The sequence below is a fragment of the Nelumbo nucifera genome, chromosome 2 (genome assembly GCF_055504915.1).
Source record: "Nelumbo nucifera cultivar China Antique chromosome 2, China Antique-T2T, whole genome shotgun sequence".
Classification (NCBI taxonomy): domain Eukaryota; kingdom Viridiplantae; phylum Streptophyta; class Magnoliopsida; order Proteales; family Nelumbonaceae; genus Nelumbo; species Nelumbo nucifera.
In genome coordinates, this window is record NC_142650.1 from 67,575,797 (window position 1) to 67,647,543 (window position 71,747).

General features: G+C 37.0%; 2 protein-coding genes across 9 annotated transcripts; both read left to right on the forward strand.

Annotated features, from left to right (window-relative positions):
• Positions 1–4,101: 4,101 nt before the first annotated feature.
• LOC104601423 (TatD related DNase) lies at positions 4,102–38,454 on the forward strand. Of its 8 annotated transcripts, none has more exons than XR_002022884.2 (13): positions 4,120–4,355; positions 4,456–4,476; positions 4,583–4,683; positions 4,811–4,868; positions 5,010–5,053; positions 5,176–5,256; positions 9,913–9,983; positions 10,146–10,256; positions 12,487–12,569; positions 16,686–16,902; positions 17,810–17,876; positions 36,414–36,497; positions 37,323–38,055. XR_002022884.2 is itself a non-coding variant. In XM_088898386.1 (12 exons), exons 1-12 carry the CDS (start codon positions 4,334–4,336, stop codon positions 31,396–31,398), a joined length of 939 nt encoding a protein of 312 aa, XP_088754512.1. In that variant the 5' UTR covers positions 4,116–4,333; the 3' UTR covers positions 31,399–31,516. The 8 variants fall into 8 exon arrangements, 6 of the variants coding, with proteins under 6 accessions (XP_088754511.1, XP_088754512.1, XP_019053991.1 ...); XR_735872.3 differs by lacking the exon at positions 37,323–38,055 and adding an exon at positions 38,118–38,454 and having other exon boundaries at positions 4,123–4,355; XM_088898386.1 differs by lacking the exons at positions 36,414–36,497; positions 37,323–38,055 and adding an exon at positions 31,336–31,516 and having other exon boundaries at positions 4,116–4,355.
• Positions 38,455–58,391: 19,937 nt separating this feature from the next.
• LOC104601509 (uncharacterized) lies at positions 58,392–59,438 on the forward strand. The gene has a single exon (XM_010264864.1). The coding sequence runs from the start codon at positions 58,392–58,394 to the stop codon at positions 59,436–59,438; it is 1,047 nt and encodes a 348-aa protein (XP_010263166.1).
• Positions 59,439–71,747: the final 12,309 nt, after the last annotated feature.

A 71,747-nucleotide genomic window follows, 5' to 3' on the forward strand; every position in this document is an offset into this window, starting at 1 on the left:
TACCCTTTTAGACAAAAAAGGAATTCTATTGAAGGAATAAAAAATCTTTAGGGTACTTGGGAGTCTAAGCATAAAGATATAACTTAAGTCTTTAACTCCTCTCTTTTAGACATGTTCAGTTCTTAAGCAACTATGTTTTGAATCTTTTATCTAATTTGATAAATCCCATCATCTTGGATGAAGAGAACCAAATGGTAATGTATATACCTAATATAGAAGAAGTCAAAATGCCTTTTTAGCATAGGAAGTCTCAAATCTCTAGGACTTGATGGCATGCTAGCTTTGGTATATAAAGAGTTTTGGGATCTCATGAGGTCTAAATTAGTTCTATTTGCTCATTTCATTGTTTGAAACACCACAAATGAGGTACAAGCTACTTAGCTCCTAAATTAGATATATCAAACACCTACGATAGACTAGAATGCCCTTTATTTCTAAAAGTTTTAAGTGCTTTAGGGTTTTCTTTGGATTTCTAGCAAATCATTCATGAATCTATTTTTACTTTTTCCTTCTTATTTCCAAGGTTCAAAGTATCGACACGTATCGGCCTATATGTATCGTATCGACAGCACCCCGATATATCCCTACAGAGGGTGTGTCGGGGTTCTGACCAGTTCAGAGGGTGGAGCCTTAAACCAGACCTTGAACTGGTTTTGAAAAAAAATAAAAATAAGTAAAAGAAAAAGGACCGACACTGCCCAATACGCCACATATCGATATTTAGAACATTGCTTATTTCTGATCAATGATTCTTTGAAAGGTCATTTTACTCTCTCCAGGTATATATATATATATATATATATATATATATATATATATATATATATATATAGCAATGGTTTTTGTCTTTATAAGGTAGGCCCCACATCAAATATATTGAAAGCCTCCAAATTGGTCACTAACCTTGAAAAGCCTAAATGTACTTTTGGCGAAGATATGTGGCTTAATAAAATCAACTTTATCAAAGTTGGAGTGGTGCCTTTCCAAATGACCCTAAAAATGTGATTGAATGATGTTGCTCTCTCATTGTAATGAGGAGATGAATAAGGTGGAAAAAAGTAATGTTCAGAAAATCAAAATACGCATAGAATTGGAAAAGGGAGAGTTCACAGGTAAGAGTTTCAATTGTGATCAAACTAGAAGTACTGTGCATGTGGTGGATATATAAATAAATAAGGTTCATCTCTCTTAACTTGCATTTTTTTTTTTAAATTCAAGTGAATTAAGGCTATGTTTGGTTTGAAGGAAAAGGTGAGGAAAGGAAGGAAAAGATAGGGAAGCCTCTACAAGGCTTGTAAAGGCTTCCTTACCTTTTCCCTACCTTTTCCTTCAGACCAAACATAGCCTAAAGTAAAAATTACATTAACAAACATAAGTAAATGCAAAGAGGTGGGTTAATAGTTACAAGACAATATATTCAAGTAAGGGGTCTTTGGTTCAAGTCTTGTTATCAACATTTTTAAGTTTGTATTTATGTTAATGACCTAGATGGCTTCATAAAACTGGGATCAGTTCACTAGTTTTCTGGTTTAATTGGTCAGTTTTGACTGATTTTTCAAGAATTACGATTTTTAGTAATATGACTGAATCGATCAAACAACCGAGATGGAAAAGAGTATAAAAAAGGGTAAAATACAAAAACCTTCCCGCTGTTTTTACAAAAAATTGACAAAAACCTTCATTCCGTTAATAATCATGAAGAAAAACGTTAAACTGATGATCAAATCTTTCCAATACCTATTTTATCCTTTTGCAAATTAATTTGCATATGTTTTTATTAAAATACGCTTATCGACATATTGTCATCTTTTTCTTTCCCATCGACATACGCCTATCGACATATTATCTAACAATTGGAGTCCTGACCTCTGCCTTGGAAAACTGGCACTAAGGTCTCTCTTGATCTCTGCCACCATTGGTGGCGCGTTGTCAGTGCTCAAGAGCTCAAGCAAGAACTATCTCAGCTTGTGGAGTTGCGATCTCTCATCAAAGCCCAAGGTCAACTTCGAAGATTGTCGATGCATCGGGAAGATTTGCATGGTTGATGTTATCTGCTTTCTTTGTAAAGAGGATAACCTTGCGTGTCCTTCTTTTGCACTTAAATCCCCGATCTTTGTTCTTTTTCCCATGGCCGTTGGGATTGTGAGGCATGTCGAGACACATTTCAGGTTAAGATAAAAAAATCATTAGCCTTTGTTCAGATTTGAATGTATATTTTTCTATATCAAGAAATTTGCAGGGTGTACTTCTTTGACTAGTTGCTTTTTTGCTATTTAAAATATATATTTTTTTCATGAAAATTCTTTGCCAATGGTCACTACTTTTCAACTAAAGTTTCCTTTGTTTTCCCTTTAGTTTCGAATTGCTTCATGAATTTTGTTCTACCATTTTATTGATCTTCTCATATCAAAATTTGTCACTTATCATAAATGCAGATACATCCATTTATTGGGATTTATTTCCAATTAAATATCTCTTTTTTACCTTTACTATCAAACTTGTAAAAATTTCCAAGTAAAATAGTCAAGCAATTAATTTCTTTTTCTCATTTTTCATCTTGCCAAATGCGATTCATCTCATTCTCGAAGGAGCCCAGAACCTTATCGTTCCAATACCGCTAGCCCTTAGGTAGCTCGAGCCTGGCCTGAGTCCAAACCAATTATATACATTTATACATATATATATATATATATATATATATATATATATATATATATATATATATATATATAATTTTAAAGTGGGTTCATTGACCAACCCAAACCTGGCCCGGGCCCGATCCCAACCCGAGTGCATCAAATTATAGGGCGGGCTGGGCTTGGGTTAGGAAAATCGGGCTTGACCTCAGACTTGGGCCAGGCTCGGGCCTTAAGCCCAAATTTTAGGGCTGGGTCTGGGTTAACCATAAACCCGACCCAACTCATTTGACTTGCACCCCTAATCGACAGGTGTATTTTAATAAAAATAAATACAAGTTAATTTGCAAAAGGGTAAAAGAGGTATTTGGAAAGATTTGATCATCGGTTTAACGTTTTTCGTCAATATCATTGACGGAAGAGAGGTTTTTGTCAAATTTTTTAAAAATAAAGAAGAGGTTTTGACTAAAGTGAAACTATATGAGAGGTTTTTATGATTGTCAGAAAGTTCAGGGAAGGTTTTGTATTTTACCCAAAAAAAAAAAGGAAAAGAGGATCCTATCCTCCCAAAAGGAACCAAATTCTTGGACTATGTTTGGACCAGTTCATTGCAAAGCGCTTAGGGTCCGTTTTGCTCACTGGAATTGGTGCTTTAATCGGAATTAGAATGGCCCATTCCAATTCCAACCATTTGTTTGGTGGGAATGGGTTTATGATTCTCATTCTTGGAAATGGCAATGGGGCGGGGATTACATTCCCCATCCCCGACCCCGACCCCGACCCCCAAACCACCCCCCATCCCTATCCTCGATCCCTGACGGGGAAAGGAATCATCCCTCCATCCTCGACCTCGACGGGGAATTCATCCTCGTTGGAGATCCGAATCCCCAACAAACTGGAGACTAAGAGTCTTCGTCTCAGAGAGAGAGAGAGAGAGAGGACCGTTGTGAGAGCTGAGGTCGGCGATGATGATGAAGGTTGAAAGAAGATTATAGAACTGAAGCTCTTCTTTGAGTTTCTCTTCTCTGTCCTCTATCGAGACTTGAGTATCTTTGTCCTCTGTCCGATATCTGACGGCGACGAGCGAGTGGCTATAGTCAGCGACGACAGTCGACAAATCAGCGATGAAGACGAACTCACGAAGGAAGATGAAGCTAAGGTTCTATCGAAGTGTTTTACTATCGAGTCATCGAGTGTTTTATTGGTTAAGTGTTTTACTTTTTTTTAAGTTTTAATCTTTAAAAAAAACGAATAATGATTAATATAATATAATAATATATATATATATATATATATATATATGTATAATTATATATATTAATGGGGGATGAGTTGGGGCGGGGATTGCATTTCCCGTCCTCGTCCCCGACCCCGCCAAGGTACCCGTACCCCCATTCCCGATCCCGTCGGGTCGGGGAGCCCGGGTACCCGTCGGGGACGGGGACGGGGAAAATTGCCACCCCTGAATGGCCATTCCAACAGGCGTCAGGGATAGGTAATTCTGGTTCCGATTCTATCCGCGAACCAAACGGACCCTTAAGTCTCAAAAACCAGAAAAACCGGATAACACAAAAAACCGGTCGCCACTACATAACTTGTTAGAGCCGTCAATCCATCATCGCTCTCCCTCTCGGCTCTCGTCTCTGGTCAGTCTAATTCCACTCCCTCAGGCCTAAAAGCTTTTTTGAAGCTCGGCCATGGCGACTATACGAATGATAGGCAAGTACCTCTGCAGCACCCACCCAATACCTTATGCTCTCTGTTTCTTCTACACCGGTCTCTAATTCATAATTGTTCTCTGTTTCGTCAATTTAAACAGATATAGCTGTTAACTTCACAGGTGAGGAAATGTCACCAACACGTCGTGCTCAATTTCCACCTCACCTATTCTTTTCGCATCATATTGTGTGTTTTCGTCCTAAAAGTTAACAACAAACACTGTACAGATGGCATGTTCAAGGGAGTTTACAATGGCAAGCAGTGCCATGTAGCAGATATTCCTTCTGTCCTCAGTAGGGCATGGAGCGCCGGAGTTGACCGGATTATAGTAAGTGCATCCACCGTTTTCTTCCAGCTTTACCTCGCGAGTGACAAGTCACGAGTCGTTCACAACCGGGTTATTACTCATTTATGATATTAATTTAATCTGATAATTGTGCGTTGTGTTGGGCAAGGTGACTGGTGGGTCGCTAGAAGAATCAAGGGAAGCTCTAGCCATAGCAGAAACTGATGGTCTGCTTCTTTCCCCTATTTGGTTCACTCGCTGTCCTTTCTACTTGATTTGTGATCTTTTTAAGATGTTTATTCCTTCATTCTTCTTGTCTTCAACTTAACATTTCTTTTTCCTGCTCACAAGTGGATTGTCGTTTGCAGGGAGGCTTTTCTGCACTGTTGGGGTGCATCCTACCCGATGCAAGGTGATTAGTTATTCATTTGGATTCTTCTTCCTTTTTCCCCTTTTACTTATTTCTTTTTTTCGTTCAGTATTTTCATTGTTTGTTGGAATTGTTGGATTGTTGACTCTGTTGCTATTGTTCAGGAATTTGAAGAGAGCGGTGATCCAGAAAAGCACTTTCAGGCACTATTGTCCTTGGCTAAGGAAGGAGTTGAGAAAGGAAAGGTGCAATTCTGTATTCTTGATTATGTGTGTAAAATAATTTTTGATGCTTGGACACGCACTAGTGTTAAGAGCACACGGATTATATTGTTCTCCAACGGATCATTGGAGTTAAAACAATCAAAACTTACTCCAGCTTCTTGTGGTCCAATGTTTGAGTAAGGAGTATACTAGGAAAAACAGGTTAAGCTGCAGCTCACTTTTTTTAGTACTAGATTAATAATTTTTTTTTAATGTTGTAAGATAATGGGTAATCTTGATTGATTAAAGTTGAGACACATAAAAGGATTTCTTTTTTTATTCTATACGGAATTGTGTTACTTGGTCTCTGTTTGATTTGCTATAAAAAGGGTGGGAATTTTTCTGAAATATTTTTTTTTTTGTTTTATTTCCAACTATTTTATGGAAAAAAACTTTGTTTCTCTCCTTTTACATGAATGCAGCCTCAGCAGAAAAAAAATTAAGTCAAAGGTAGCTTTCTTCTTAGTGTGACTTGTGTTGTAGAAATGCTTAAAAAGAGACAAGTAGATTTTCTGAGGCATTGTTATTCCTTCAGAGGATTATGTTTTTTGTGATCGTAATCCAGAAACTGCAGATCATATCCTCATCCATTGTCAGTATGCTGCAAGTATTTGGGCATACTTAAACAATTTGTTGAATGTCAAATGGCCCCAATGCCTGTAAGGGAGCTGGTGGTTGGTGGAAGTAGTCTTAATGATAGAAGGAAAATCCTCTGGAGTATTATAGTTTGTCTTCTGATCCATTTGGAAGGAAAGAAGCCTGAGTATTTGAAGGAATAGAGAGATCTGTGATAGAAACAATGCCTCAATACCTGTTTTCCCTCTCTTTTTTCTACAGTACATAACCAGGATGTGAGGGTGGTGGAGTGCTATAAAATACAGCATAATGAAGCGACTTGGTGCCCCTAGTTCAGATGAAATCTGAATGATTGGGAGATTTAGTCTTTTTTGCATCTTTTGCAGCTGATCCAACACTGTCACATCACAAACAGCAGTGGAGGATGGAAGGACCTGGGTGCTAGAGAAATCAGTTTTTATTTTATTTTATTTTTTTTATCCTGTGGTGAAATCTATGTTCGAATTGCAGGAGCCCGTAGTTGAGGGTTTGTTTCCCAGATGCAAAATTTGGAAGGTGGGCGTGCCATCGAAGGTGGTGTTTTTGGTTTGGACAGCATCCTTGGACAAGTGTCTGACTAGAAACAGTCTGCAGAAGAGGCATGAGGGTGAAGGGTGTTGCTTGTGTACTCTGTGATTCCCACCCTGGATCGGGTTTGCACTGCCAGGGTGCCACCAGGCTTTGGCTAGATATTTGGATTTTTTCAGGTGAAGTTTTACTTCCAAAGATCCTTGAATGAAAGCTGGCATTTACAGAGTTTGAGCAAGACAGGGCAGTTTGGAATATGTTACCTTTGCAGTTAGTTGGACCCTCTGGACTGAACAGAACAGTTGTACTTTTTTGAGAGGAAAGATAACAGATTTCATTAAACAAAAAAGAGTACATGAGAATATGTACAAAAAGCACACAGATTATAAAGGCATTACTCTCTCACTATGTAAAAATTCCCTGTGAGCTCTTGATTTAGCCAAACAATCTGCTACTGAGTTTAATTCTCCGGGGATCCAGAACAGATTTGCATTCAAAGAGCCCAGAAGATCTCGAGCTTCATCCAGATAATGAGCTGGCCTCCACGGTCCTCCATTCTTCTCCCCTAATGGTATTGGTTGAACCACCTTTGATGACTAGGGAAGACAAGCCAAGGTCTTTTGCAATCTGGAGTCCAGTTAGCACGGCTAAAATTTCAGCCTTTGTAGAGTCTGCTATCCTGATTGGACCACTGTAAGTCCACAATAAATCTCCATTCCCTCCCTTAAACACAGCACGATCCCTGCTAGACCAGGTCTCCCAAGGCACTTCCATCAAGGTTCAGGGTCACCTCCTCTTCTATTCTTGAGTGAAGGATGCTTGTTGTTTTTGGAGAGGATGGATAAGAAAACAGGATCTCCACAATACTTTTCTGAAGATCATTCAAAGAAACACCTTTAAACTCCTCTGAGTTCAGCATCCATATGTTGCACAAATAGACTATGTAGGATAACAATTCATCCATAGATCTAGCTTTATTATTGAAGATTCGGTTGTTTCTCTCCTCCCACACCTCCCACAAAAGTGCTTGAACCAACAGTTGTATTTTTGATCAGATAGCCTGCTTGGTGGGCATGATGGAAAGGAAAATGTTTGGAAAGTTGCGTTCTTGGCTGTCTCTCCATAAATCTTTTAGGGAGATTGATAATAAGTCCTTTTTTGATCCTAATGATCTTTTTGCAAATGGATTCATACTTCTTAGATACAGTTGTACATCCTGGGTGTAAAGTGCGTCATTGTACAGGGATTTTGTATTTCTGTTTTGAATTTTCAATCAGTACGCTACACTTTTTAAAAAAAAGGGGGTTAAACCATGTTTGATCTTCCTTGACTTCTCCAAGTATCACTTTAAATAGTCGTCATGCTGGCATCTACAAAACTTTGCATCTTCTATTTAAGTGTCCCTGTGGATGGAAGCTTGTAGGGAGGAAGACAAAGGGACGGAGAGGGATGGCTTGTGTGGCATCCAAGAAGATGAAGGAGCGCAAGTTAATGACACTTATTCAATTTTGGCAAATTGAAGTTTGGGGAAGGTAAAAGGAAGAGAACACTCAGTAGAATGCCTTGACAGATGGATTTAATTTGATGCATGCACATAAGCCTGTTTTTCAATGGAGAAGTCTAAGAGGTCACAGGAGGAAGGGCCAGATCGGGTTAACCTGTCAAACCAGGAGGGATTGGAGCAAGCTATCGGGTGTGATATTATTAGTGGTCACATGGGAGGTAATAAGGCATCTTGCTCGGATGGGCTTGTTTCTTAGAAGCCCAAAATAAATGGGTCAGATAAAGAGATGGGGTCTATGGATAGTATTTTAGTGATTATTGAGGAGGCACATGAAATGTTAAGTGAGCATGTGATTGGTTTGGGAGGGGAGATGAAGGTTTTTTTGTTTTTTTTTTATGAATGAGGGGAGTTAAAGTTTACCATTGAGGGGATATCATCTTCCCCTACTTTTGCTCATGGGGGAGATGATGGACCTGGTGCAAACATGAAGTTGAATGTTGGTTCTCAGGGAGCAGAGAGAAAACGATTGAAAGGGAAGAAGCAGATGGACTTGTTGTGCCATGATTTTTTCACAATGGCATGATCCTGTATCAGTGGGCCAAAGGTGTTAGGGAAGGGTCTGAATCAGCTTTCTTTGATGGAAGGGAGGAAAAGAGGTTGGAAGGAGAGGGAGGTGAAGAGGATGAGAAAATCTCAAGGAATGCTGCAAGTGATGGTGGAGGAGTTGGAAAAAAATGGCCTTGATAAGGACGCAGAGGAAAGGGAAGGAAACGAAGATGTTGAAGTAAATGAAATAAGGATCTACTAGAGGAGAAAATACAAAGCAGTTCCTTTAGAGGATGGTTCACAAACGGAAAAGGATGAAGATGATGAGATTCATGAAGTTGAAAGAATGGATGATTTGGAAACGGTGATCAGCAAAGAGGTGGAGGTAAGTAAAAGGTTGGGTTTATTCTTCTTGGGTGGAGAGGATTTTGCTAGGAAAGCTTTCTTGGATGTGGAAGAGGACCCAGGTGTGTTTTTGAAGGCCAGTAAGAAGGACATAACAACTTCTGAGGCTCCTTCTACTGGGGGGGGGGGAGGATGACAGATTTTAGAAAGGAGCAAAATCTTGGCAATATAAGGGAGGTAGTATGACAGCAGAGCAAGTGTTCGTGAAGAATGCAGTCTTGGAGCTTGAAAGGGTGAATGAGAAGAATGGAGATAAAAAGGTCGGTGAGGGTCATCCTAATGCAATTAAAAGATTTAGGCATAAAAAATTCAACAGATCTGTGCCAGTTTTGAAGGTGTTTGCTAGACTGAAGGGGGGGGGGGAGTGTGACAGCAGAGTAAGTGTTCGAGAAAAATGAAGTCTTGGAGCTTGAAAGGGTGAATGAGAGGAATGGAGATAAAGAAATCGGTAAGGGTCATCCTAATGCAGTTAAAAGATTTAGGCATAAAAAATTCAACAGATCTGTGCCAGTCAAAGGTGTTTGCTAGACCGAAAGGGGGTCTATTTGGGGTTGGAATCAATAAGAAGGTCAAGAAGGTGAAGAATTGTAAAGAAAAAGCAAGAGGTTCCTAACGTTACTGTTGCACATTTGGGGTGAGTGAATTTTGTTCTCTTTTGGGTTGGAGATTTAGTCTGGGTGGTCTGTCTGGTTGGGTCTCTAGATGGAGAGTTGGGTGTCAAGTGTTGTGTCGGTTTGTCATTCTATTTGGTTTTTGGGATGGGAGTGGTGTGCTTGAGGTTTGTTAGGGTGGGGTTGTTTTGTTCGGTTTGTGGTGATTTCTTAGCACTCTTTGTATTTCTTTCTTTCTTCTTTCTTAATAATTTTTTTCTTTATTTATCTTCAAAAATATATCTCCAATGCTTTGGCAAATCACTTAGGTAATGTAAGTATCAAGTATGGCTATCATATAATTTCTTTATGTATCTTCAGCCAACTTTCCTTGGCTTCTAAGTATAATTTCTTGTTTTCTTATTAATCCTTCATACTTCTGTTGTATAGGTGGTGGCAGTTGGTGAATGTGGATTAGACTATGACAGGCTTCACTTTTGCCCATCTGAAATTCAGAAGAAGTATGCTCAAAACTTGATGAATTTCAGTAGGAAAATTTTTTTTCTTCTAATACTAATTCTTTTTTATTGCATGATTTTTCTTTAACCGTATACCATTACCAAAAAGAAATTTTCAGTTTATGTGATTCTTTCTTGTTTATTTCTTCATGTCTTCATAACTAGATATTTTGAGAAGCAGTTTGAATTAGCAGATGCCATGAAGTTACCCATGTTTCTGCACATGCGTGCAGCTGCTAAAGATTTTTGTGACATTCTATCACGAAATAAAGAGAGGTGAGTTTTTAGAACCTTATGAATTTTCCTAATATCAATTTCATAGTTTACTCTTGTATACAAGGGAAAATTCTACAATAAGTGCACTGAAAAAAATGTTATAATTGTAAAAGTGAATATCAAGGGACATGATCACAAGTAGATGGGGGGCCATATAAGTTGACATTCCCTCCATAATCACAAGTAGATGGGGGGCCATATAAGTTGACATTCCCTCCATAATCACAAGTACATGGAGGGAGTCAAAACATACTGTATGGTTGGAGCCGTTGACAGTGGCACAAGTAGATGGGGGGCCATATAAGTCATAGTTAAGTTAACTGTGTGATCCTCTCTACCACAATGTGAGCATTCACTAATTGATCCATGTCCACCACCCCTTATACCTCCAACTTCTCTTCCCTCGCTATAGCCACCTCTAGGCCCACAACCAAAACCTCTTGTAGCACCTCCACCTCAGCCCCTAACTCATCGGCCTGCAAAACCTCCTCTAGAAATTACTAAGGCTGATTTCTCTGAGGTAGGAACATGGTCACTATAAGGAGTTGAAGCTCTCCTTATATGGGAGAAAACTTCAGATAAGGAGGGGAGATCAATGCTGCCCAAGATTTGAGCCTTCACTGGTTCAAACTCAGACTTCAATCCTGACAGAAATCTTGCAACATCAAGATGCTCCCTCTGTTCTTGTTGCACCTTCAAGTCAGTGGACAGGGAGGAGCTGATAGACATTTAAGCTCATTTTTCAAGTTCTTCAATGAAGCATAATACTCTTCAATTATCCTCTTGTTAAGAGAAAAATAATCTTGTTATAATTGATATATTCTTGTGACATTATCTTGTCCAGAATATAATTGCTTAGCATGGTCCCAAATTTCCTTAGCTGTATTAAGGAACATAAGATTCACCTTGATGTGGTTCTCCATGCTATTCCATAAGGAAGTCATGATTTGAGCATTCTCTTGTAGTCACTCATTATATCTTTTTGATCCATTCTTCAATGGACCCTTCTTAATATACTTCAACTTACCTCTTCCAATAAGAGACACCTCAAATGACTTAGCCCATGGTATATAGTTGGTACATTGAGTTTTACTGTGGCCAACTGTGAATTCATTAGGTCTAATTGCACCACCACTGTAGGTTTAGGGTTACCACTTGATGAGGCCATAGGAAAATGTAAAAGGATCACTACACTTTTCTTGAACACAAAGGGAGCTTCACACACCAACAGTCCACCAATACACCACAAACTACTACTCACTTCACCACATTGAAGACTAAACACAGCTGCACCTATGACATCTATAAATCTGCTCCTCTTCGAACTGCCGAGTGGAGGAAGCTTAGCAAACCATCACCAACTCACGAACAGCCACAACTTTAGGCATCAAAGCCTCATTTCCAAAGGGGTGACCAATCCTTTGTTGGTCCCTTTTTCCTCCTACAAAGAATAGAGAATATTCTCTACTTTCTAGGGCAGAAAAGAACGGTGTTAACAGTAATCGGCTCTGATACCATGTGCCAACCTGAAAGGAAAAGAAAAAGAGAAGAAAGAGAAGAGAAAGAAGAGGGAAGAAGAGATAGGAAGAAAGGGAGGAGCAGTCAAGAGAAAATCAGTTACTTTCTTGACAGCTGACCCTTTATATACTTCTATTCATTACTGTCAAATGTACAACTATGAAAAAAGGGTCGACAAACAATAGGAAAAAGAAAAAAAACTACCCCTGCTGACTTCAACAGATTGTGAACAAATTGGGGATGAGGGTAGGAATGGGATGTTAGAAAATTTAGAAACTATATTAGTCGTAATTTGGAACTTAAATGCGAAATGCAAACCCTAAGAAACTATTTGTTAGTAATTCAGTAATAATCAATAGTGTTGTATTCTATGGTATATGTTCATAGTCACATCATTTTTTCCTTGTCTACACATCTAAAAGAAATGTGCATTTTATGGCAATTACCCAGTAAAACTGTTGTTTAGGTAACCACCTATTGATGAAAGCAGCATTGTTCTACAAATTGCCTAGGTAGCACTTCCCTGGTCACGGGCCAAGGTCTCATTGCCTATGTGATGTATTGACAACAAGAATTCTAACGTCTGAACCTATTTTTACTTGCTAAATGGATGTTTTGACTCTGTACTGTTGCTGGATTTCTATTTTTGCCTACTTATAGTATATCCTTTTATGTGATATATCTAATGAAATGTTATCCGCTTGTTTGGCAGGTTCAGTGCCGGGGTTGCCCATTCATTCACTGGCAGTGCAGAAGATCGTGACAAGCTCTTATCCTTCAATGATCTATTTATAGGTGAATATTTGTTTGCTGTTAAGTTAGAATTCCATTTAATCCTTTGCATAATTTTAATGTTAGGACTGTATTCCTCCTTCCTTGGAAAATAAAAAGAAAAAAAAGGAAAAAGAAAAGGTTCACATTAGAAATTGGGTACTTAATTTTTTTTAATTTTCAATATATTTATTCACATCACTGTTGGTTAAAATACAACAAGAACATTGCTGCTTTTAGCCTAAAACCCCAAGATCTCCTGGATTACCCATTTGAACTTCCATCAAAATTTAACTTTACCCTTTGTTGTGTTGCTGGTGTCCAAGAAGGCTGAAGAACAGGCTGTCTGGTTGAAGAGTTTGGCACTACTGACCAACCCCTTTGTATATCATCCACTGAAAAATCTTTAAATAAGTCACTTACTTTCAGCCAATGTATGACCTTAATGGCTACACAGTCAATGCCCCCCGATGCTCAATGTAGTTCTTTGCCTACCCCCAGTTGTTTCACTCACAAATCTTACTACATTGAAATCTCCCCCTAGACAACAAGGTCCTTCCCAAAGTCCCCTAATATCCCCAAGCTCCACCCACAATTTATTCCTTTCTCTATATGAGTTTGACCTGTAGACATTCGTGAGAACCCATTCACATGCGTCCTACACACCCTTCAACTTAATAGAAACTGAGAATCTGCCCACTAATTCTTCCAAACATTGAACTGCTTTTTATCACCCGGCCTCCACATTGTTATAATGCCCCCCGATGCACCCCATGAGGGAGCAAAGCTCCAATTAGTATTCCTCTCTCCCCACATGCTCCTTATCCATTTCTTGTCTACTTCCTGAATTTTGGATTCTTGGATTAGAACAAAATCCAGTCTCTCCTTCCTCAGTAATTCTTTGATTACTCCTCTTTTTTGTGGCACTTCCTAATCCCCTTTTATTCCAACTATTAATCTTCATGATCACATCATTGTTGGTTAAAAAAACAACAAGAAAATTGTCGCTTAGGCAGGGCGAACCCTTTCTCTCTTTCTATTTACTTTGATTGCTGAAGCCCTAAGTAAATTGATTTCGAGAGCAAACTATGTGCAGCTATTCAGGGGTTGGTTAGTTGGAGGGATAATGTTTTGGTCACTTATAGTTTGTAGATGATATTCTTATTTTTTGTGATGGTGAAAGTAGGGATGGAGGGGAAAATCTGAGGCTGGTTGTGAAACTCTTTGGGAGGATGTCTAACTTGAGGATTAATTGGTCAAAGAGCTTATTGGTTGGAACCAACATTAAAGAGGATGAAGTGAGGTTTTTTGCAAATTCCCTAGGTTGTGAGAAAGGAGAGTGGCCATTGAAACACTTAGGCTTACCCCTAGGAGGCAACCATAGATCTGCTATTTTTTGGTCTTTAGTGGTGGAAAGGATCGAGAAATGCTTGGCAGGGTGGAAAAGGAACTATATCTCATTGGGGGGGGGGGGGAGAATAACTCTAATCAAGTCTACCTTAGCAAATCTTCTAGTGTACTACATGTTAGTGTTTAGGATGCCACAAATGATAGTGAGGAAAATTGAAAAATGTCATGAGGGATTTTCTTTGGGAGCCAGGGGAAAAAAAGGAGGATCATTTGGTTAGATGGGAAAAGGTGATGAAATTGAAGGTGGAAGGGGGTTTGGAAATTGGTAATGTTAGGCTGAAGAATCAGGTTCTGCTTTGCAAATGGCTTTGGAGGTTTCCAAATGAAAACGAGAAATTATGGCACAAAGTTGTTGCAAGCATCATGGCATGTCGAGCAACGGATGGGATGTTGGATGTCTCCGTAGGAGTACCTTGGCTGCTCCCTAGAAGGCCATCCACGATGTTCTCCCTACCTTCCTAAATCATATCAGGTACGACTTGTCTTCTGTAGTAAAATCAGATTTTGGGAGGATGTTTTGATTGGAGATACTCCTCTAGGTGAGAAATTTCCTTCTCTTTGTGATCTGTCCAGGTTCAAGGGTAAGCCTATTTCATATTTCCTAAGTCAACCATCTCACCTTCCAGGGTTGAATTGGAACTTTGGCTTTAACAGGAACCTTAGAGAGTCTGAACTTCTTGCAGTGTCCGGGCTGTTAGGATTGCTGAATTCATTTTTCTTGGGAGAAGGTGGGTTAGATTCTAGGATTTGGGGTCCTAATTCTGACGGGTTGTTTTCTTGTAAATCCCTTCTACAATCATTGGTTGCTACTCACTCTTCTCATCCTTTCCCCAGTCAAAGAAATTTGGTGCCCTCCCCCCCTAAAATCAGTACTTTTTGTTGGGAAGTATTTCATGGTTGTATTAATACTTTGATGTACTTCAAAGGAAAAGACCAAATTGGTGCTTGTCCCCCAACTGGTGTGTCCTGTGTAAGTTGAGTGGCAAGACTGCTTTCCACCTTCTAATATCTTGCCCTTTTGTCAGTTTTATTTTGAATTGGTTTACTTCCCTTTTTGGGTGCAGGTGGTTTTCTCCTGACAGGTTGGAAGGTTTATTCAGCCCTAATGGTATTAGTGGCATGAAAAGGAGGGGTAGGATTCTATGGAGGTGTACTACAGCAGCACTACTTTGGACTGTTTGGGAGGAAAGAAATGCAAGAATATTTGAAGGAAAAGAAAAATGTAAGGAAGCATTAGTCGAAACAATAACATTGAGGGTGGCACATTGGGTAAAAAGCTTGAAGTTGTTTTCAGCTTTTAAGGTTGAAGACTTTTTTAGGGTGTTCGGGGACTTATTGCTGCCTCCTCATCTACGAGACAACAGTTTTTTGAGGCATGCTCTCCTCCAACAGATGGTTGGAAGAAGCTGAACTTTGACAGGAGTTGTGTGGGTAATCCATTAGAGATGAAAATGGAAACATTATTGCTATGTACTCCGGTCTTGTGGAGCAGGGTGATGTGGTAAGGGCAGAATTTCTGGCTGCAGCATATGGGGTTGAGAAGGCTAAAGAGTTGGGTATTAATAGACTGATCATCGAGGGAGACTCAAAAACTGTGATAAAATGGTTGCGGAAAGGGGAAGGGGTGACATGGCAGTTGACGGATGAATTCCAAAGACTTAAATGGATGTCAAGGAACATGTCAATCCAGGTGGGATGGATTAGGAGATCTGCCAACAGTTTGGCAGATAGCTTAGCAAAGCAAGGGGTTCAAAGAACACATATGTTTTTGGCACATTTGTAATTCTGTTCCGGGTCAGCTTACTAAAGCTGGCTTCTTTCACAACTTCTTGTTGTATCCTAAAGTTTTCTAATTAATGAAATCTTTGCAGAGTTATTGATCAATATATATATATATACTCTTGGAATATTTCTCTCTCATATTACAATCTTGTCATCATTTTCTCTTTTACACATGGTCTCTAAACTTCATTTCTGAAAGAAGAAATTGTTGGATGTAGAGGGAAGGGAAAGAAGGCATCTATATGTGAGGTATTTTACTCAGTTGATTATGGTTTCGCTTCTAAAGTAAGTTGCTTTGACAAATGTACAAGGACCAAGCCATCTATAGCCTTGTTCTTTAAATTTTCTGACTATGGGTACCTAATAATGCAGATATAAAGACTGGAAAAAGGGATACAAATTGTTTACAATACAATTGTTTAATTTGATTAACTATGGTTCCTTTCCTAGAACATGATTTGGATGAGTAATGTCTTCTTCAGTTGGATTTCTTAATCTGGCTGGTTACGGATTACTGTGAAGAAGAAAAATGAGGAGATTTTTAGCCCAGGAAGCGTTTGTACCAAACATTATGTCTGTAAAAAAGAGGGATATGATGTTGTAAAGTTTTTTTCCTCGTATTCTGTATTTCTCATGTGTTTAAATTTTGGATATGAAAAGAAATGCAAATAGAATTCTTGTTTAAAGATTTTTTTAGTTGTTTTGGTTTGCTCTGTACATTTATTTATATATGTTAGAACCAAAGTTTTTTCTCCTGCCTCTTTGCATAGATGTAATCAAGGGGGCCATCTACATGATACCTCAAATGGGTAGGGAGGGAGGGAGGGAGGAGATTGTGAAACAATCTCTTGTTTTCACATTTAGTATGTCTTTAAGTATCTTTGCTGAAACAGATTTTACCTCTGATTCTTTGTCTCTGTATTTACTTATTTTTGTGGTACTAAATAGGTGTAAATGGTTGCTCCTTGAAGACAGCGGAAAATCTTGAGGTAGTAAGGGGCATTCCTGTGGAAAGAATGATGATAGAGACAGATTCACCATATTGTGAAATCAAGAATACTCATGCTGGGATTAATTTTGTAAAGTCAGTATGGCCTTCTAAGAAGAAAGAAAAGTATGATCAAGATTGCATAGTTAAAGGCCGTAATGAGCCTTGTTTAGTTCGGTATGCAGAAATTCTTCCCTCATGGTGCCTTATAAATTGGATTCATTTCCTAGCATTATTTCCAGGTGGATATATTATTCTCTTGGAATTTTATAAAGAAAACCTATATAATTTTCAAAACATTTTGATTATTATGTCTGAATGTTTGACATCTGTCAAGAACCATCCTTAGCAGTAAAGATGGATTCTATGCAGGGCTGGTTTTCACCATTGTTTGCCAAATTATATTTACAATGTCTTCTTTGATCTCATATTAATGATACCACATCAATGAGCATCCCAAAATTCCAAATATCAATCATATATCTTTAAAATGTTTCCAGATATGAAAGGAATGCTTGCTTGCAATAAGCATCTCCCAGAGCATGTGCAAGTGTTTACAAATTTTCACAGCCACTTGGACTTGTTCATTAAATGGATGGGTTTGACCACGTGGACCTTGACCTCCTTTTTATGTGCCTACTTGGATCTATTCCACCAAATGATGTTTCTCATTGTTTGGTCCATCTCCTCGATAATTTTTCTCCTTTGCTCCAACACCTTTGCCACCAATGCTGGAAGAAACAAAAGTGGCAAGGCACTCCTGACTGAAGTAAATGTCATTCCCCTAGAAAAGGAATCTTTCTTCTGCTCAGCGCGTTGGTCAAGTTCCCTTGAAGCCATACCCACATGGCTATTGACCTAAAGTTATCTTTCACCGAAAAGGCTTAGGTATCTGGATAAGTCTGGCACCCCTATGTCCTAAGGCATGTCAGTTACATCAGTTGAGGATCTTGTCCCAAGTCTCAACAATAAAGACCTTGTTACTCATAAATAATAATAATAAATAAAATAAAGACCTTGTTATACACAGACTAGAATATGCCTCGTGCCAAGAATCACACAAGAACATCTTATTTTTCTTTAGGCTCCGTTTGGGAAGAGTGCAAGTGCTGGTTCAGTGCAATATAATCTCCCACGAGTGTATACTTGAGGTATTGTGAAGAGGTGATGTTTGCATTAGTTTTGGTGTTTCTGGTATGTGTTTCTTCAGCCCATGTATTGTTCTTGCTGTGGCATCTTGGTTGCAAAGATCATAGTTAGGTTTTCACTTACCTTTGTTGGCATATGAGAACTCATTATCAGTCCATGTTTGAGGTGTGTTACATTACTTCTGTGGCTCTTATCCTTAGTCAACCTTATTTCGATATGGTTTAATCTACTATCTACTATGTTGAAGCCTTGGGAACTGGTTGTAATTGTTGCCTTCAAGGTGTTTGATTGCTGGTCTATGACAGCAGTGTTTTGAAGTTCTTTCTACTGCAGCTGTGTTATTCTTTTGGATCAAATGACTCAAGTGCAAGGGTATATGTGGTGGTCTGGGAGTACTGCTGAGTGTTCAGGACCTATTTTTTCACTGTTTAGTTGACTGATTGGATTGTAAAGACCAGTCCACTGTTTTTTGATGAAGACAGATCTAGTTCCGATCCTTGGTTTAGGGTGTTTTTTTGTTTATTTTTTCAGGGCAGTATACTGTTATTTTTGGGGTTTCTTTTGGTGGTCTTGTCTGGTGTGTTTTTGGACACCCTGCAGGTGTTTGATCTTTGGTCAGTAAGGGAGGATGCGTGGAGTTACAAAGGAGTGTTGTTACTGTTTGTCTTCAGCCCTTGGTTTGCTGCCAATTACTTGCCATTGTGGGATAGTTTTAACATCTTATGGACATCATAACCACTTGTCATTGAGATATTTCAACGGCTTTAGAAGGTGCTATCACCTCTGCAACAAAGTAGGACATTGATTCTGGTAAGGAACTTCAGCAACTTGAGGAGACCTCAATCACTCCTATTAGCTTTTGTCTCCAATTCAGGTAACCAGGTCTCAGGTTTCCATGCGTCTACCCCTATGCAGTCCCCTTGGATCATTGATTGTGGGCAGCGGGCCACAAGCCATATGGCCGGTAAGCCAACATTATTTTCTTCATATCATTTGCTGTCAGGGAGAGATAGGGTGAGGCTGGTTGATGATTTTCATTCTATTGTTGCTGGTCAAGGAACTGTATCTTTCAAGTGGAGTTAAATTGAGCTATATTTATCATGTTCCTAAATTTCCTATCAATCTTTTGCCAATTAGTAGTATTACCCAATCTTTGAATTGTTTTATGACCTTTTTTTTTTCTGATTTGTGTGGTTTCTAGGATTTGACTTTGGGGAGGACGATTGGTAAAGGATGTGTGGTGGATGGTCTATATATTTTGGAAGATGCAGATGGTCTAACGGCAAATACTCCTACTATAATGAATCAGTCTTCCAGTTCTTGTAATGAAACTTAAATAATGTTATGGCATTGTTGCCTTGGTCATCTGTCATTCTCTTCTTTAAAAGTGTTGTTTCCGGAATTGTTTGAGTCTATGCCCTTGTCATTTCTCCAGTGCCCAACCTGCCTTTCCAACAAGTATTGCTGAACCACCTTTCAACCAAGCAACAAGAGGGCATTCCTTCCTTTCCAGATTGTCCACTTTGATGTCTGGGGCCCTGCTACTTTTCTTATCAAAGGAGATTACAGATTTTTTATAAGCTTTATTGATGATTTCTCTCGCTATACTTGGATCTATTTGTTCCATTCACAAGATGAAGTTCTAAAGATAATTCAGAATTTTCAGAGAATGGTGTTTACACTGTTCCATGTGGAAGTAAAAATTTTCCACTCTGACAATGCTTGGGAATATTTTCGGAAAGATATGACTCAATTTTTTGCTGAAAATAGGACCATTCACTAGTCTCCTGTCTAGGGACACCTTGGCAAAATGGCATTGCTGAAAGGAAAAATTACTATCTCCTTGAGGTTGCTTGAGGACTTACGTTACATATGCATGTTCCTAAGAAATTTTGTTCTCTATCCATATTTGGACCTTTGGCTGCCGTTGTTTTGTTCATAATTTATCCCCATCTTGTGGTAAAATTGATCCTCAGTCCATACCTTGTGTCTTGGATACAAGTGTATGACCCTTCTTCTCAATGAGTCTACATATTCATGATTGTGTCTTTCTTGAGTCTTAGTCTTACGTCCCCCCCCAAGGGGGAGAGACAAGTTCATCTTCCACTTTCTATTCCTGAGTCTCCTACTGTGCCTACTTATCATACTTTTGTGCATGCTCTTGTTCAACACATGTATTCTTTCTCTTGTTCTTGCTCTTGTCCTCATAGCCCGAAGGACCAACTTACATCTCCAGAGATAGGTGTTCTTGAAACTACACAACCTGAGCCGTTGGACTCTCAGGAGGTAAACTTGAAAGGTAATACTACTCCCTGTGAACCAGGTATTGTTTCTCCTTTGGACCCCTTTTGTGATCTTGATGTTCTAATTGCCCTTTGTAAAGGGACTTGCTCATGTACCACTAAGTATCCAATTTCTCACTTTACTACTCTTGATGTTCTCATTGCCTTCTAAAGGGACTCACTCGTGTACCACTAAGTATCCAATTTCTCACTTTACTACTATTGATAATGTATCTTCCTCTTATCGTACCTTTTTGTTTGCTATATCTCTAGTGTCCCTATACCTAAAATGTTGCAGAGGCCTTGGGTTTACTTGAATGGAAAAAATGCTATGTTGGAGGAGGTGGTACCTTCCTAACGGTAAAGTACTAGTGGGATGCAAGCGGGTGTTTTCTGTTAAACATTGTGCTGATGGGCTTGTGGAAAGGTACAAAGCTAGGCTGGTAGCAAAGGGCTTCTCACAGACATATGGAGTTGATTACACAGAGACCTTCGCTTCTATTACCAAAATGAACCCCATTCCTGTATTATTATCTCTTGTAGCTAATTTTGAGTGGCAACTACACCAAATGGACATTAAGAATGCCTTTTTGAATGATGATCTTGAAGAAGAAGTATATATGGTTCAGCCTCTAGGGTTTAGCACTAAAGAAACTGAAGGGAAAGTGTGTCGTCTCAAGAAGTCATTTTATGGGTTAAAGCAATCCCCAGAGCCTGGTTTGGTAGATTCAGTAATGTTGTGAAGTAGGTGGGTTTCAAGTAGTGCCAGAGTGATCATACACTCTTTGTTAAAAGAGATGGAGATTGGATTGTAGTCTTGATTGTTTATGTGCATTATATTACCATCATTGGAAACTGGGAGTCAGAAATACAAAAGCTAAAGAACTACTTGGGGTCGCCGTTTGGGGTCAAGGATCTAGGTCCTTTGCAGACGCACCAATTGAGAGAAACAATAGATTGGGTGAAAATGAGGCTGAGCCTCTATCTGATACAAGGCAATTTCAGAGGTTCATTGGTATACTTTTGTATTTATCCATGACAAGGCCTGATATTGCATATGCCATGGGATTGTTAAGTCAGTATATACATGCACCTAGGACCACACATCTGGTTGCTGCAAAACAAGTTCTTAGATGTCTGAAGAAGCATCCTGGGTAAGGTATCTTGTTTTCTAAACATGGACACTTGAGGGTGGAAGGCTATACAGATGCTGTGCTGGATCAGTGGAGGATAGAAGGTCCAGAACTGGTTATTGCAGGAGGTAATTTAGTGACTTGGAGGAGTAAAAAACAAACTATTGTGGCTGGATCTAGTGCTAAGGCTGAGTATAAAGCCATGTCGCATGGTGTGGCTGAGATTTTGTGTATCAAGAATATCATGGTTGAGTTGGGTTTTAGTGTTCCTATACCAATGACATTGTATTGTGACAACAAGGCTGCTATCATTATTGCCTACAATCTGGTTATGCATGAAAGGACGGAACACATTGAGGTGGATAAACACTTCATCCTCGAGAAGTTATAAAGTGGTGAAATTTGTATTCCTTATGTGAAAACAAGTGAATAGCTGGGAGATGTATTCACTAAAGGTGTTACTTGTACCCGATATATTGATCTTTGTAACAAGTTGGCCATGATAGATATATACTGCCCAACTTGAGGGGGAGTATTGTCAGGTCAGGGGTGTTCTCTCTTTATTTTTCTCTTTGTTTGTAACTAAGGGTATACTTGTCTTTTCTCTGTATGTTGATACTCTGATATATAAGACAAAGTGGGGCAGCCGCTGCTCAAACTTTTCTCTCTTCTTTCTTCTCTTCTCTTCTCCTCTCTCCTACCAAATCATACTACACTGGCTTACCTGAAAGGCTTCAAAATCAACCATTCAGATTTAAGAAGCATTTTGTTTAGAACCACTACCACTATAATAAAAAAGAAAGGAGATGGGGATTGCACTGATTCTCCATTAGCCGTAATTGAAAACAAGAGGATGTCATGACTTTAGGGCCCAACAGACAGAGGAAAATTAACAGGTCCTTAGACATACTTGAATTGGTGGGATGATGTTGGTGAATCTGGAATGAAAAGGTTCAATGTAAGCAACTGTTTTCCATCCATCAAACTGAAGGGGGTTCGTCAGATTTGGAATAGATTGGCTCCGTTAAAAAGATGTCTGCTTGGCAGATTTGTTGGGGCACTCGTGGATGAAGAGTTTGTTGTTTCTTGGGCATTGCAACATTAGAAACTGGTTTAGATGTTGCAAAGGTTCTTAGATGGGAATGGTCTCATCTATGTTAACCAGAGTTCTGTATTGACTGATTGACTGGCAACTGCCTGTATTAGAAATAACAATTATATGCTATTGGGTTGAATCAATGTAGTGGGTATTCTACTTCATACTTCGTGTGTCTAGACATTTATAGTGATTGGAAATGTTTGTTGTTGCTTTGTTTCTGTTGACAAGAACAATGTTTTATGGAGCTTCATTCGATAAGCAAGAATTGTTATCAGTGTCTAATTGGAATGCAGTACCTCTGGAAATTGATTTGGTGTGTGCAGGGGAAAGTGTTAAATTAGAATTGTGATTGAAGGTAAGGAACTCACAGTAGATGAGTTTGGGTAGGGAGATGGTTGAGTAGCAGGTTATGAGTGTAAGGAATGTTGTTACAGGAAGATAGGGTTATTAATGGTATTTCACATTTTAAGGAGGTACAAGTGGTTGGAGGTGGGAAATCTTTTGAAGTCGACATTGTGGAAGATAAGGAACTCACAGTAGATGAGTTTGGGTAGGGAGATGGTTGAGTAGCAGGTTATGAGTGTAAGGAATGTTGTTACAGGAAGATAGGGTTATTAATGGTATTTCACATTTTAAGGAGGTACAAGTGGTTGGAGGTGGGAAATCTTTTGAAGTCGACATTGTGGAAGATATGGGGAGTGTTTCTTGATACACCTGTAAGGGCATAGGCACATCCATAACCATCGGCATGCAAAACTCGGTACAGCCACCGAAACTAAACTATGTGAAATACTATCTTGTGGCCATTCTAGCATGTGAAGTAAGGCTACAAGGGCATAGACATGTCCACAACCATCGGCATGCAAAACTAGGTGTTTGATACTGTTAGCGTAGGGGTATTTCTGTCTTTATACCTTGATTGATGTTGCTGATCTGTAATGTTGTGTTGAAACATGTGCTCTTAACTTAAGTAAGGGCACATAGGTCTTTTCAGTCATGTTTTAATAATAATATAAATACTTACTGGCCGACTGGGAGAAGTCGAGTTGACTCTTTCAGTTCGAACCAGAATTCTCTCTTTCTCTCTTTCTCTCTTTCTCTCTTTCTTTATCACTTTTTCTTCTTCTACATAACTGAACTCAGTCAAGCCGAACTCTAAGGCAGACCTGAATTATAACATGGTATCAGAGCAAGGTTAAATCTGCCTAGATTTCTGCTTGCCTAGGGTTCATTCTTTGCGCACCCTATCTAGGGTTTTCCTCTTTTTTTCTGTGTTCGATTGGAGATAAGGGAAATGGCTGAAAAGGAGTGATCGCCCTCTTCCCTTGGGGGTCTCTATGCCTCCAGTCAGGTCGTATGTGGTCGGTTGCTGTGATTTCTGAGATCGCCCTCTCCTAGTAGAGGAAGAATAGAGGGCCGAACTGTGTGGGCAGTGGCTGTTGTGTGTGAAGCGGCTGTTGTGTGTGGACTGCTCTCCTGCTCGCATGGGTGTTACTTCAGCGATAAGGTAAGAGATTTCAGTGCATGATATCTGTTATGGATTAAATAGGAGGTGTATTTCAGACCATTTGCTAGGGTTTCGGCCAGTAAGCGCTAGGGTTTATGCTGGTTTCTTTGTGCATTTTGAAGGAAGAGATATGATCATATAGGGTTTGTGGTGTGAGCACACTTTTCAGCAACAACAAGTGCTGAAATCAGTGTGACAGGTGTGATCTAGGGTTTGTGGTGTAAAGAGCACACATTCCAGCAACAATTAGTGCTGCAATCAGTGTGACAGGTGTGACCTAGTGGTGTGTAGTGTGCAGATCTCAGTGATAATAGAATTCAGCAAGTGTGCAGAATTGGTGATAACATAATGGGAGACGATAATGATTATAAACCTAATGTGATGGTGCCTACAGACTACCTGAATGTTCAGATGACCTCCATTAAGTTAAATGGAGAGAATTATGTGCCTTGGGCTAAATCCATTGAAGTCTTTCTGAAGGCAAAGAAGAAGGTAAAACACATCAGAGAGGAGAAACCCTCCTCTGACTCTCACGAGTATGAAGACTGGGAGCAAGAGGACGCTCAGATCATTACATGGTTGTGGAACAGTATGGAACCCAGGATTAGTGTGAACTTCATGTTCCTTGATACTGCCAAAGATGTGTGGGACCATGCGAAGAAATTGTATTCGGGGCAGGACAATACAACCAGAGTTTATCAGCTTTATCAAGAGTACTTTAATCTGCAACAAGGCAATCAGAGTCTTGAGGAGTACTATGCCAACATGTGGAACATACGTAATGAGTTGAATGTCTATCATCCTCTCACTTCTGATGTCAAGATTCAACAACAACAAAGAGAGCAACTTGATGTGACTAGATTTTTGGTGGGACTAAAGTCTGAATATGAACCAGTACGGGCTCAGATATTAGGGGGATCAACTCTTCCGTCCCTAGAAGAGGTATTTGCTCAACTTCGGAGGATTTCTATCGGATCTACTGAGAACTCTAATATCTCAGATAGATCTGCCTTTGCTGCATCGAGAGGCCGTGGTGGTAGAGGTGGAGCTCGGGGAGCTCAGTCTGGCCATGGTGGTGGTAGTGGTTCTACATATGGCCGAAGTGGCAATGGTGGGTCTACTCATAATCGTGGTGGTGGTCGTATTGAGAGTAGAGATTCAGGGGGAGCTTGTGGTAGAGGACGTAGCTCAGGCTCGAGGAAGTGCACTCATTGTGGTATGGATGGACATACCATCAACTATTGTTATGATCTACATGGTCCTCCCTCAACCTGGGCCAATCATGCTGCGACCGGTGACTCAAGTTCCAGCTTTAGACAGGAGAATCATTCATCTGACCAGTTGCCTCCTACATCCACAGATGGTCCCATGAAGGAGATGGTGAGTGTTCCTCGTGATGAATATGAGAGGTTTATCCAATCACAGCAGAACACAGCGACTTTTGCTCACTCAGGTATGGCTTGTCTGGCATCTACACCCAATCCCTGGATCATTGACTCTGGAGCCTCCGATCACATGACTGGAACTCCAGGTGTGTTTTCCTCCTTATCTCATTGCTCAACATCACAATCTGTCACCCTTGCTAATGGTTCCACATCCTCAATTTGTGGTGTTGGTAATGTTGACCTAGATCCTGTATCCATCTCATCAGTTCTGTATGTTCCTAAATTGCCTTTTAACCTTATGTCTGTTAGTAAGCTGACCAAATCACTTAACTGCTCCATTACCTTTTATCCTTCTATGTGTGTCTTTCAGGATCTCAAGACGGGGATGAAGATTGGTGGAGGGCATGAAGCAGGTGGACTGTATTATCTTGACGGTGGTGGTGGTAGAACTTTAACAGCTCTCCAGTCATCTCTTTCTCCTCTCCAGTGGCACTGCCGATTTGGTCATCCGTCGCTCAAAGTCTTGAAGTCCTTGGTTCCGTCCTTGAGTCAGCTTTCTGTTTTGGATTGTGAGTCGTGTCAGTTTGGGAAACACTATCGTGTTCCCTTTAGTTCTAGGGTTGATAACCGTGTGTCGAGTCATTTTTCTTTAGTTCATTCAGATGTTTGGGGTCCTTATAAAGTAATGTCATATAATGGATACAAATATTTTGTCATTTTTGTGGATGATTTTTCAAGGATGACGTGGCTCTATTTAATGAAAGAAAGAAGTGAATTGTTTACCATTTTTCAAAAATTTTATGCTGAAATTTGTAACCAATTTGGTACCCACATCAAAGTTTTTCGTTCTGATAATGGCCGCGAATATTTATTCTCATCATTTCAGGAATACCTGGACCAACACGGCATTATACATCAAACCTCGTGTACCTACACCCCACAACAAAACGAGGTGGCTGAGAGAAAGAATCGCCATCTCCTTGAAACAGCAAGATCCCTAATGCATCACATGCATGTTCCCAAACCTTTTTGGAGTGTTGCAGTGCTTACCTCTTGTTTTCTGATTAATCGGATGTCCACGTTCATCCTTGATGGTCAGTCTCCGTTTCAGGTCTTGTTTCCTACTTTGTCTCCGTTCCCTCTTATGTTGAGAGTTTTTGGGTGTGTCTGTTTTGTCCATAATTTGGGTCCCGGGAACGACAAGTTTGATGCCCGTTCTCTCAAGTGCATCTTCCTTGGCTATTCTCGGACCCAGAAAGGGTATAGGTGTTACCATCCTGGTTCTCGACGGTCCTTTGTGTGTGCTGATGTTAGTTTTTTTGAGTCTACTCCGTTCTTTTTGGGGTCTGGTGATACTTCTTCCTCCTCATCACCTCCTCCTCTTCCACTTCCCGTTGTCGATCCTCCTCCCTTTGTTCCAATCGTGACCAAATCCTTGCCTCCGGTGCCACCACCTGTTGAACGCCCACCTATCCGTCATGTGTATACACATCGCCCACGTGCACCAGCTACTACTCCTCCAGCTACATCTTCGTCGACGGATCCGGCACCAGACCCCCACTTAGCATCTGAGATTGATCTACCCATTGCTTTGTGGAAAGGTAAACGTACTTGCACCCTTCATCCCATTTCTAATTATGTTTCTCTTACTCACCTTTCCGCTTCCCATCGCCAGTTTGTTACCTTGTTATCATCAGTTATTGTTCCTAAAGATGTCCAGGAAGCCCTTGCCTCTCCAGGGTGGTGTCGTGCCATGGAAGAAGAACTCTCAGCCCTTCATCATAATCATACTTGGGACCTCACTGCTCTTCCTCCTGGGAAGCAAGCTGTTGGTTGTAAGTGGGTTTATACGGTTAAGTATCTGCCTGATGGTAGTGTTGAACGCCTTAAAGCGCGATTAGTTGCAAAAGGGTACTTCCAAACCTATGGCATTGACTACACAGAGACCTTCTCACCGGTTGCTAAGATAGGGTCAGTTCGTGTTGTGATCTCTCTTGCAGCCATGTATGAGTGGCCACTATATCAGCTTGATATCAAGAATGCCTTTTTGCATGGTGACTTACTCGAGGAGGTCTACATGGAGCAACCTCCCGGGTTTGTTGCTCACGGGGAGGATGGTAAGGTGTGTAGACTAAGGAAGGCTATATATGGGCTTAAACAGTCTCCTTGAGCATGGTTTGGTAGGTTCAGTGAGGTGGTAAAGAAGTTTGGAATGAAACAGTGCAAAGTTGACCATTCTGTATTTAGTCATGACTCTCCGGGCGGAAAAATACTGTTGGTGGTGTATGTAGATGATATTGTTATTACTGGGAATGATAACATTGGTATTGACAGGCTGAAGACTTATCTGCAGGATCACTTTCAGACAAAGGATCTGGGTAAACTGAAATACTTCTTGGGGATAGAGGTAGCGAGATCCAAGTATGGGATTAACCTGTGCCAGAGGAAGTATGTGTTTGATTTGCTGGAAGAAACAGGCTTGTTGGGTGCCAAACCAGTTGAAACACCCATGGACACAAATACCAAGCTAAGTAGTGATATGGGTGAAGTGTTTGAAGACCTTGGCAGATACCGACGACTTGTGGGCAAACTGAACTACCTAACCATTACCAGACCAGACATCTCATTTGCAGTTAGTGTGGTAAGCCAGTTCATGCAAAAACCTCTGATTCCTCATTGGAATGCGGTTCTGAGAATTGTGAAGTATCTAAAAGGGGCCCCGGGTCACGGTCTGATATACAAGAGTGGGGGAAAACTTGAAATAGAAGGGTATTCTGATGTTGATTGGGCCGGTTCTATGTCTGATAGGCGGTCTACTACAGGCTATTGCACGTTTCTGGGAGGTAACCTGGTGACATCGAAAAGTAAGAAGCATACGGTTGTGGCAAGAAGCAGTGCAGAAGCTGAATATAGGGCTATGGCGCACACCGCTTGTGAATTAGTGTGGCTAAGGAACCTTCTACAGGAAGTAGGGTACAACATTAACACTCCAATGAAGCTCTATTGTGATAATCAGGCTGCAGTTCATATCTCCTCTAATCTAGTGTTTCATGAAAGAACCAAGCACATTGAGGTTGACTGTCACTTTGTGAGGGAGAAGGTGCTGAATGGAGAGCTAGACACTACACATGTTAATACAGGAAATCAGTGGCTGACTTATTTACAAAAGGCTTGAGTCGGGGAAGAGTGGGCTACATATGTAACAAGCTGGGAGTATATGATATATACTCACCAGCTTGAGGGGGAGTGTTAGCGTAGGGGTATTTCTGTCTTTATACCTTGATTGATGTTGCTGATCTGTAATGTTGTGTTGAAACATGTGCTCTTAACTTAAGTAAGGGCACATTAGATCTTTTCAGTCATGTTTTAATAATAATATAAATACTTACTGGCCGACTGGGAGAAGTCGAGTTGACTCTTTCAGTTCGAACCAGAATTCTCTCTTCTCTCTTTCTCTCTTTCTCTCTTTCTCTCTTTCTTTATCACTTTTTCTTCTTCTACATAACTGAACTCAGTTAGGCCGAACTCTAAGGCAGACCTGAATTATAACAGATACAACTGCCCAAACTAAATTATGTGAAATACTTTCTCATGGCCATCCTGGCATGCAAAGTAAGGCCACGGGGGATAGCATGTGGCTGGGTTGTCTTGTCATTGGATAGGTGCACAGTGGTAGGGGAAAGATACTTGATTCAGTTTCAGGTCCCTTCATTCCTTCTCCTATAACTGTCCATGCTAACTTGGCATAACTAATTCAGATACTTGTATAACAAGAGGATATTCCCTGTACAAAACCATGGCCTCACTTTTCTCGAGACACCCAAGGGGTGTGCAAGGGGGGCAGGATAACTATAAAAAGGGCTAAGAGAGAGAGAGAGCCCCACGCACTCAGAGGAGAATACAATCTTTCTCCTTCAAAGTTGCAGAGCCCTAATTCCCTTTCTCTCCAGGTTGAGATCTTTCCCCTTTCCAACTCCATTGCTCCCTTCGAATTTCTGAGACTCCACATATTATCACCATTCCACCATCTTACAATACCGTCAATGGAAGAATACACATGGCAGAGGATTTAAGTCAGTGGAAACTGAAGACATGTAACTATCCAAATGGTTAAGGTGATTTGGGGTTGAAAGTCAAATTAATGTCTTGGGGAAAGTAGTTTTTATGTAACAAGGGGGCAAAAATGGGATTTTATTTGTAATGACAGATTGGTGCATTTAAGAGGGATTAATAGTGGTTGAAAATGTATTGTAGAATTCATATAGAAAAATCAATACAACTAGGGGTACAAATAGATCTGATCGTATTTTGTCAGATATCCCCTGTTGGATTTTCGGATCGGATAATTGGATTGAATTCAGATCCCCCCCTCCCCCCCTCTCATCTGAAACAATCCAATCCGATCATATATATATGTTATTTATTTATTTATACATATGTTTACATTGCACTTTTGTAATTTATATTATTTATTTTTTTAAAAAACATGTATATATGTGATAAAAATATTTGAAAAATACTTGTATTTTTTTTTTGTTTTTCTTTATATAAACTGTTATGATTTTTTCCTTTGAATAATTTATTAATTTTTTCAGAAGTTAAATCGGATCGGATCAGATTCAGATATCTGACAATCCTTATTGGATCTGATTCGGATATACCCCGATTCGAATCCGATTCAATCTGTTTGCATCCTTAAATACAATAGAAGAAACAATTAGGGGATAGAGTAATGGGAAGAGAAGAGTATAAGAAGAGACTAGAAAGAACACAAGGTATGAGAGAGAGTAGAATCATGGGTGATCTGTCCTTTCAAATCATATTTATATCTCATAAAATAAAGTACAACTAAAATAAATTTGTCAATACTCAAGCTGAACATAATCATGCTGAGCTTGTTAAGATTATGTTCATACTTAGATTTGTCAAATCTGTTTGTTATGACATCAGCCAATTGCAATTCAGACTTGACAAAGAGCAAATAAAGATTCTTGAGAACAATTCTATCATGAATAAAATGATGATCCATCTCAATGTGTTTTATATGGTCATGCTGAGATTATGAGCAATGTTTATCCTAGTTTGGTTGTCATAATTACAACAAAGCAACAATTGTTCTCAAGAATGCCATAGCTTGATACTCTGTCTCTGTACGAGACAAAGCAACAATTGATTGTTTTTTGCTCCCCCATGATATAAGATTAGTCTACAAATGTATAGGAGCCAGATATAGACTTTTCATTGACTGAACCAGTCCAATATGCATCTCTATATGCTTCAACTCTAATGTGCCTACAATTGAACATATAATGTTTCCTTCTTTGGAGTCTTCTTCAAGTGTGCAAGAATTATTAGCTGCCTCCTTGGGGAACTTCATGTATAAACAAGTTAATGACACTCATCATATATGGGATATTAGGTCTAGTGATACACAAGTATAATAGTTGTCCAACCTCTTTGTTCATCTTGATGTTGGGTGTGGGGACAAAGCCTTATTCTGGGAAGACCTTTGGCTTGGAGACCAGCCTCTTAGCTTGCAATTCCCTAACCTCTATGCTCTGTCAAACCTAAAGGCTGATCCTATAGCAAGGGTAGCTACACCCTCAAAATCTGGGTTAAATTGGGATTTAGGGTTTAGAAGGGGTTTGAGAGATAATTAGTGTGATTCTCTCCTTGTCCTTTTGTCAAAGTTGGAAGTGGTTTACCTGGACCAAAATAGCTGTGATAATAGAATTTAGCATCCAGCTTCAGATAGTTTATTTTCCTGTTCTTTCTTCAACATACTTGCCCAGTCGGCTAGTATGGGGGCGAATTTTCCTGTAAGAGAAATCTCGTGTAAACCAATTCCTCCTAAAGTACAATCTCTTTGCTGGGAAATGTTTCTAGGGAAGCTAAACACTTGTGATGTGCTATAGAAAAGAAGGCCAAACATGTGCCTTTCTCCTCATGTGTGTGTTCTCTGCAAGGCTTGTGGTGAAACCCTCTCTCACTTGCTACTCTCCTACTCATTTGTTTTTTGTATTTGAGACTATTTCTGTTCTCTCTTTGGATGCAGATGGGCTCCCCCACAAGACATAGTGAGTCTTTTCAACCCAACCTCCCTAAGGCAACGGATTAAAAGGGGAAGATGCATGTGGAAGACAGTACATGCTGCTGTTGTTTGGTCTATTTGGGAAGAGAAAAATCAGAGGATCTTCAATGAAAAAAGTAAATCCTTAGAGGAGGTGATTGAAGCCATCAAAATGAGATCGGTACATTGGGTTAAAACATTGGAATTGTTCAAAGGTACTCCCACGGATGACTTCTTAAGGAATTGGAGAGAGGTGGCACTCTCAGAAGTCAGAACCACATAGAGAAGCAATAAGAGTGGAGTGGAAACCACCAGGGGTAACTAAACTGAAGCTAAACTTCGATGGTAGTTCATTTGGCAACCCAGGAAGAGCAGGAGTAGGGGGAGTCTTTTGAAACCAGCAAGGAGCAGTGTTGGCCTTGTTCTCAGGACCAATCGGGTATGCAGACTCAATTCAAGCTGAACCAAAGGTCCTGTTGCAAGGACTGAAGCTTGTTGAACAGTTAGGTGCAAGAGAGCTGGAAATTAAAGGAAACTCGCTTCTGATTATAACATGCGCAAAGCAAATTGAGCCAGCACCTTGGAAGCCAAGATTCACTTTAGACAGATTGACCAACTTGCAAAGAGATTTAATTCTACCTTCAAATGGGTTAAAAGGGAAGCTAATGGGTTGGCGGATATGTTAGCCAAGCAGAGAGCTTATAGAGCATCCTTATTTTGGGCACTGTTTTAAACTAACTTTGTTTTGGGAATTGTTGTATCTTAAATTCAGATTTAAATTAATAAATGGATTTCTTTGCTGATAGAAAAAAGTATAACAGATGTCCAAATCTCTGGTATCCAAGGTTTTAAAAACCGACCCGGAAACGGAACTGTTCTGGGCACCGTTTTCCGGTTTGGTGGTTCAACCGTCTGGGTTGAACGGTTTGACCCACGGCGTCATAAATAAATTAAAAAACAAAAAAATATTTATATATAATAAAAATATCATAAAAATTAAATAAAGTACAGAAAATACACAGAAAAATACAGGAAAAAGAACAACATATGGAAAAATAAAAATATCTAAATATAAAAATAATAAAATACAGAAAATCCAAAACAAAAGAGAAAAAATACCAAAAAATATAGAAAAAATTCCATAAAATACAGAAAATTACAAAGCCATTAGATAAAAATACCAAAATGCTTTTTTTTTTTATTTCATTAAAAATATTAAAAAAGTACAAAGCCCTGTACAACGAAGATCTGTACAAGGATAACCAAATCTGAACCTATACTCGTTCCCAAATATAGCTTTCTAGTTTCTATAGCTTTACAAAAAGAAAATTCCAATAAAAAAAGTATGAGCTGCTTGTTTTTTCACCTTTTGTTTAATACAATGAAGAGAAGAGGTAAAACAAATTGAGGAACAAAAGGCTTAAACAAGTTAATGGTTCAGCATTTCCTAATAAAGTCTACAACCCAACACATCAGGCAGTCATTACACCAAGGCTACAATTTTAGGCAACAGAAAGAGTAAATATACTTCATTCAGCAACATAACTCTTACCCGAACAGATCTGAAAATGACTGACATAAAAGAAAATATAAAGTTCAAATAATTCTAGCCAATTCTAGTAAAGTATCAAGACTCAAGTTTAAAAAGTTCTTTTAGATCTGAAAATAAAAACAGTTAATCCAATTGAACTTAATTATATAAATAGAACCAATGATAATAAAGTGGAAAGTTGAGGGTTACCTGAAAGATTATATTTCCGTAGAAAACCAGCTGTTGTTGCAGCATCCCAGTCATACCTGAGATATCATAATCAGATGTAAACTGAAAAACAAGGGATGCCTCAAACTCAGATTCTGCAATCTGCAGTGGCTCTCGGCTCCAATGCAGTGGTCACTGGTGCAAATGGTGGTTCGGTTCCTTGAAAAATGATAGTATTACAAAAAAAAAAGAGTTAATTAAAAATCATTGAAATGGCTAAATGAGAGATAAAAATTGAAATCTAAAGTTCTGAACTGAATAATGGTGGTTCTGAACTGAACAGTGGTCGCCGGTTCACTTAGTTACCTGAAAAATCACAGTATTCGCTTGCAGCCGCAGTGAAGAACTGAAGATAGTTGCTAGAGGTTGGAGTCCACAGTGAAGCTTTGGCCGCCGGCGGGTGCTTGCTCGGATTCTGGGAAGGGTGGTGCCAGTGTATCGCCACCTGAAGGCTTTTGGTTTTGGGTTTGGCAAAACAAAACCCTAAGAGGCTAACTAGCTACTTTCGAAGGTTAGATTTTAGGATAGATTTGGCATTTTGTTTTTATTTTAAAAAAAAAAACAGAATTTATAAAATACCGAACCGCTAACCGTTGGCCGGGTCGAACGGGTTGACGGTTTTTTGACTTTGTCAACATTTTTTCACTAAATGATGGTTCAAGGTAAACCCGGAACTGTTCGAGTGACCGGTTTCCGGTCCGAATGGTCCGACCGTCTGGGTCAATGACGATTCGAAAACGTTGCTGATATCTTCCTTTGTGTTCTAGTATATCCTATTAAAGGCATTCAGTTCATCTTTAGAGTCTGATTCCTCAGGAAACACTCGTTTCAAGATTCATCACCTCTTCTACTCAGGATGAATTAGAGCCTTAGCCACAGTCTTAGGACTAGGAATAGAAAAAATTGAAATATCCGAACAATAGGTTGGAGACAAATACTGCTAATTCATATACTATGGAATAGAATGAGCAGTAGATCTATTACTTTTACAAAGCAATATGATGATCTAAATTATTGATATAGGATCAATAACCCTGATACCAATTGATGTAGGACTGATATGATCAGGTTGGACTAGTAATGAATTTGAAGGAATTTAGAAGGTACACCGGGTGCATGCCTTTTGAAAGGGGCTGTACTTGGGTTCAGGTGAGGCACATTCCTTAAAATGTGCCTTGACTGTGGCATCTAGGCATGCCTTTAAAACACTCTTCCTTTTTTTGATAAGTGATGATAATTTTATTAGATCATAAACAGGTTTGAGATTGAAAGCTCATACAACCCTCGGAGAGGCACGAGTTGCAGCCTCCCCCAACAAATTACAAGGAAAATAAAAAACAACGAAGATCACAATTGATCCCAGAAAAGGTCTTCCCTGTTTGCCCCTTGCTTGGCTAATACATTTATACATTCACCAAAGCATTTGCTGATCTCCCCACCCACTGTATAGAAGTAGGCATATTTCTTATCAGCCATTTGAACTTCTTGATTTCATTTTTGTAGCATCAAGCAGCATTCTGGGGGTTATTCAGTCAGCCCACCACTACCTTAGAGTCTCCTTCAATAATCAATTGCTCTACCCCCATCTGGCTTGCAAAAAGAACCCCTTGTACAGCAGCTAGTAATTCTATCCTAACAGAATCTCCATGTCCCAGAGGACCTGAGTACAGAAAGACTACCTCTCCATACTGATTTCTCAATACCACCCCCCATTCCAGAGGGTCTTGGATTGCCTAGGCTGCTCCCATCAAAGTTCAGCTTCACAGATCCTGCAGATGGGGGAAGCCACCTTTAGCTGCCCTAATCTTAGTGGAGGAGCAACTTGCTACTGTTAACCAGTTTCTCCAAAGATCACTAAAGGAGAATTGCTGAAAGATCTCTTGGCTTTTAGCCAGTATATTGCCCTATTTAGAACAAATCCTTTAAATCTAGGCTGCTCCTCTCCTTTTCTTGGAAGATTCTAGTGTTTCTTTCCTCCCATAAGATCCATAGAAAAGCTGCCCCGGCACATCTCCAGTTCTCCACATAATTCTCCCTCTTTTTTTTTGGGCCAAGAGAAGGTAGAGTGGTAAAAAAATTGTACGTATATCAGCTGGTAGGTTCCAACTACACAAACAATGAGAGGAGCCAAACCCATAAATCTGCCAACGGACAGGAAATCAATAAGTGATAGCAATCCTCCCCATGAGATCTACAGAGAACACACCAGTTGGAAGAAATACATGAGAGGTCTTCTCTTTTGTAGGTTATCTAAAGTGTTTAATTTCCCAAGGTATACTTTCCAACAAAAAGTCATGATCTTTGGAGGAATCAGCCTACACCAAACTTCCTTAGAGGGGAACAATTGATGACCACAAGAAAGGCAAAAAGACTTAAAATAAGAGGTGCAAGTGAAAGTTCCTTATTATAGATCTTTTGTGATTTCCCTATCCTGATAAATGTGGTTATGGAAAGGGTTGATCTCAAATATGACCTACTCCATACATGGTCCACTAAATTTACTTTTCCAAAAGAGAAAAAAAACTTATAAAACAGGTTACAGAAATTAAGGAATAAAAAGTTCTTTATTTAGCAGTTTATCTGTATGTCATTATGATAATGCTGTTCTTTCTTCAGAAGTTTTTGTTATTTAGTATACTTTTTAACTATAGCCAGCTTTACACTGCAACGCTCTTTACTTATGTTAAGGATCTACTACAGTATTATACTAATTATTGTTCAACTGCTCACCTCTTACAGTGGATATATGATTTCCATTTGTTGAGGGTAATTACTGTTGTTAAAGTTTAGTGTCTGTTATCTTAGTTGTGATCTACTGAAAATCAAACATGGATTTATGCTCAAGCTTGTACTTATTGTCTCTTTTATTGGGCCTCTAACTTTCATAGCTAAAAGTTGTTTTGAAGGCATTGAAATCGGTCATTTTATTGTCTTGGAGTTCTCCTTGTAAGCATTATCTGCAACCTTGGTGTGCATGACTTGTTAAATTGGAGAAAGATTGAGAGAAAGACATCCAACTGTTTTCAGGCATTTCTTTCCTTTTAGGCTCTGTTTGTTTGAAGTGCAATTCGTTTGCACTGCTACAAATGCATGAGAGTGCAATTTCTTGTCCACTTTTGCTTTGGATTTTACTTTATTTTGCAAACAAACATGATAAGGTAGAAGTTGAAACAAATTTGAATCAAAATTTGCATTCCCATACTTTTATACCATTGCAAATGAAGTTGCATTGAAAACAAACCACGCCATGATGACTGTTCTGGATTAACAGTTGTTGAAATAATTCCTCCATATTTTTCTTCAGGCAAGTCCTTGGGGTGGTGGCAGGCTGTAAAGGTATTGCTGACATAAACCAGCTAAGTAAGACCTTGTACCACAACACCTGCAGGTAAGTTATTGATAGAACTTCATTTTCTCTTCAGTTTATGTATGTCTGATTCAGGCATCTATATTTTGAATTAAGAAGACTTCACGTTCTTTGTAATTAATGTTTTATGAAACCATACTGAACCATAGTTGAACCTTTGCCAACTGTCAACCAATCATTTAAGCAGTTGAGGGCCTTGAGGCTAAGCCATAGACCATTGTTGGGTTGAAAGTCACTTGCACAATTTGGCCAAATAGTTGAACCTTGGAACTGTTCAATGCTTTGTACATTGTTTTCTTGCCTAAACCACACTATGTGACTCAATGCCCATCTATGCTGTGAAATGCTGATCCCTTATTTGTGCGTTTTAGAAAACTGAAAGGGAGGAAAGTGGTAGGGTCGGATAAAAATATGGGAATTGACTAAGGTCCCCAGGGAGGTCTGATTTCTGTACTCTAGACCTTGATAATAAGAGCAGAAAATGCTGGAACTCTCCATGGAGATTGTCCTCCTTAGGTTAAAACCATCGGATTGCAACCTTTAGGACTAGGGATTCATAGGGTTTATTTGTGATTATTACAGAGGTCCAAGAACTTGTGCATCAAGGCAAAAGATGCCAATCAAATGGTTTCTGTTCATGGGATATAACCTTTGCTGTATAACTAGTGTAATACATCAACTCTTCAGATGCAAGGTTTCTTCTAATTGTTTTGACCTATGATATGAGATAACCTAGCTTTACTACTTTAGGTTTAGTTTTCTTTTTTTTTTTTTTAATTTATTGAATGGTTATTATCAATATAGTCATAAGGTAATCCAGGACCCTCTGGCATTGAATTGGTGTAGAGGATTCACTTGGACCTGAGGTTATGGTGGTAATGGAAGGGTTAAACAAGGCTAAAGAATTGAATACCAGAAAGTTAATTGTTGAAGATGACTCAAAAGTGGTTATAGGCTGGTTGCAAAAGGAGGAAAATGGATTATGGAAGTTTGCCAACGTAAAAAGAAAGTTCAATTGGCTATCTCAGAATATTGAAATTCAGCTGCAATGGGTTAAGAGAAGTGCTAACTCCTTTGCGGATGCTCTTGCTGAACAAGGGGCAGGAAGGGATGAAATGTTATGGGTTGTATTGTAATTCTGTTTGTTGTTTTTCTTGGGGAGGGTTAAGAGACTTTATCCCTCCCCTTGCTTTCTGTACCTTTCTATTAATTCTTTAATAAGAGTTGCTGTTATTGATAAAAAATATAGTCATATGGTATCATGTATCTGACCTGCAATTAAACAGTTGCAATACTGGAGGTCCAATGTGGTTTCAAACAGTGACTTCCTGCCCTTTTTTTGGTACTCACTCGACCAATTATTCCTACTTCAGTTTTTTCAAGTTATTGTAACTATAGTCGGTGGAGTTTAGGGACCAAGCCCAATCCTTGATATTTCCTTCGATGGAGCTTTTCCCGTCAACCAGCATCTAAAGACTTCTGTCATCATCCTAAAGAGCATAGCTTGATGAAACAAGTTTGGTGATTAATTTCATCCATTTAGCCACTTTATTTCAAAGATTTAAAAATTTTTAACTTGTTTTTGGAATTCTGAACTTGGAATATGCAGTTCCTCTGAATAAATTCTATCTGGTTCTGCAGGGTTTTCTTTCCCCATGACTTGGACTCGGTGGCAGATGCTCTTCTTGCTGGCAGTCATGAGATTCAGTGAATGTTTTTGTGTTCATTCAATGTTATTGATGTTGAGGTATTCTCTTAACTGGAGCACAATTGAGGTCCCACCATTTTTAGTGAAAAAAGAAAAAAAAATTGAGGTCCCACAATTTTTATTGTTGTAACCTTACTAGTAAGTGGGACTAGTTAATGGGAATTAGAATTCCTGGATGCCATTGAAAGGAATGGGATAGGATGTTGCCAGGGAGTTACGTTGCTTATGCTGCTATTTTGGAAATGAAAGATGCTTTAGGTTGTTTTTCTAGTGAATGAGCTCTTTGACAATGGATTATCACCCAACCAAAATGTATGGAATTGCAACCTTTACTGTCTTCATCATCGTGATCAATCTAAGCCTTGTCCCAGCTATATGGGGTTGGCTACATAAATCCTGTTTTAGTATTCCATTTTGTCCGGTGCCATATCCATTGTTAAATTATGGATTCTTATATCATTTTTTTTATTATTTCTACCCAAGGATTAAAATATCAATATGCCCGATACCCTCAAGTGGGTGTCGGTGCATACCAATATGAACGATATCCTTTGATTTTTGTTCTTTTTATTTTAAAATTTATAGGTATTTAGAGGGTCCTACATGGTATTTTGAAGTTTTATAGTCTTTAAAAAACTATTGTATTGATGTATCCAAACGTATCTGGATGCACTAACACGGATATGGGGCATATTGATATTTTAATCCTTGCTTCCACCCAAGTCTTTTTTGATCTGTTTTTAATTCTTTTTATGCTTCAATTTATAACAGAACTTTTTCTAAAGGTGTTAGTAGATGGTCTTCTATGCATGTGATCAAACTATCTCAATATCTAAACAAAAATTTGATGAAATATAGTCTGATTTAATCTCCATACCAGAGATTGCCATACATGTAAGTTCTCTCCGGGTCTTCCATTTTATACTCTATATTTACCAGTTATTGAGCTTGGATTCAACCTAGTAGCTTGGAGCTGCCAGGTCCAGTTCTACTGGTTGCTCATCATTATTGCCTATTTCCCTTCGTGAATCTTCAATAAAATCAGGACACATTATCCTCTATGCATGTGAAGGGATTTAAACGTCTTACACTTTTCTTACTAGCGGGGACCCGTGCGATGTACAGGATTTATTAAGCGAAAGCTAAATAATATAAAAGGGTCATTTACTAAAATACCCCTTATAGTTTTATGGATTTACTAAAATCTATCATATAGTTAGTATTTTACTAAAACACCACTTATAATTTGCAATGGATTTAATTAATCTTCTATTAGATGACAGTTAAATAAATTTAATCAAAAGAAAATAAAAATAAAAATACCATTTTTGCCCTTAATGAGACACGGACAACCACCCTATTGGCTATATTTGTTCAATTTTGTTTTCTGTACAAAAAAGTGTTAAGAGTGTTTTTGGAATAAAAAATGATGAGCCTTATGTCAAAACAAACACTCCTTAATGAAATGTTGATTAAGTAAATAAGTTGTAAAATATATGGGATATTTTAGTAAAATGAAAACTATAAGGTAGATTTAAGTAAATATGTAAAACTATTAGGTGTGCTTTAGTAAATGACCCTAATAGAAACACATAAGAGTATACAATTGTTTTTTAAATAATTTGTAATTATTGATATTTTATATACTGCTTTTAATAATTTTTTTATAATACAAAAATAACAATAATTAATTTCAATTAGGTTTATTCATCAAATTGATGAAATCGACCAACCCGATCAACTCGACCTGAGTTGGTCAGTTTTCTAGTATTTTAGGTCAATTTTGGTTAAAAAATTTCCCAATTCGACCAAGTTGGATCGGTTTCACTTTGGGCACTTGTAAATTGGCCAAAATTGAACGACCTAACCATTGAAAACAATAAATAATTATTGAAAACAATAAATATTAATTTTAGAATATATAATTATATAATAAATACAGGTTAAGAGTTTAAAATTATTATTAATAAATAATATTTTTTTGAAAGTTATTTTCTCGAATTATTACTATATATAATTAAAATTAGTTATTTACAATATTATGTAAAAATATTAAATTATTATTAATTTCAATATTATGTTATAATTATTTTTCTACTTTTCAGATTTTTTTTTATAAATTTATTACATAATTTCTTTATTTTAACTATTCAAAATCTAGTTATGCCAAATATTTTGTTATTTAAAATATTTAGTTATTTAAATACTTAAATAATATGTAGAATATTTAAAATTTAAAATATTAATTATTTATTGAATTTAATTATCCATAAAATCATAATTCATACTATTATTACATAATTTCATTATTAATTTTGTAATATATTAAATTATTATTAATTTCAATATTGTGTTATAATTATTTTTCTATTTTTAGATTTTTTTTAAATTTATTACATAATTTCTTTATTTTAACTATTTAAAATCTAGTTGTGCTAAATATTTTGTTATTTAAAATATTTAGTTATTTAAATACTTAAATAATATGTAGAATATTTAAATTTTAAAATATTAATTATTTATTGAATTTAATTATCCATAAAATCATAATTTATACTATTATTACATAATTTCATTATTAATTTTGTAATATATTAAATTATTATTAATTTCAATATTATGTTATAATTATTTTTCTACTTTGAAGATTTTTTAAAATTTATTATATAATTTCGTTATTTTAACTATTTAAAATCTAGTTGTGATAAATATTTAGTTATTTTAATATTTAAATAATCTATAAAATATTTAATTTTTTTGTTATTTGAATTTTATTTATTTAAAAATATTACATATTATTAAATATTTGAAAAACATTTAAATTGATAATTCAGAAAAACATAATTTAAATTATTAGTACATAATTTCGTGATATATTTTGTAAAAATATAAAATTATTTTTTATGTTTTTAACAAATATTTTAAAATTATTATATAATTTTGTTAGAATATTTAAATAATTCTTAAATTTTTTAATCCAAACTTTTCTTTAGATAGATATAGACAAAAAGTAGGGGAGAGGATAAATAGGAATTATGGATAATTTAAGATAGAAACTCTTTACTAAATTAGAGATAATTTTGGAGAAAGTGATGAATAGTGGAAGAGGTAGTCTAGGAGTAATTTTAGGAGAATAGAGTATTTAGGTTATTGATAAAGTGCATCTCATTGATTATTTTAAAAAGATAAATTTCTTAAACTATCTTATGGTTTAACTAATTGACTAAATATACCCTTACTGTGTTAACTGTCCGTTACATATATAATATCATGTGACTAATATATTTATATAAAATTCCAAAACACCCTTCCTACCTCCATTCCAAAAACACCCTCTCTGTTTGGTTGGACTCCATTAGAACCATCACCGGCGGTTAGGCCTAGGATCGGAAACTGAGAAGGAGTTTTGTTGATTACAGCTGAGTCTGCTAGACACCTGCTACCACGAATCTGCAATGGCCATCAACAACACTACAACTTGGAGAAGAAAACCTGCTTTCCGGGTGTCCATCTTCAAAACGCAGATGAGAAACCTGTACCCAATCTGCCGCTGCAAGTTGCAACGGCGGTGGCGGAACCCCTTCTCGCTCCAGCGGTGGCGATGAGCCCTCTTCGAACGAAATCAGAGGGGCGGAGGGGAGAGAGAGACGAGAGGTTGAGAATGGAAAGAGAGAGAGAATGAGAGATAGGGAGACAAGAGGTGGCGAAAGAATACCAGATGCGGCGGTGGTGAAACAGAGGAAGTGAAAGAGGAGAGAGAGAAATAGCAAGAAGAGAGAGAGAGTAAAGTACCAAATTCGCCATTGCAGCGGTGGTGGTGATACAAGGAAGTGAAAGAGGAGGAGAGAGAGGAGAGAGGAGACAGAAAGAGAGGGAAGAAAGAATGAAAGATAGGGAGAGAATGAGAGGCTCCTCTGGTTAACATCCCCTGTCCTTTGGTGGCCAGTAGTCGAGCTCAGTTAACTTCAGATTCTCAATTCCCATCAAGTAAACCCTCTCCCACAAGTTCAGATCCATGTGTCCGGTTGGAGCTGTTAATGCATAACCTATTGCATCTCCACAGTCTAGCTGCATCTTTGAAAGCCTGTGATACCGTGCAAGGGAGCTCAATCCAGATGGTTGTTCTGTTGGTTCTGGCCCCATCCTGCAGTCGCCTTCCACCCTAATCCTGATCTCCTCCAGAACAGGGCAATTGTCCAATCCAGACGAAGCTAGAGGGTTCAGCGGCTTGCCAACGGCAATCCAGAGGGAGAGGTATCGCAGCTGGTCCCAGGTTTTCCTCCAGAACCTGCTGCAATTAATGCTTTTGATTTGAACGCGAGAGTAATCCACTTCACCGGAATATTTGCATCTTTTCTTCTTGCTACCATCATCACCCAGGAAGATCATGAATTCAGCAGGCCGATCCGATGTGCTGGCATCATCCCTGGATTCGTTGGGTTCAAAACCATGTTGGCATGGCTCCGTCGCCAGTCATCTCAGTCGTTGGATCCTGTCCCGGATAGGTTCCAGAGCTCGCAGTGACGAGGTAGCATCAAGGTTCTTGCAGCAGGAGATACTTTTACATCCACCAGCGTCTGCTGAATTAGAGGAAGATGGAGAGAATCAAATATAGGAGGGTAAAATAGTGTTTTTAATATTTCTGTTGACAGACGATAATGAATAAGAAGGATTAATCAATTGTCAGTAGGGATAGTGTTAGTTAATTTTTAAATAGTAAAGATACACTTAATAGTCAATTAACTGAATAGTAAGGGCAATTTAAGAAATTTACTCTTTCAGAAAATTTTTGACCGCTTTTATAATACCAATTAGATCAAATACGACACTTTGCTTGGTGCCATAAAGTGAAAGCTTCATGAATGAGCAAAGAGAAATGCAAATGGAAAGGGAAAACAGGTGAACTTTTGTTTCGAATATCAGAAAGAAAGATAAGCATCAAATTCAGTTCTCATCTCCAACACATCACATTCACTCCATTTTCGGTGGAGAAAAGAAGTGAAAGTCTCAGATTTTTGGGGTTCGTCTCATCCAAATGGGTTTGGATGCGAGGATAAAGTTTTTTTTTACCTGTTTCTGTAAATTTACAGGAGTGTTGAGTTCGGCTTCAGTCAGTGTAAAGCCCGTTTGAACAGCTTTTACAGTTTTGCATCGGAAAATTTTCCGTATTTATGTGGTTTGTTATATTCTCAATGCAAAGTTGCAAGAGACTGTTCAAACAATATAAGCACGTGCTTACTGACCGAAGTTGAACTCATTTAACAGAGATTCAGAGAAGTTAGCTGCTTGCACGCCCATATCTCTTCGCAGTCGACAGGACACATGTCGTTTTTTTCATTGGGGATCCAGCAATGGACCCAGGCAATGAGGACATATTGCACAGGTTCACATCCCAATTGTTCCCATCAACTATATGTTGTATTTTGTATATTGCAAATGTTGAGATGGAAACTTTCAAGGGAAAGGAGTTTGAATAGCAGTTGGCTTTCCCACTCCTAATAAACAAGGGAAAGGCACTTGTTTGGCCATCCATGAGCTATAAAGATTTGATTCACCTCGTGGTTGAAAGGGAAAATTCTTTGGCAAGAGACACTTGGTTTGCTTCAAGCTTTGTTCATTCTGCCACTTATTGCTAATTCCGGATTTTCATTTTTGCTCATGCTTTCCTGAGGAACAAACCAAACAATCCCACAGTCAGGAAAGAGGATTATTGGCATGAGAAAAAAAAAAGGAAAGACAATGGAATCAATTGGAGAGGGCAGGTTCTGAACATGCCTCCGATCCCGTCGTTAGTTGACAGTCCTTGGAATTAAACTTAATCAGATATTCAATTTGGAAGCCAGATTACGGATGCTGTAACTCTAAAGGATGATAAAGGCCAAAATCTCCATTCCAGTCAAGTTGTCCCTAGGTTGATCGATGTAAGAGTATGGGAGAGCTGGGACCAAACACTGTAATGTCCCTTCTTAGCCTTCAGATTTCCGGTATTTCAATCCAGCCCAACCACTCTATTCTTCCATTTTCTAAAATAGGGGTCAAATTGAACCAAAAGTTTTGGTTATTTCGGTTATATTCAATGTATACAATGAAATTCAGTTCAGTTATTTTGATATTTCCTTAAATTGGTTTCGGTTTATTCATTTCCGTTTCTAACCAAATAAATCGAATGGAAGGTTCAAAATATCGATACGTCCGATATGTCGGTAGGGGCGTATCAGGCATTTCGATACTTATTTTTTTACCTTTTCTTTTTATTTTTTTTCAAAACTGGTTCAGGGGAGCCGGTCTAGGACCCCTCCATCCCCTGAACCAGTCAAACCCCCAATACACCCACTGTAGGGGCGTATCGAAAGAGTTCCGAAACGATACGTATCAGTTGATAGGGGGGCAAATACGAACCTTAACTCACCCCTTCTCTAAAATCGCATAGTTTAAGGGGAGGTTTATGCATAGTATTGATTGGCTGCATCTTTCGATTCTTTCCATAAAATCTGAGACGATCCATTTTCCTGGTCCAGGTTTAGCTATTTTGGCCCAACCCAAATGACGTCAGCCTGGAGGAGCTGATTTGCCTTACAACTCCATCTTATGAACTTGACAAGGGATGAATACATTATATATTAATTCCTGCAGGTTTTATTATCATCTAAAGATGACTGCATTTAAAATGCTTCATGCATGCACATTTGTATATGCAAATTTTATCAAACTATTCAATTAGAAGATGCTTTCAAGGAATTTGTACCTCCAAACACATGATGAAAGGTTTGAAACACAACACATTTCAATTTTCCATCATTAAGATAAGCTAGCTGAGCCGGTGATTGAATATTTAAAAGTATTGTATTTTTTTAACGTTCCATTAGGATCAAAGATCTGAAGCTTGAGGTTGAAGGATATTGATCATTGCGTCCAATTTGAATGATTTAAATGGTGCCCCTTGTGGAAAGTTTGAGCCCTCTAGACTCTAGAGGGATTAGACAGGGAGACCCCATGTTCTCTTACATTTTTTTTCCTTTGTACTGAGGCTTTTAGAAGAACTCTTACAGAGGAAGTAGACAAGCCAAAGAGCCCTATTGGTTGCAGAGCCTCAAGAGGGGGACTATTATCCAATTTGCTAATGATTGCCAGATTTTCACAAAAATCACAATCCCAACTTGTTTGAAAGTCAAAGAAATACTTAGGCCCCGTTCATTTTTCGGTAAGTTACTTATCCGGGTAAATGCAATTACCTAGGTAAGTTTTTCCTACCTAGGTAAGTTCATTTATCCATGTTCTTTTTTTTTCTAGGTAAATAAGGCAATGACCATTTTAGCCATAAAAATCCATTATTAAAAAGGGCAATTTTTGTCCCATTCAAGTGTTAGCAACTTTCCCCTTAGGTGGGAAAGTTATTTACCCACCCAGGTAAGTGATACACAGGAAAATAAACTTTCCCTGGTCCCCACATAAATCTGAAAAATGAACATGGGATTCGTTCCCATTGACCAACTTTCCCCCCTCTCAAAATCCAAAAAAGAACAACCCCTTAGGGATTTTATTAAGGCTTAGGGCAAAGCCCAAACTTCTCCAAGTCAGCCTTAATGTTCTCAAAGAATATCCCATTAAAGCTACAAAAAATAATGTCAAGTCATGAAGATCCCCCTCGAGAGAAAGGAAAATACTTACCTAGGGGCTCCCATAATAAATGGTCGAGTGTCAAAATATTTGTTTTGAGACCTCTAAGAAAAGGTTAAGAATAAACTAGTTGGATGGAAATAGAAAATTACCCTTCTTAATTTGGCAATAAGCTCTATGCTGCATTTTATCATGAGGTCTTTCAAATGCCCGAATAATGTCATTGAAGAGATAAACAAGAGCCAAAGAAATTTTCTATGGACAAAAGGGAATGGTAAAAAGCCTATTCACCTTCTTAATTGGGAAATAGTATGCCTTCCCAAAAGATGGGGTGGTCTAGGTCTTAAGAATCTCCACTGGGTGAGTGAGGCTTGTCTTGCCAAGCTAGGTTGGAAAATTTTGAAAGATAATTAAAATCTTTGGGTTAAAGTTGTGATTTACAAATATTTAATAAAAGATGATTTTTGGAACCCTAACCCAAAAAAGGGGATCTCATGAGCTTAGAAAGGCATCCTAAACTCAAGACCCCTTCTCAGCAGGGGGATTGGTGATGGCAGAAATGTTAAATTTGGAATGATAGTTGGCTTGAGCAGGGGCCCCTTAAGGATTTTGTGAACAGAGACATCCCCATGGAAGAAGAAAGTCTTTTTGTCTCTGATTTCATTGACCATGAGAGGGGAGCGTGGAAGGAGAACTCATTAAAAAACTGAGTTCCAAATTTTGTATGGACTAATATTAAGTCCATCTTCCTCCCTTCGAGAGCTGGAAAAGATAAATTAATCTGGAGATTGGATTCCAAGGTCAATTTAACTATAAAATTTACTTATAAGGAGGCTAGCATCATGTCCAACAGTCTATGGGGAACAAATTTAGTCCTAAATAAAATTTGGGGACTCAAGCTTACACCAAAAATTAAAATTTTCTTATAAACGCAAGTCTTCATTCAAAAGCCTTCCTCATTTCCAGAGGTTTCACTTGAAAGAAGAAGAAGAATTGTTTACTGTATTAGAGAAGTAATACAAGTTCGAAGAGAAGAGAAGAGAGAGAGAGAGAGAGAGAGAGAAGAAGAAGAAGAAGAAGAAGAAGAAGAAGAAGAAGAATAGTGAAGAGAGGAGAAAAGAAAGAAGGGGTTCAGTGGTTAATGATCTGCCGCTCCATACTTCTTTATTTATAGTTTTAGGTTCCTTACAAGAATAGAAAATAAACAAAAATTAAAAACAATAAAGCCAGCCAACCCAACTTAAAAGAAATTAGAAACTTCTAATAAAAGAAAATAGAAACTACTAGTAAAAGAAATTAAAAACTACTAATAAAAGAAATTAGAAACAATTAGGTGTGGGTATGAAACCACACATACTAGAGCCTAAGTGTGGGTATGAAACCCCATACTCGTGGCTAACCATCTATTTCTTCACTCCCCTTCAAGTTGGGAGTAGATATTTTCCATGCCCAACTTGTGTAGATTTGCCTCCAATTTGCTTTTTGTGACTGCTTTGGTGAAGAGATCAGCTAACTGCATGTCTAAAGCAATGTAAGGAAGGCATACTTCTTGAGATGTGACTCGCTTTCGGATAAAATGTCTGTCAACCTTGATATGCTTAGTCCTGTTATGTTGTATTGGGTTGTGGGCAATATTAATTGCAGCTTGATTATCACAATACAACATTAGAGGCTTTTTATAATCAACCTCCAACTCATTAAGCAAGGATCTCATCCATAACACTTCTACAACACCATTGGCCATGGATCTGTATTCTGCTTCTATACTGGAGCGAGTAACAACATTTTGTTTCTTGCTTATTTAGGAAACAAGATTTCCCCCCACAAATGCACAATATCCAGAGGTGAACCTCTTATCATCAACACATAATAAGAAATATCTGTACCCCCATGGTGGGAGTACGGTAGGGCTCCTAAACATCGGTATGCACAATCTCAAAAGGAAGGCTGCTATTTTTATTACTTAAAGGATAAGATGATCTACTATGTTTTGCATGTTCACAACTTTCACATTTTAACCCAAACACTTCTACTGACTCAAACAAGTTTGGAAAAGGACTCTTTAATGACCTAAGTGGTTGTGCCAAAGCATAATCTTACTACAATACTAAGAAACAAACAATTTCCCTGTTTCACTCTGCTCCCCCTGTGAATGTTCCAACAAGTAGACTCCATTCATCTCACGACCAATCCCAACCACCTTCTTTGTTTCTAGATCCTGAAAAATACACCGATCAGGGAAAAAGGTTACCGAATAGTTTTGATTTTTAGCAATACTACTAACTAAAAGTAAGTTAGCACTAAGCTTGGGAACATGCAAAACTGAGGATATGGTGATGGTATCTGATAATCTGATGTCTCCCTTCCCAGAAATTAGTACAAGAGAACCATTAGCAATAGAAACTTTGTCTTTCCCAGAGGATAAACAATAGGTGCTAAGTAGAGTAGATATGTTGGTCATATGATCTGAAGCACCTAAATCTATTACCTAGGAAGGTCTAATATTACCTGGGACAAAAGCATGGCAAGCAGTAGCTCTTCTACCTATATGAGCAAGGGTTGAAGTAGGTTGTTGAGCTAATGTAGGTTGAGCTGAATTACTAAATTCATTTTCTAGTTGAGTCAGAGCAGCTCAGACTGTAGTTAGGGTATTTAGAGGAATGCCTCTTGTGCCTGATGAACTTGTACTATCAGTGTAGACATCCATATTAGCATTCCCTTTCTTATTTCTAAGCTTTGTTGAAACTAGATGAGGGTGCAACTTCCAACAGGTGTCCTTAGTATGCTTAGGTTTCTTGTAGTGTTTACATACTAAGTCCTTCTTAGCTTCCTTCTTCTCCTTATCCCCCCAAATTTAGGTCTAACTGCTACCAAGGCTGATTCGAAGGGCTGTTGCTGCAACATAACCTTTCTCCTAGTTTCTTCACTATGCAATAGGGAATAGGCTTGTGATAAAGTCACACTATCTCTTGTCAACAAATGTTGTCTCACAATGTCATATTTAGAATTCAGACCAGTTAGGAACTCAAAAACTCTGTTAATTTTAACTTGCTTTCTATATATTTGTGCATCTTTCTGACTTTCTCACTCAATTGTTTCAAAATGGTCAATTTCATGCCACAGAGATTTTAAGGTTGAAAAATAAACAGAGGCCTACTTTTCTCCTTGCTTCAGATTTTTAACCTCACATTTTAACTCATAAGCCCTACAAACATTAAGGGGCTGAGAGTAGGTTTCCTTCATAACATTCCATATTTCCTTAGCTATTTTGGCCCACAAGTAGTTTCGGCTGATGTATGGCTACATAGAGTTGCACAGCCATGTCATCACCAAAAAATTCTCTTGGACCCACCTAGCATAAGTAGGGTCCTCTTTGGAGGGTTCCTTCACATCCCCTAGCAAGAAGTTCAATTTTCCTCTACCCCCAATAGCCATCATGGCTGATTGGGCCCATTTCAAGTAGTTTGATCCATCAAACTTAACAGTTGTAATCTAAAAGGTGTTTGTAGTCATGTTACCTGAACCACCAATCCCAAAAGCACCTTCCCCTTGGTTCTTGTACTCCATTCTAAGTTAAGAAGAGGCTTTAAACTACTGTGACAAGAAAAACTATATTTCAAGGCTGATAACAGCCGACCTAGGATAATGATTTTGCAATTAGATAACAATCAACTACTGTCCTGGGATTGATATCAGTCCTGGACTAATTTATATCAGTCATGAGATTTTCTATCCGTACATCTAAGAATGAATAACAAAGTCCTTTTGAGTATCAATCTCAAGAAAAGGTGCTTACTTTATGAAGAAAAATGCCCAGAAAATTGATTGCTACCTTCAGTCTTCAAACTTGATCAATCGATTACTGTTAGCACCTTGAATCTTGATCAAAGAACCAAGAAAAAGCTGATTGACACCTCCAATCTTGATCAAGAATCGATCTTGATCACTCAATTCCTGCCTGATTCTTCCTGATTATAAGAAGCTCTCTCCAATCTTAGGACAACTGCTAAAGTCTTCTTTCAACCTCCAAGAATTAGCCAAAGTAAGGATCTTTCTGAACTTTCAGCCCTAAACAATTCTCATGTGGTTGGCTGAATTAAATCCACATGAGAAACCCTAAATTGAAGGCTCTGATACCAACTTGAAAGAATAATAAGAACTATTTACTGTATTAGAGAAGTAATACAGGTTTGAAGAGAAGAGAGAGAGAGAGAGAGAGAGAGAGAGAAGAAGAAGAAGAAGAAGAAGAGAGGAGAAAAGAAAGAAGGGGTTCGATGGTTAATGATCTGCCGCCCCATACTTCTTTATTTATAGCTTTAGGTTCCTTACAAGAATAGGAAGTAAACAAAAATTAGAAACAATAAGGCCAACTGGCCCAAGTTAAAAAAAATTGGAAACTTCTAATAAAAGAAAATAGAAACTACTAATAAAAGAAATTAGAAACAACTGGGTGTGGGTATGAAACCACACATACTAGAGCCTGAGTGTGGGTATGGAACCCCACACTCATGGCCAACCAACTATTTCTTCAATTTCAACATTGATGGTGCATTTAGTTTTTGTGGTGAACATGAGGACATTAATCATATTTTCAGAAAAATTGTAGTTTCCAATCAAGTTTGGAGCACCATTAATCTGAATTCTAGTGACCCTAATTTTGGAAATCTGTCTTTGATTGGTGGAGAAACATTCAAAAGATAAAAACCAAAGGGAATCGTTATCCTATGATAAATATAGTCTCATTCTGTGGTTTTTGTGGAAAAATAGAAATGAAAAACCTTTCAAATTAAAAATTCTCCTCCCCCCTTTATTATTGATAGAGTACTTAGAGTATTCAAATTAATTACAGGTCTTAATGATGCTTCAAGCAATCAAGTCTCCCAAAAATCCTTGAAACATATGTATTGAAAGCCCCCTCCATTGGGCACTATCAGAATAAATTTTGATGTCTCCGAAAAAGTAGATGGGGAGTGTGCTATTGGGTGTATTGTCAAGGACCATAATGGCAGCATTTTTTATTGAAAAGCTTATTCCATTGACATGACTTCAATTAATGTTGCGGAAGCTTGGGCATCATGAGAGGCTCAAAACATTGCCATCAACGTAAAGAGAAAGATCTTTGTCCCATGGAAGCTGAAGACCATCATTTCTAAGTGTTTAAAGTCAACTGATAGGTTCGAGGGGAGCGTCTCATACTCTCACTCTTTTAGGAAAGCGAACAAGGCAGCGGATTGATTGGCGAATCAGGCTCTTTCTTCTCCTTTAGCTCCTCTATATTTCTGTCTATCCGCTCTTCTGAAAGATCTTTTATTTATTTGTTGCTTTGACTCTTGGGGTAGAGCTACCCCCTGTTTTTGTGTAGTTCATCCTATTTTCTACCAAAAAAATATGTGCTTCATTTCTTTTACTACTACTACTATAACTATTATGATTGTTGTTGTTATTATTATTATTATTTTATTTTGTTTTATTCTTTCTCCTATGACATAGACATGCTAACATGAAGAGTTGAAGTGAATATTCAATGCTGCACTGCATGAACTCATATACAATCCGAGCAGATTATGAACAATTATGTGAGGAGAAGAGAAAATTTTGGCCTTAATAGCCACACTCTTGCATAGAATCATGGTTTTGATAACCAGACTGGACTTGACGGTTAGACCAGTTGACCTAAAAATCAGTCACAGCTCCAGGATGGACCCCAAAACTGCCTGAATGGGATTTGGACGGGACAGTTGGGCCGTTTGACCCGGGAACCAATGGCCAAAGCTATTTCATTTCTAGGTCAGTTTTTAAAACCATGCATACAATACCACCATCTACCAACTACATGGACCTAAGACTATATAGCCATGTGGTTCTCAATCCAAATAACTATGATAATTAGAATTATCTGAACTCAACTATTGTCCTCTGATATATCTGTAAATATCTATTTCAATTGGTTTTAATTACCACCAGCTTCAAAATGTTATTGTTTGCAAAGATGGAAAGAAGATGAGGAGCCAATAAATGCAAGTCAAAAATAAAACATGTATTATGTTTCTACTCCTCATTTTCTTGAGAAGTATATTTAAATAAGCTCATTATTCACATAATTTATTTAGGCTCAGTTTGGAAGGAGTATAAATACAAATATGTACAGTGCAAATACATACAAAATACAAGGTTTTGTGCTCTGTAAATTTGTAATTGTACTATTTCCAAACTGAGCCTTAATAAGTACTAATACTAGATTGAATTTCACTACAATTTAGGTTTTCTGCCTTGTTCCATGGTGTTTGAGTCTAACAAGGAGTTGCTCTTTTGCAACCATATTCAATCGTAGATGGCACCCTTGCAGTTCCTGATTGCATGACAATTAACTCAAGAACAAATAGATGCTTAAAATTCAGTTGCCATGTCAAACCGGGCTTACCACTCCATTCATGGAATACAGGGCAGATTGTGCCTCTTATGCAGAAGTAAATGGTACAACCCCCTGGATCTACCAGAGTCCCTGTCATAGATGACTTTTGCACTCAGTAGGCCAACTAAGGTTTCCTGCATAGATTTTGTAGTGGTTGTCAATGAAGCCCCTGTGCCTATTGCAGATCTTTCGACCCATGACCTTCCTTTCACCTCCTTGTGGCACTTCCGGGAAGTTAAAATTGTCACTCTTGTCTACTATTTGCTGGAACTTCAAACCACAAGCACCAGCACCAATACCAATATCTCTTAGTCTCAGCTATAAAGAGACATGAAAATATTAAGGGCCTGTTTGTTTTTTAGATTTTGAGATAGGGGAAGGTTGGTCAATAATGTTTGGGTTCCCATTGACCAAAGATATCCATGTTCTTTTTTTCAGACTTATGTGGGGTTCATAAAAAAATCATTTTCCCTAGGTACCACTTATCTGGGTAAGTAATACCCATCTCCTAGGTGGGTAATTAACTTTCCCACCTTGGCGTAAAGTTATCAGCACTTGGGTGAGACGAAATTTTCCCTTTTAATAATGACTTTTTATGGCTGAAATGGTCATTGTCTTATTTACCTAGAAAACAAAAGAACATGCTTAAATGCATTTCCTAGGAAAGTAACCTCCCTAAGGCTTTGTTTGGTTTGAAGGAAAAGGTAGGGAAAGGAAGAGAATTGTAGGGAAACTCATACAAGGTTTGTAAAGGTTTCCCTACCTTTCCTTTCCTTTCCCTACTTTTTCCTTCAAACCAAACACAGTGTAAAAGAGAATGGGGCCTAAAGCTAAATTTTGAGGATTATTTGCGTCATGATACCTGATGGCATTTATCCATGGCTTGTGTGGATGCCATTGGAAAGGTCCCAAATCAAAGAATTTCCAAGTGATTAGGATAACATAAATATATAACAAATGATTTTCTTTTCAGCACTAAAAGAGAGAACTAAAAAAGAAATAGATAAATTTATCTAAAGGTCACTGCTAACACTATATTGCAATCATCAAATTTAGTTGGCATTGATCCACTAAATGGCACTCCTCAAACATATGGAACACCCAATTTTGTTGTTTTTCGGTCCATGATTCATTCTTCCCCAACCCCATGTTTTTCCCCTCAGTGGCTAGAAGCTCAGCCATTTTCTTCATCATCTCCGGCAAAGGTTTTGTCGAAATGAAACTCCACTCTCCACGAGCATGCATCCATGTTCAGATCTGACATTTTAACCATATCTCTTTAGATCACTGAGAGTGTGAGGTTTGAAACTTCGAGTCCAACAGGTTTTCTTTCTTTTATTACTCACTCTTTTTTTCTCTCATTTTTCTAAGAAATGAAGTGCTGAAGAATGAAATTGGTTTCACTCTTTTTCTCTCTCATTTTTTGAGTTCCAGCCTTGAGGAGAGATTTACAGAGAATCCTGAAAGTTTCTCCCTCTCATCCAGTCATCCGGTTTAGGATACAAACGGAGCCATTTTTCCTTCTAGGTGAAGAAGCTTCCACTTCCGCTCCAGCTCTAGACAATGCTATTTCTGTTTGAAATTTTCCTCTTTTTGATTTTCTTTTGCAAAACAAAATTCATAAATTCATTTGAATGTTTGATAACCTGGGCTGCATTTGTTTTGTCTTAAACAAAGTGTTCATGAGTCAAGCCAAATTACACACAATCCCCTTGCTTGATAACTTTTGATACCACTCAAGTTGATCATGTGATTTAATAATTATAAAAAAAGCTTATATGGTTTAATAAAATTAAACAAGTGTTTTGTATATAGGTGAATTAAATATGCTTCCCTAGAGTTCTTATATCACTAGAACATCTAATAAGTATCCGTACATAGTTATTGATACTACCAAGACTGTATTGCTATTGCTAGACAGGTCTTATACTTTTATTAATCTACTTCATAAACTTGAACACTAGAATAATCATGCATACCCATGCCCAAAATGTAAAGCACATAATATTACAACCACAACAAGCTACCAAAGCAATGTAACCGTTGCTAGATTGTGGTTGTACAACTGCTAATAAATGGTATTGGCTTGGGGCATCCCTACGTGGTGTGGGGTATATCTCACGGTACTGATCTATCCATATAAAAGATCCCTTATGATTCCCTTACAATGAACAACGAAAAAACCACCATCCATAGTTATTTTCAGTCCTAGTCATGTGTAATGTCATTTATCCCTTTCCGCATGAGCACATTGGCAAAATAGCTCCCTCTGCCATTAGTCTCTATATATAGGAACATATTACAATTGTATAAATAAGTATTATAATGCAATTGAATGGTAATTTAAAACAGGAATGAACCTACAAAATGTCTTCCACCATAAACTTAAGCTATGTTGTCAAGCCATATTAGTGCATAATAATTGTATAAAGTATAGTTAATGTGGATTGAACATCACTCCAAATTACATGCAAGCTTAGTGTGCCATTTGGTATTTCTTCCACAACTCATTGGCAATCTAATCTTGTAATGTATTGTGTTGTGAATTGCTATTTGAAGCACTTGCACCATCATTTCCACCATCCCCACCATTTACTTCACTCTCTTCATCGTCCACCATTTGGTCATTGTCCCATAAGTTTAGATGTTCATCTTTACGCACCTCTCTTGATAAAGTTATATGTAATGAATCATGCATGACTATGAATCATTGCAAGAATAGATCATAGAATGGAATGTTCTTCAATATTGAAAATTTAGAGACGAGTACATATAGTTGAACAGGTCTTCCTTGGTTCTAAACCAATCCCACTGCCCATGGAATTCACTTAGGTGGTACGACTAACTAGAATACAGTGTGAGATAGTCGGGTGCATTGGAAAGACCGAAATCAACAAGGTAGTATTTCCCTACATGTATTAATGGTGATAATATATCATGGCAGTGAAATTTTGGAATTAATGTAGTAAGGATTTGGAGATATTTATTCCCACCTGAGGGGATTCTAAGAAGTGGATGTATGGTTTAGCAATAGTTTTTGCAAGGATCCTAGAATCATGAGTTGAACCCTCCTATCCAATGTATACGAATCTAAACATCATGTCGAAGTCACACACCACGAAAACATTTTTTGTACAAACCTTCTTCCTATCTCTATAGGGGATTTGCTTATTACGTGGTGCACATGTTGAGACATGAGTGCCATTCATAAGTCCTATACAATCCTAGAAATAGAGGCCACCATTACCTTAATCCATTTGTGAAGGATGGGGGAGTAATGAGATCCTTCACTAAGTTGCATATTGCTCTGATAACCTTGTTTATGTGGGTGTTAATGGTCCATGTTGAATGTTGGAATCGCTTGACCATTAAATGGTTTTTATCGTTCTGGCTTATGGTGAGCATGAAAATTACAAAAGACTCCTCAGTTGTGGTGTTTCTTGCATTTTTCAATAAACCCCTCTCTTTGAGCAAGTAAACAAAGTTTTTGAATATGCGGCATTCTATCCTGAATGATTAATAGCATCTATTTGGATTTTTAAGGTCATATAGTATTTCTTTCCACACATAATTGTGTCCAAATAAAGAAGAGGTGTGGCATGGTTGTCTAGTTATTCTTAGTGCATATGTGTCTAATAACAATGGGATTACAATAGTATTGACTATCAACTCATCCTCCTTTGAGGATGAATTATCAACCCTAGTTTCACAACCACTATGAGGAGACATAATGGATAGTTTACCACTTAGTATCCTTGGACACTACTCAATAAAACATCTTTATAAGATCAACAATATATACTTGTGGAGTGCATCAAACAAAAATTAACCACACAACTAACCAACAATATACATAAGCAATCCCTACTGCAAACCATATATGTGCATCCCAATTGCATCATGAGATCCATAAAATAATCCATGAATTAGTTTAACAAATATAAATCACATGTTCTTTAAACATAAATCACCCAAAATGTAATAACCCAAAAACTCCAAAACCAATGCATCACAAGATCTAAAAAAAAAAAAAAAGAAAGAAACAATGCATAACAACTCAACTAAAGACAAGTCAACAAGTTTTCTTGTTTCCTTTATCTTGCTAGTGTATAAAAAAAGAAAAAGACAAGTTAACAACTGAAGCTAAGAAGACATGTCAGGGCTCATCCTCGAGTTATAGATAAAAAATCCGTAACTATAGACCTATAGCTATGGACCAGCTACGGTTAAAAAGCTATAGGTATAGTTGCGGTGCCAATAGGTTATAGCTATGAACACTAGAATTCATAGCTAAAACCCAACTATAGCTACAGTCCATGTTCATAGCTAAAGGCTCAAACTTATAACCATTCGTTCTTTTGCTATGAATAAAACTGAAGCTAAAGTTAACATATAGCTACGATAAGTTGGCCGTAGCTAAAACTATGAATCTATAGCTACGGTTGGATTTATGACCGTGGCTAAAAATGTGAATTTATAGTTACAATTTCAATTTGTCCATAGCTACAAACTTGAATCTATAGATACGGTTCCTCAAAACTTTAATTATATCTTAAATTTTTTGGGTATTAAATACAAACACCACTTATTTAATTCATACTATATTTTGGAACTTGACACAAATTTCCAATAAAGATTTTAATCTTAAAACAATAAATTACATCTCATGTGTATTTCATTTACATCCATATGTTCAAAATATATTACAAGTTCAAGTTGCTTTAATACATTAAACTCAATCCAAAAAAATGAAATAAACTTGACATTTGAAATTTGATCAAAATTTTCTCCATCTGCACATGTAAAGTATCTCCTTGAGAATGTTAAACCTATAAAGAAAATAACATAAAATAAGTTAGAAATATGGATATGAAGTTATGTATGAAAATCTAATTAATTGTGCTATGTATAATCATGGTTTTCAAAATCGGACTAGACCAGAAAAACTAGTAACCGGTCAGCCCCCGGGTCCGGTTTTATTAAAAACCGTTGAAAAGGTCAAAAAACCGCTAACTCGGTGGTCAAACTGATAAACCGTTTGACCCGAGCAGCGGTTCGCAAGTTACTCTTTTTATTTTCAATGTTTTGAATAAAAAAACAAAAAATAAAATACCTTCTATATCGCTAACCCAATTCAAATGTTTAGTCCCTTTAGCTTTAGGGTTAGAACCCATTTTCATTCTAACCCTTCCTGAGTTCCCTCCGGCGTCCAACGGCGACTGGCGACAGCGAGTTTACATTATTTAGAGTTGTGGCAACCAGCACTTGTAGGTAGTAGTAGTAAGAGTTGCGGCGGCCAGCACTTGTAGCGGTGGATGGCAAGCTTGCAGCGGCTGTCCAGCAGGTTTGCAACGGCGGGCGGGGAGTTTGCATTGGCAGTAACACCACCATTGGGCATTGGTGATTCTGCAAGTTAGAGCAGCACTTGCAACGACAACTTGCCTACGACCAAGCCTGACTCCATCAATGGTGAGCCCACTGTCACACCACCATTACCGGCACTCGACAGTGAAACCTTGAAGGACCCGATGGTATAATTTTTTTCTGAATTTTTTTGTGAGTTTAATTGATTTTTTTTGAATTTTTTTTGCTTAATTCTTTGTTTAGTTAATCTTGCTTATTTTTTTTTTGAATTCTTTGCTTAATTAATTATAGAGATTCACATACTCAATTACTCACATTGGCATAATTAGTTTTGTTTTATTAATTTTTTTTTTCAATTCCTTTCTTATTTGCTATGTGAATGATGATGATGATCAGATGATGTCAAAGAATGATAAAATATTAAAATCTCTTTTTCTTTGGATTTTTTTTAATTTTTTGCAAACATATCGTTTTTGTATTTTGATATTTTCTGCAAACTCAATATCGTAAAATTGCTGAAAGCTTGAAAGTTTTGCTTAATTTTCATTTGCAAATTTTGCTTAATTTTCGTGTGATGATCAGATGCTGAAAGTTTTGCTTAAATTTCTACAAGCAATTTACTCACATTTCTAATTGAGTGATTTTACCTTTTGGTTAATTATTTGCTTAATTAGTTTTTTGCTTATATGGAGTGATTTTACATTTTTGTTGGTTTTTTTAGTCAATCAATGTGCTATTCTAAAATTTAAATTTTATATTTTGTGTTTGTATGAAGGGATTTATTTTTGAGTTGGGTTTCTTTGATTGAACTAAGATGATGGAATCCGAAAGTCCAAATGCTAATACATTTGATCCAACTCCATCACGAGAGTCCATTTCATTAAATGATAGGGCAGAAATTGATTATGCTTTGGAGCATATTTTCCTTAAAGTTGATTCTCTTAATGGATCAAAGTCAATGACATGTCTTTATTGTCAAAAGACTTTTAAAGGGGGAGGGATTAATAGGATGAAACAACATCTTACCCAAAGGAAAGGTGAGATTGCAATTTGTCGTAAAGTACCCCATGATGTAAGGTTCAAAATGGAGCAAACGTTGAATGAAATTAATGAACGAAAAAGAAGTGAAAAGCAACCATTGAATTTTGTTGACACTAGAGCACAGTGTGGAAGGAATGATAATGATGATGATGTTGAGATTAGAGAACTAGATCCACTTAGTACACATGATACTTATCAAGGGAAAAAACCAACTACATCATCGGGAAAGGGGAAAGCATCTTCAGGGCTAATAACTAGACATTTTGCTCCATGGACCACTCCAGATGCACAACCTGGAATTAAGAGTGTATTGACATCTAAGGGAGCAATTAATCATGTGGACCGTGCTGTTATGAAGTGGTTGTGTGATGCTTGTATTCCCTTGAATGCTTTGCCTTCAAAATATTTTCAACATATATTGGATGCCCTTGCTACTATTGACCCACAGTACAAAGCTCCTTCATATCATAATTGTAAGACCAATTTGTTGAAGGATTTAGTTCAGGAGGTGCAAATGTTAACTGATAAACTCTGTAAGGATTGGGCTACATATGGTTGCACTATAATGGCTGACGGTTGGACAGATACACGTAGCCGGACATTGATTAATTTTTTAGTGTATTTTCCTATAGGAACTACATTTGCAAAATCTGTAGATGCTTCTGAAACAATCAAGAGTACAGAGCATTTAATTCTATTGTTTAAGGAAGTTATTGAGTGGGTAAAATCAGAAAATGTTGTTCAAGTAGTCACTAACAATGCTGCAAATTATGTTGCTGTAGGAAGATTGTTGGAAACAAAATTTCCATGGATATATTGATCACCTTGTGCAGCACATTGTCTAATCTTGATGTTAAAGGAAATTGGGGAAATGGATTATGTTGCAAACGTGGTTCAACGTGCATCTAAAATTAACAAATTTGTCTACAATCATATTTTTGTACTCTCAATGCTAAGGAAGAAACCTGATTGGACTAAGATAGTACGTCCTAGAACCACTCGTTTTGCAACTAATTTCATTGCATTGGGTAGCATTTTGAAGCGCATGCCCGATTTGCAAAATTTGGTGACAAATCGAAGTTTTATTGATTCTAGGTATGCCAAAGATGCAAAGAGGAATGAAGTAATACAAATAGTTTTGGATTATGAATTTTGGGCACAATGCAAAATGATTGTAAGTTTCACATCACCTCTTGTTAGTGCATTGAGACTTGCAGATTCTGAGTTTAGGCCTACAATGGGATATATGTATCGTGCTATGTTGAAGGAAAAAGAATCAATGAAAAAGTTTTTTAATTATAAGAATGCTGAATATGGCCCAATCATGGACATTATTGATAGAAGATGGAATAGACAAATGGGTAAGAGGCTTCATCTTGCAGGGTATTATTTTTACTCGGCCTTCCAATATGATCCAAAATCAAAAGTTAAATCCCCGGATGTTATGCCTGCAGTTTTTGATGTCATTGAAAAGCTTGCAATCAAATCAGATGATGCGGTGATAAAGCTGAACAAAGAGCTTACTCTTTTTGAAGATTATCATGGTAATTTTGGAAGACCTTTCTTAGCGAAGGCATTTAAGTCAATGCCTCCAGGTAATAAATATTTTTTTCTTATAACATGTTTATTATTTCAATTTTCAATTTTATTTTATAAATTAAATCAACTCTATTTCATTTCATATAGGTGAATGGTGGTCGATATTTGGTTGTAACACTCCAAATTTGAAAAGGGTTGTTGTACAAATCCTTAGCCAAATGTGTAGCTCATCTAGATGTGAATGCAATTGGAGTGTTTTTGAACGTATACACACAAAGAGAAGGAATAGGTTAGAGCACTAGAGGCTCAATGACCTAGTATATGTTCATTGTAACCTGCATGTGATGGATAGGTAAGTGTTTTAACTTTTATGTTTGTTTTTTTTATGCTTTCAATGCATCTAATGTATCATTTATTGATTTGTAGGAGAAAAACTAAAAGTCTTGACCCAATTGGGCATGAATATGCTGATGTTGTGGAAGATTGGATAGTGCACAATGATGAGGATCCTCCATTACTTGATGGCAATGAGAATGATGATATGTTTAAAGTTGATGATACAACACTTCTAATAATGGAATCACCATTAAGAAAAAGAGCTAGGACTGATGGTAACTATCATTGATATTATCTCAAATGACATTTCCATACTTGATTATTTTGGATATTTTTTGAGTTCTAATTTTTTGTTTTCGTTCTTTAGATGATGATGATGAATTTTTCATTGAGCAATGGGGAATCATGGAGAAAAATGTAGCCAACACCCAAGTTGGAGATGTAGATGAAACACAACCCCCTAAAGATGAAGATGAAAATGATGGTGAAATACCACCTGGCTTTGGTTGGTAGTTGGTACCATTGAAAAGTGGGGCCAATATATCTTGAGAATTTGGATGATTAAATTAGTGAACTGAACTCTATGTTGAACTTGAAGTTTTGATTTGTGTTTAATACTTGTTGAACTTGGTTTGTGATCTTTTTATTACTTATGATTATAATCTTTTTATTTTTGAGTATCTAAGTATTATGTTTGATGAATTAAGAATGCATGATGTTATGGCAATATCTATGGAATCTTTTGCAAAATTTTTTTTCTTGTCTTCTTTGTGTTTTTGAATACGAAGTCCAGAGGAAACTCTGAAAGACTTGACCATCTAAAGGGGTCCATTTCCATTTGTATAGGTAAGGGCATTTATAAAGCAAGTCTTCCATGTATCATGAAGATCTGTTAGTTCCTAAAACTTCATACGAACTGAACTGTGCCATCTCTAACTGAAAACACTTCAGCAAGTTGATCCCATCATTAGATTTGTAATTTCTTGATTTTCACAAGTTACTAAACTAATAACTTGTGCTTGCTTCTCTTTGTAGTCCTTTTTGCAGTCTATGGAATCAAAGTTAAGGTTCCACATTTACATGAGAGTAAGTGAAAACAATATTTTTCTATTTTAATACAAAAAAAATAAAATGGCCATAGGATGTGCAATCTTTTATATCTCTGTTTTGGGCATGATTTGTTAGAAAACCCATGCCAGGCACAAATTAGGAAACATAAGGGTCTATGCATCTATTTGCTTCTTTATGCAAATATAAGTGTGCTATATGTTTTAGTTATGCTGATCCCACTATAGTTGATGTACTTTCTGAAATGCGAATTATGCATTCAACATTTTTAGCAAGGCTGGAAAAGATGGATGGAGTTCACTTGGAGGCATTGTTGATTGTTCTATTATGCATTACAAGTAGGTTGATATCCATTATGAAACTTAAGTGTTACTGTAGTTGCTTCTTTTACATTACTTTTGATAAAAGTTCATTGATAATTTGCAATTTTTGGTATATTGCTTAAACTTTCAATTAGTCATATTTAGATGTTCTAAATTTCAAAAAAATAAAAAAAAGAAAATTTGTCCATTTTGCAATTACCAGTAGGAAATGATTATAGGTTTGAAAAGCAACTACACCAATTCATCTTTTCTTCCTATCTTTTTTTTTTATTTTTTTGTAAAATGATTTGTTGTTTTTTGAGCTTGAATTGACAACTCCAGCTTGACATTTTTTTGTTTCTTTTTCTATTTTTCTGTATTCTTTTTTGCAATTTTCTGTTTTATTTTATTTTTTGTATTTTTCTGTATTTATCTACACTTTTTTCTTTTATTTTTCTGTTTTTTGTTTCCATGTTTTTTTCCGTATTTATTTGCAGTTTTCTGTTTTTTTTTCTGTATTTTTTTTTGCATTTTTCTGTTTTATTTATCTGTATTTATTTGCAAATTTTTGTTTTTTTTTTCAATTTTCCGTATTTTTTTCTATATTTTCTGTATCTATCTGCACTTTTTTGTTTTATTTTTCTGTTTTTGTTTTCTGTATTTTTTGTGTTTTTTCTATATTTTTTAGAATTTTCCTATATTTTATTTTTATATTTTCTATGTGTTTGGTACTGTATTGTTTTTTATTTAGATAGTTTTATTTTCTATATTTTTCTATATATTTTTCTGTTTTTGATTTAATTTTATGCTATTTTTATTGTTTATAAATATATTATTTATTTTTAAGTTATTTATGATGTCATGGGTCGAACTGTTCGACTCGGACAGTTGAACCGCTTAACTGAAAACCGGTCCCCTGATCATTTCTATTTCCGGTTTGTTTTTAAAAACCATGCGTACAACCAAAAAACAAATTCAATGGTAAACATAACTAATAAATTGGTGGAGAAAAGATTATGTAAATTTATCAATAAGAGGTTTAATAGAAAATGTCGAGGAATGGTGTTTAACATTTCATCTCTTTTGTAGTGCTAATTTAAAGAGAAAAAATTTCAAGAAAAACCTCTTGGACCAATCATTACAGCACTATCGACATTGCTAATTATTGTGTTGCTAAAACCTCTTGTGTTTTCTATTGTCAACATTCGAAAAGTATTGGTCATATTTCTACCCATTGCCAAGAGATGAGGAAAGTTCAATCAGGTTATTACCAACTTTATTATAATCTTTATGCATGTCTCCATATTTGCAGAGTCAGTTTCCGTTTGTTTCCTTACCATGCGTTCTTTTTCTTTTTGCATCTCATATTTTATCTTACTAGCGTCTGCCCAATTACCAAGGGTTTTCTCAATGCTCGGTGGAAGACGTATCTTCTTTCCTTTCCTCATTAATGAAGGGAAGTTTCCAATCCGTTTGTGCCTTTTAGGAACTTGTGTTGGTGTAACATTGTCGCCAACATCTTCAATGTTTGGACTAAGTTGAGATTCACTTGTATATGGTATGTCTTGCTCATTGTCATTGAATGTAGGTAAGAAATACACTCATTGTGATTACTCAACTACAATGTCTGAATCTTCATCGTTACCATACTCATGATCACTAGATGCATATGTCCTCTCATAAATGTTATGCAATTCATCCCAGTGATGATAAACCTTTGTTCAATTCTTTCTAGCCCATTTATTGTTCTACGGATATGCACACAAATCAATATTTACTACACAACTTACATATGAAACAAATTAACTTGAATGCTACTTATTTTGCAGAATTCTTTCCAAATTTCTTCACTAACTGTAATGATCTTCGTCTCCCTATTGCCCTCAGACTAACCCAAAAAATAAAACCAAAGAATACATTTAACATTAACTAATCCCTTAGATAAAAGTCATAAGCACCTTCAAGAATTGAAACTATATATTCTTTCTTGAACAATATGCTCTCTTAAACAATGGCAATGCTCTTTTAAACAATAGTAATCTCTTCATCCAATTTCATTTATGATGGTTGATTTGCTATGCTATTCTCTTCACCAATTGTTAATTAAATACTAAAGATGGTAAAAGCATAAGTTGCAAAAAAGAAACAGAATTCCCACATAGGTTCTTAGAGTGAACGTAACAAAAAAAAGAGCCAAAATAACAATACAAAAGTCTTGCTTAGGTCTTGATACTATTGTGGTTTTTGCGAGGAGTCTTTTTCTTTCTAGTTTGGAGCTCCGTGGGTAGTTTAAACACTACTCTGTATGGAGTTGCAATTCAAACTGGGTTATAAGCCCAGCCAATGTCCAACCTAGGGAACTAAACAGTCAAACTGCAACTTGACTGTTGACTATACAATTAGGTCAACTTGACTGTTGACTAAGTCTATTGACTATACAATTAGGTCAAGTTGCAGTTTGACTTTTTAGTTCCCTAGGTTGGACATGGGCTGGGCTTGTAACCCAACCCAAGCAGTTTGAATTGCAACTCCATACAGAATAGTGTTTAAACTACCCACGGAGCTCCAAACTAGAAAGAAAAAGACTCCTCGCAAAAACCACAATAGTATCAAGACCTAAGCAAGACTTGATTGCATAGTTAATTGACCTAATTGTATAGTAGACAAACTTGATTGTATAGTTAATAGACTCAACCTAGGTCCAACCTAAGGCCCTCAACACTATGGTTGCATTTGTTTCCATGTAAAAAAGTAGAAACATTATTGAAATATTTTAGAATAATTTTTTTCACCTACTTTGTTTAGTAAAACAAACATAGAGGTTGGAATATATTTTCTATTTGAGTCATTTAGAGACCAACTCTAAATGTCATCCAAAACCCTCATGTTTTGGAGCTTCAAATTGTGATATAAGATGACAACTGTAAATGTTATCCATAGTAATTGAAGTTATATTTTAAAAGATGACAACTTTCACATAGTGGAATTATACACCTCCTGTTACTCTATTTTTACTTTGCAAATTTATGCTACCATTGAGTTTCTCCTGTTTAATTTGGTTTTGTTTCTTTGAAAAAGCATAAGTTGATGAAAAAACTCATTTTTTTTCTTTCTTTTACAGTTTCCCCCTTTTACTTATTAATAGAAATCCCAATTGGGTTTGGAAATCTTGAATTGCTTGTCTAGGTTGTTAATCAAAGTGGGAGGGTTTAGTTGGAGGCAGATCAATTATTGTATCTATTACAAGGGCACCATCGATCAACTTAAAATGAGAACTAAAGAGTTCATATACAAGGATTGTTGGTTTTAACTCATGTTAGACAAGTGGATATCAATCCTATAATGCAACTATGGAAAAAAGAGAAGATACCATTATACAAGAAGTTATGAATTGGCTCCCTGATAATAATAGTCTAAATGAAATTCCTTCAAGTCAACTGACCATGGAACAAATTTCAACTAAAGATTTTGTTCTATATGAATCCAAAGAATCAAAAGTGAAGGGGGGGGGGGAGGGGTTTCAAGCATTGATTGATCCAAAAATCAATGTGATCAGGGTGTATGGTATGAGAGGGATTGGAAAGACTACTTTGATAGAAGAAGTAAGCAAGAAAGTTGAGAAAGATGGGATTTTTGGTCGAGTTGTGATGGCGGTGGTGTCCCAAAAACCAAATTTGATGAGTATTCAACAACGTATGCTAGGTCTAGATTTCGAAGATAAGGACAATATGGATTTAAGAGCAGCTAAACTGAGGGAATAATTGGAGAAAAGGAAGACTAGGGTTCTTGTGGTTTTGGATGACATTTGGAGAAAAGGAACACTCTATTTTGGATCTCCATCTTGAGATTAGTAGGGCCATAATCATCTTTTGAAAATAATGACCGAACCATCACTCTATTTCAGTCCATTTTTTGTGAGGGATTTTGCTTTTTTAGGGAAAAGGAACATTCACACAACTAATGGTGGTGGAGCTACCAATAAAGGAATAATCACACCAGCAATATTTTGTTGGAATCATAGAAAAATGGAGAGACAACTCCACCAATGCAAATCAATCCTTTGTGTGTGAATCAATGAATAGTAGCCGACAGACATACCTTTGATGGTGGCAAGAAATACATGTATACAAAAAAAAACATTTTGTCATTTGAAATCGTTGATGAACAACTATGTCGGCATCAATTAAGGTTTTAAAAGGCTAAAGGTGGAGGCGAGGCAGTTGGGTGTGAAAGAGGCGATGCCTAAGCCTCAAGGCATTTTGAGGCATAAGCCTCAAACATAAAAAAAAAGAAAACAAAAACTATGTATTTATATTTATTAGAAAAAAATGAAGGAAAGACAAGTTATTTTTTTCTAGATTTACATTACCCAAGCCAACCTGAATTTGACCCGATCCAAGGACTAAGCTAGCAAATTTTTTCTTATTAAAAAAATCATATATCCCTAGTGCCAAACTTGTTTTTTCATTTTATATTTTTTCTAATACTTTTTTTCCTTGGTTTTTTTTTTCTCATTATGGTCTAAAAGCATCAAGGTTGGTTTATTCTTTGTAGCTCCATTATTGATAAAAAATTGCTTTGTAGTTTCATTGGTTTGTTTTAGACTTTTAATTTAGGTACATAGTCCATAAGTAAGTCATTTGGATGAGGTAACTTAGGGGTCATTTGATAATAGTTGAATGTGTCGAATTGTAAAAGCTTATTGCTTTGTTTTTTAGTGAATAAGTTCTTAAGAAGGTTGTGGATTCCTTAATGGCATAAACTGAAATTGGGTAGATTACTATATCCTTGAAAATTTTATCATTTAATTATTTTAACAACATATAATTTAGTAGTAACTCCCATCAACAATATTTCAAAAAATATCCTTAATTAAGCCTTAGGCCTTGCACATCACAAGGCTAAAGGCTTAAAGGCGTAGGGCTCTAACAACTCAAGGCCTAAGCCTTGGGAATGAGAGAAAGGATATTGAGGCTAGGGATGGCAATTTTCCCCATTTCCCCGATCCCTGTCGGGATCCACCGCTAATGGGGCAAGGATGGGGATGATTTCCCCCCCGCGGGGACAGGGATGGGGAAATTTTCATCCCCGTTAGCGGGAACGGGGCGGGGATGGGGAGAGCACTCCCCGCCCTGCAGGGACCCCGATCCCCACTTCGTGGGATCCCCACTAATATATATATGTATATATGTATGCATACGTTATATATGTAAATATGTAAACATACATCTATATATGAATATTTTTAAAAATATGGTTGAATATGTTTGAATATTTTCTAATACAATTGTAAATATTAATTATTTTATTTTTATTTTTTAAATAAAATAAAAAACAAAACAAAAACAAAATGGTTAGCATTATAAAGAATCACGGGGAATGGGGATCCCCGTGGGGATAGGGATTCCCGTGGGGATGGGGATGGGAATAACCTTGTCCCCGTTAGCGGGGATGGGGATGGGGATTTTCGCGGCCCGCCCCGTTGCCATTCCTAATTGAGGCTAGGCCCATTTGGTTAGCCTCACCTCAATTGCTTTTTAAAACCGTGGCATTAGTGGTGCTGACAGTGGACTTACTGGCATTCGTAGTAGTAGTGTGTGAAGAGGTTGTCTTTGTGAGGGTGACGACGATGTGTTCTCCTCTCAGAGCGAAGTTTGTGCTTGGGATTTTAGGTAGGTCTTTTTTTTTTGTGGAACAGTGATCCACAATGCACTGGATCAGAATTACGACCCACCACATCGATGAACACATCATCACCAGCTTAGCTTTACGTTTTAGGAAATGCTAGACCGTTGGGGGAAGCGAGAATTTGGAACTTCCTGAAACAGCTTGGTTCATGGAAATCAAGGCATTTATGTTTTGTAGTGTTAATTTGATCAACATTGAAACCAAACAGTGGTTTCATGCACAATAAACACCAACACTTATGTGGCACTGATGTGGTAGCGTTTTTTCTTAATAAACGCCCATGGAACCAAGCATGCCCAAGATAGCCTCTTGGAGCATTGCATGCTCCTTGCATCTTGAAAAATGGATGCATGCACTTCTTAGATGTGAAAAGGATCATATAAATCAGATGGTTCAGATATCAACATACTAAACCTCAAAGCTATAATTGTGTTTTGTAGGGTGTGAGGAACACCCAACAATCCAACTAATGCATGATTGTATATATAAAACTCCCTTAACACCATCTTCTCTCTGTTGTAAGCAAGTTTTCAATACTTACAAACCATTAAACATTTTGCTCACCTCTTTGACTTCTTAAACATTGCCCATTGTCACAACACAAATCCCATGTTTGTAATGATTTGATCATTAGTAATCTATAATTTCAACATAGAAGAAATAGAGACAAACCAAACTACAAGGTCCTTTCTCTTTGGGTATATTTAGACAATGAAAGAGGCAAAAAGGGCTTAGTGCAATTGTATTCTAACACCTCTACTAACAAAGAGATGAGACGAAAGGAAAAAGTGTTTTCATTGATATAACTCCTAGTGCTTTAGTAAGTCAGCAGCCTGGAGCTTGGTGCAAATGTGACAAAGCTAAAAGTGTTATTGTGTAAAGTGATAATCAATGTCAATATGTTTGATATGTTCGTAGAACAAGGGGTTTGTAGCAATGTGAATAGCAATTTGGCTGCCACAAAAAAGTTGCATGGGTTATTGTAAGAGAAATCCAAGGTCATGAAGGGCCGCCTATTTGAGCCAGGCCACCACCATTGCATGATACTTGGTTTGATTGAAGAGCATGATACAATCACCTACTTTTTCTTCTTCCATGAAAGAGGTGAACCTCCAACCATGGTGACATAACCTAAGGTGGAACATCTTGTCAGAGGGTATGAAGTCCAATCTGAATCACAATAAATCCATTGGGTTGTTAATGAGTTGGGTTTGGTTCAAGACAACCAGTACCAGTCCCAAATTGATTATTAATCAAAATCACAGACCCAAAACCATCTTGGTTAACAATCGGGGCATTCGGGAGTTGCCTAATTGGACCCAATTGTATAGAAACATATATAATTATTTATGTTATTAATAATTTGAAACTTGATTTTTGATAATATAACAATAATAAAAAATTATAGTAAAATAATATATTATTTGTATGTTAATAAATCAAGTATTTTTAACCAAAATTATCTTATATATTATTTGTCAAATTTACCCTTTTAGACGTAAAATATAATAAAAATTACAATAAAACTAGAAAATCTGAATATATTATTAACATAATAATTGGTTTAGGCCCAGATCGGTTTAGAACAAGCAAAAGCCAAAACTGACTAACTTATGAATTGGGACAAAATGACAAAACCGAAACCAACAAAATCAGTTTGGTCGGTTTGGTTCTATTGGGTAAACCCAATCCATTTATAGCCTTAAGGCCCGTAGAATCAAATCATTAGAAGCAAGATAGAAGATACCTTGCTGAGTAGTGGTGGAGACATAGTGAATAAAACGTTTAGTAGCCTAGAGATGCTTTTCTTGTGGTGCATTCTTGAACTAAGCAAGTCACCCAATGAGCCTCCCATACTGGGCTGGATCATCAAGTAATATGCTAGAATCATTGACAAAAGGTCATTGTTGGTCCATGGGATGAGACATGGGCTTGCATTTAGCCATGCTAGTGATTGAAACAATGCCCATTGTATACTTGTGTTGTGAGGCAAAAATACCAAAAGAAAAGCGAGAGATCTCAAGGCCCAAAAAATAGTGGAGAGGACCAAGATCCTTAAAATCTAACAAGAGCCCATCTCTTTCCAAAAAAAAAAAAATAGTGGAAAGGACAGATCTAATTGATTCCGGGTAGCTTGGGCATAAGAGGTGGGCTTAAAAAGAAGTGGGTATTTGGGGAGATTGATGATAGGGGCCCATGGAAAACATAATCATGGAATTGGGCTAGTGGATGGTGTATACAATGAAAGACAAGCAATGGGTAAAGATGGCTTAGTAACAGGAGCAATATGTAAACAATGCTAAGGGCATAAGAGGTGGGCTTAAAAAGAAGTGGGTATTTGGGGAGATTGATGATAGGGGCCCATGGAAAACATAATCATGGAATTGGGCTAGTGGATGGTGTATACACTGAAGACAAGCAATAGGTAAAGATGGCTCAGTAACAGGAGCAATATGTAAACAATGCTAAGAGCAATGTGCTCAAGACGAACCGAAGACACATTAGTGGCTGGCCCAATAAAAGGAGCAAGAGTTGAAGGCCCAATAATCGACATTAGTTGGCTGATGGACTCATCAATAACATGAACAATAATAGGCTCAAGATTTGCGAATAGGATAGATTGGGTCATGGCTCAAGTGTTGGGATAGAGACAAATGAGTCATTAGGCATATCATCTAGTCGGACCAATGGAACAACAACTTCGGATGTGGGTTGCAAGATAGGCAAAGTGTCACTAGCAAAAGAAAATATGGATTCATAAAATGTTACATCTCGAGATAGATATGCAATTGAGCCAAGCCAAACTGAACTTTGGCATGTTTTGGTTCAGCTCGACTAAAATACTATTAGGTTTGAGTTTGAGATATAAGCTTGATTCAAACTATATTTTTTCGGTTTAAGTTTGGTTTGTTAAATATTGGATGAGTTCGAATTCTATTAAAAAATGAATATATTTTTTATATTACATATATGGTATTTTTATATAATATATAGTATATTCTTATTGTATATATAGAATATAAAAATATATTTTTATATAAAAACATATTTTTATAATATATTATAAAATATATTTTTATATTCTATAATATATACGCATATCTATACTATATATAAAAGTGCGGATGTAATGTGAAACTTCTTTTGGACTAAAATTATCCTCTACTTCTTTGTTTGAGAAAAGGGTATAAAAGTTATTTTATTATAGCTTTAATGGCTTCTAAAATGTACATAATTGTGTATTTAGTCCATCTCTAATGGTAAGGTTGAAAATGTAACTTCAATTATTACTTCCCACCTCATTTAATCCCCTCTCATTAATTCTTATACTTAAATTATTAACTCCCATTTTCTCTTATTAAATTAGATTTGTGTTAATATTTTTAACAATATAAACCCATATATTTTAGAATTGACTAAAAAACAAAACAATTTTTAATCCAAGTGGTGGCTAAGCAATTCAATCATCCAAATCAAAATTGATCAACCTACGAAGTCATAGTTAGGTAATACAAATTTTAAAATAGAAATAAATATAGAAACTTACAGAAAATGTAGAAAAAATTAAACACATTAATGATATTTTTATTAGTCAAATTAAAAAATAAGTGTAATAAAAAAGAATTATTTTTATTGGTAATGAAAATTAAATACATAAATCAGAACTGACAAAAAATGAAATTATTTTAATGTTTGGCAAATATCAATAGTTCAAATTTTGGGTCAAACATGTTAACCTTTAATGTCATAAATAAATAATAAAAGCTAATAAAATATAAAAATACAACAATGAAAAAAATACATAAATTTTGCAAAAAAAAAACATTTAGGCACATGTATAATATCATATGATTTAAATATCAACACGATGTGATACGCACGAAACACCATGTCTCTCTATACTTCCTAAAATATGCAGCTATGCTGATTCGAACATAGGTCATTTGGATGCACCATTTTTCGCTACACTCTAAACCATTAAGTGAGGCTTTATCTTGTGTTACTAAATAGACTAAAATATATTTTTTATGTTGACATACAACTTAAAGAAAAAAACATCTGTTTATATTTAATAATTCTAACTATTCCAAATAATAATATTCAAAAATAGTATTTTATAAATTAATAGAACAAATAATCTATCAAGTCCATATTTATATAAAAAGATGATTTTTAATATCAATAAAATTATAAAA

Coding starts and splice junctions, on each gene's coding strand:
- LOC104601509 (XM_010264864.1), top strand. CDS start 58,392: ATGATGGAATCCGAAAGTCCAAATGCTAATACATTTGATCCAACTCCA.
- LOC104601423 (XM_088898385.1), top strand. CDS start 4,334: ATGGCGACTATACGAATGATAG. Junction 4,869..5,009: donor AGCCATAGCAGAAACTGATG/GTCTGCTTCTTT, acceptor TGTCGTTTGCAG/GGAGGCTTTTCTGCACTGTT. Junction 16,903..31,335: donor AATGAGCCTTGTTTAGTTCG/GTATGCAGAAAT, acceptor CTTTGGATGCAG/ATGGGCTCCCCCACAAGACA.